The sequence below is a fragment of the Suncus etruscus genome, chromosome 10, assembly GCF_024139225.1.
Source record: "Suncus etruscus isolate mSunEtr1 chromosome 10, mSunEtr1.pri.cur, whole genome shotgun sequence".
Taxonomy (NCBI): domain Eukaryota; kingdom Metazoa; phylum Chordata; class Mammalia; order Eulipotyphla; family Soricidae; genus Suncus; species Suncus etruscus.
This window is the reverse complement of record NC_064857.1, coordinates 30,464,788-30,536,876: the sequence shown is the minus strand read 5'-3', so window position 1 is coordinate 30,536,876 and position 72,089 is coordinate 30,464,788. Positions and strand designations below refer to the sequence as shown.

At 37.2% G+C, this 72,089-nt stretch overlaps 1 protein-coding gene across 1 annotated transcript; it reads right to left on the bottom strand.

Annotated features, from left to right (window-relative positions):
• Window positions 1–40,673: 40,673 nt before the first annotated feature.
• On the bottom strand, window positions 40,674–41,340 carry LOC126020389 (nicotinamide riboside kinase 1-like). The gene is given in 2 exon segments (XM_049781852.1): window positions 40,674–41,133; window positions 41,136–41,340. Coding segments are annotated over 2 exon segments (453 nt in total). The 5' UTR covers window positions 41,302–41,340; the 3' UTR covers window positions 40,674–40,846.
• Window positions 41,341–72,089: the final 30,749 nt, after the last annotated feature.

Sequence of the window (72,089 nt, the reverse complement as noted above, 5' to 3'; positions counted from 1 at the left end):
ATACCAGCGATGACACCTGGTGGCTGGATGGGATGTAACACTCAGCTCCTCTGTGTGCCCTGAACGATGAAATCAAGACAAGCAGAGGCGTGATGATGTCTGGCAACTGAATAAAATGTTACGGTAAGAAGTGGGTGGATCTCTCGGCCTTGAAGCTGGAGTAAGTTTCAGCATGCCGTATAGTGGCGTATAAAATGACTTCCGACTTTTAAAAATGTTTTTTATGGGTTAAAAAGTTACCTTATACTTCAGAAAATACAATAATTGTATTGTTTCATTGCCAGTAATGTTAATCTTAATACCTGATTAAAACATTGTCAGGAAAGAATAAGATGCCGTAAGGTCCAAGAGGCCTGAGAACAGGTCTTATAAGCATGAGGCTGTGAGTTCCATCTCTTTTGAACCATCCAATATGCTAAGCACATTCTCAGTGGCATGGCAATTTGTAATAGCTAAAGTCACAAGTATATCTGGTACACCACAATCAGGTTTGAGCAAGGATACAATTCATGAAAGCGTGTAACACTTGCTGATTGCAACAACAAGAGAAAGGAAGAGGAATAAACAAAAAATATTGACTCCTTACTCACTTTATTGAGACCATGTATATTTCACTCATAATCAAACATTTTATCACGGGGCTGGAGAGATAGCATGGAGGTAAGGTGTTTTTCTTGCATGCGGAAGGATGGTGGTTCGAATCCCGGCCTCCCATATGGTCCTCTGTGCCTGCCAGGGGTGATTTCTGAGTGTAGAGCCAGGAGTAACCTCTGAGCGCTGCTGGGTGTAATCCAAAAACCAAAAACCAAAGAATAAAAAAAATAAACATTTTATCACAGGTTTTAGTATCATTGGTGTTTCTTTTTTTTTGTTTTGTTTTGTCTTGTTTTTGCTTTTTTTGGGGGGGGTCACACCCTGTGACGCTCAGGGGTTACTCCTGGCTATGTGCTCAGAGTCTCTCCTGGCTTGGGGGACCATATGGGACGCCAGGGGGTCAAACTGCGGTCTGTCCTAGGCTAGTGCTGGCAAGGCAGACACCTTACCTCTAGCGCCACTGAGCTGGCCCCTATCATTGGTGTTTCTTGACAGACTATCACTGTCATACTTACCAAATGGACATTTTCTTATTTCACAAATCCTCTCACATAGATCAGATGAAAAATCATTGTTAGGAAAGCTTTTTACTTTTTTTTCTTTTTTGGTTGTGGGGCCACACCTGGTAGCACTCAGGGGTTATTCCTAGTTGTATGCTCAGAAATTACCTCTGGCAGGCTCAAAGGACCATATGGAATGCTGGGGACAAAACTGGAGTTAGCAACATGCAAGGCAAACCTCAATACACTGTGCTATGGCTCCAGCCCCCAAGGAAAGTTTTTTTTAAATTTATATTAATATAAAATAAAATATGCTTTCTTATTTAACAGTTTAAAATAAATTGTTAACATAATTCATTTTGATACCCATATACACAAGATTTGGCCAGTGAGAGCTCGTTTAAGCTACCTCTGTGTCCATTTGATATATATCCATCACTCATCTCCATGTCCTCTAATATAAAATGCTCAAGGATCATTCAATTTTCCCCACCCCAACTTTTTAATCAGTTATTCTGTTCAAGGATCCCAGATGGCTTTTATTGAAAAACAATATTTATTAATATCATCAGTGTATTTCTTAACATTAATGTTTTATAAATATATTTATATAGAGAATAAATATATTAATATCTTTGTTAATACTATTAATTACAATAATATATGTTAGGTATGGTTTTTACTTTTGGAATGCTATTGCTTCAGACCTTTTTAGTAGACATTAATGCTTAATGTATTTATATATTCATGTACATACATTGATGTTCATACATCCACTAGACATCTATCAATATCTGTCTCCATTGAAAATTATGACTGTACATCAACATTTAAATATGAACTCAGAAACAAATTTCATTATAATTTTCTTTCCGGCTGCCATTATCTTATATATGTCTACATACTGGATCATCTCCTGTGTATAATAAAATTTGCCAATAACCATTCAGTGATTTTTCTCTCAATAGATAGGGATATCTCGATAAATATAATGGCTTTATATATCTCTCTATAGGATTCTTAATATCTTTGAAGTAAAAAAAAAAAAGAAAGAGAGGTTCAGAGACTAAGTAGTTCATGTAGCTAGTAAATGGCAGAGTTAAGATTATAAGGTAATATGGCTCTAAAACTCATCCTTGGAGCTAGAGAGAAAATTAATATGCATGATTTATTTTGGGAAAGCTTGAGTTCAAACCCCTTCAGTTTGTGGTCCTTGAGCACAGCTAGGAATACTTTAAGCAATGTGATACAATGTGCCCTGAATACAACTGGACATGGCCCCCAAACCAAAAACCAAGCAAATAAACAAAAAAGACCCATTTTTCTAACAACTATCATAGTTATGTTTTGTTTTGTTTTTTGTTTTTGGGTCACAGCAGCGCTCAGAGGATACTCCTGGCTATCTGTTCAGAAATAGCTCCTGGCAGGCACAGGGGACCATATGGGACGCCGGGATTCGAACCAACCACCTTAGGTCCTGGATAGGCTGCTTGCAAGGCAAACACCGCTGTGCTATCTCTCCAGCCCCCAACTATCATAGTTAAACTTGATAACTAGACACTTAAGTAAATTTAGAAACATATAGAATCCACCTTGAAGACCACAACTATTTTTAATGTTTTGCTCTTACTGCTTTCTATAAATTATGAATCATTTTTGACTTAGTAGTGTTAATATCATTTAACTTAAACTTATCCCTTAAAAAGAAAAGATAAACATATTCATCAAATGTTAATTTTTTAGACCAGCTACATTTTACTTAACTAATCCTGATCTAATTATGGGACAAAAAGCTGTAGACTATGAGCTTTAAGTGTCAAATAGCATTTTTCGGTGATTCATCAAACTGTAGTTATAAGATGCAGAATCATACAACAATCAGAACACAAACTGAAAAAAGGGTGGGATAGTTTAAATAAGGTCAGACTGGAAAAGAACCCCATATTTAGGAAGCAAAACCAAAATACTTTTGGAGTCATTTTAATTACAGATGTCCATGAGCTTTCAACATATTGCTGAAAATGTGTATGCATGCTTTTTATGTAAAATGACTTCATAAATTGAGACCACAACATGTGCCTATAAGCATATTGTGACATAACAAAATTACTCCATAGGATTCTTTCCTCACACAGCAGGCTTTAAAATTTTTGGAAATATGAACTCTGGCTTGCTAATCAACTGACTTACAACTGGTCTTTGTATTTGCATCAGTGAGATTTTGCTTATCTAAGCTTTTTCCGGCCTCTAAAATGAAAACAATTGTGTAGTTTTCTCTATTTTTTTCTCAAATATATTACTAAATTAAAGGTATGTATTAGAAAAATAAAGAGATCATCTACTCTGGGATGTTTTTGTTTTTTTGTTTTGTTTTGTTTTTTGTTTTTTTCATATGTTGGTTCGTTTTTGGCCCACACTTGACAATGCTCAGGGGTAACTTCTGGCTCTGTACTTAAAAAAAAACTTCTGGTGAAGTTCAGGGAACTATATGGATGCCAGTAATCAAGCTGGGGTAATGGAAGCCAAGTACTTTATATGCTATACTATCACTCTAGCTCAGGTCTTCTAGCTTTTTTAAAAAATATCTTTATTTAAACACCTTGATTACAAACATAATTGTGGTTGGGTTTCAGTCATGTAAAGAACACCCCCCTTCACCAGTGCAACATTCCCATCACCAATGTCCAAAATCTCCCTCCTCCCCACCCCATCCCCGCCTGTACTCTAGACAGGCTTTCTACTTCCCTCATTCATTCACATTGTTAGGATAGTTCTCTTTTTTTTTTTGGTTTTGTTTTGTTTTGTTTTTGAGTGTTTTTTGGTTTTTGGGACTTGAATCAATGACCTTCTACATGCAAGCTCTCCAGCCCCAGGATAGTTCTCAATGTAGTTATTTCTCTAACTGCACTCATCACTTTTTGTGGTGAGCTTCCTGTAGTGAGCTGGAACTTCCAGTCCTCCTCTTTTTTGTCTCTGAACATTTTTGCAAGAGTGTCTTTTATTTTTCTTAAAACCCATAGAAGAGTGAGACTAGTCTGTGTCTATCTCTCTCCCTTTGACTTATATCACTCAGCATAATAGATTCCATGCACATCCATGTATAGGAAAATTTCATGACTTCATCTCTCCTGATGGCTGCATAGTATTCCATTGTGTATATGTACCATAGCATCTTGGTTGTTTCCAGAGTCTGGCTATTGTAAATAGTGCTGCCATGATTGTAGGTGTGAGGAAGGGATTTTTGTATTGTATTTTTGTGTTCCTCGGGTATATGCCAAGGAGTGGTATAGCTAGATCGTATGGGAGCTCAATTTCCAGTCTTTGGAGGAATCTCCATATTGCTTTTCATAAAGATTGGACTAGACAGCATTCCCACCAGCAGTGGAGAAGAGTTCCTTTCTCTCCACATCCCTGCCAGTATTGCTTGTTTTCATTCTTTGTAATGTGTGCCAGTCTCTGTGGTGTGAGATGGTACTTCATAGTTGTTTTGATTTGCATCTCCCTGATGATTAATGATGTGGAGCATTTTTTCATGTGTCTTTTGACCATTTGTATTTTTTCTGTCAAAGTGTCTGTCCATTTCTTCTCCCCATTTTTTGATGGGGTTAGATGTTTTTTTCTTGTAAAGTTTTGTCAGTGCCTTGTATATTTTGGAGATTAGCCCCTTATCTGATGGGTATTGGGTGAATAGTTTCTCCCACTCAGTGGGTGGCTCTTGTATCCTGGGCACTGTTTCCTTTGAGGTGCAGAAGCTTCTCAGCTTAATATATTCCCATCTGTTTATCTCTGCTTCCACTTGTTTGGAGAGTACAGTTTCCTCCTTGAAGATGCCTTTAGTTAAGTAGTCAGTCTGCCTTCTGAAAAATCCAGGCGTGAGGTCCTTTAAAAATTATAGCCAACATGGAAGGGTTGGCCTATTTAGTTTATAATATTGTCTTGGTGCCTCAAGCCTGTTTTGTTGGCTTACATTAGGAACCATAAAAGCCTGTAGAACAGAGTTTAAAAACCACTGACCATGGACTTCACCCCCACTTTATGTGAAGGAGTGAACCTAAAGGCTAAGTGACAGAGGTGCTCTGAGCAATATTTTGCTTTAGAGCTGAGGTCCAACCACACATCTTTTGGCTCCCAAACCAAATGTTCCTCCTACTAAAGTGTTTTTATAATTTTATGAATTTTCACTCTCTTCTTTGAGGTCATAACTCTATGAAATTTAATGATGCTTTTGTACTGATGACATTGTGGTTTTTGTAACTCACTTGTCTTTATTTTTGTTGAGGTATTTATCCAATTTAGTAACTACTTGATTGCTTCATTGAAACAACATGGTGAATAATTCTGTGGCTATTGATGTCCAAACCCTAATTTTTCTTTTCAGTTAAAAACATAACTCTAATTCATCTCTATTACTAGTATATTGGAAATCTGGTAACAATCTAAGTTACCTTAAGTCATTTAATTTATTCAAGAGAATAAATTAGATTTTGTACTTTTTTCTAACACAGTAAAATAAGACTGTAAGCTACATTCTCTTCCTGTATTGCACATTAAGATTAAGAATAAATACATTCAGAAGATTCCTTCCATCTCTTTTCATCTTGTTCTCTCCTTTTTACTTTTAATTCTTCTCTTGATAAGTTCACAACAAATAGGAAGGTAAGATTCTAGTTACAGAGCCAAGTTCAGCTGAACTCAACAAGAGTGCTTCTTACTTATGTGCCTCTTCCTTCATTATTTCTTTTGTTTGTAGGTTTCTTTTAGACTTTTTCTTTAATAAATCCAGATCCAGGGTGGTCAGAGAGATAGCACAGCAGTAGGACGTTTGCCTTGCATGCAGAAGGACAGTGGTTTGAATCCCGGCATCCCATATGGTCCCCAGGGCTTACCAGGAGTGATTTCTGAGTGTAGAGCCAGAAGTAACCCCTGAGCACTGCCAGGCATGACACACACACCCAAAAAATAATAATAAATAAATAAATCCAGATCTACCTACCCCACAAATCTAAACTTCACTACACACACATTACAATGTAATGTGACCTTTTATTTGGCTACATTTCTTTTGATTCTTTTTTGGATTGTTTTGTTTGGGGGCTGCAGCCAGCAGTGCTCAGGGGTTACATCTGATTCTGCATTCAGGTATGATTCCTGGTGGTGCACAAGAAATCATATGGGATGCCATGGATCAAATCTGGGTCAGCTGGGTGCAAGACCAACACCCTAACTGCTGTACTCTCATTCTGGTCCCTCCTATAATTCTTTAAAATATTTTTGTATTGTTGGATATTAAAATAAGTAATCCTATGTAACACACATAATATATTATATATTATATCCACTATAAGGATATTGAATAGGAAATTATTACAATATTATAATCATAAACTTTATGAATTATGTGATTGTTTATACTTATTAATATTTTGCATTGGTTGCTATGAAAGCTCAAGACAAAATTTGCAATCACTGGAAAGTTTTAGACGGTCATAAAGCTCTTGATCCTTTTTTCAGTCTCACCCAGTGACCCTATCTTAATTTTTCTTCTCCTTTCCTTTTGCTTTTTCAAACTTAGTGTTTATTAGTTAATTCATTTATTTGTTTTGGGGGGGCTGTGTCTGATGGTGGTCAAAGACTACTGCTGATTCTGTGCTTAAGGGTTACTGTTGGCAGTGCTCAGGACACATATAGGGGGCTAGGGAAGAAAATAGAGTTGACTAAAACCTGGAAGTTCCTTAAATCCTGTACTCTCTCTTTAGGTTCTTCCTCAACATTTTAATGTACTAGTAAAGCATTACAATTTTAATATATGTTTTTATAATCACTTAATTTACTTTTGGGAAAAAAGTAACATAACAAGCATGATTTCCAATTAAGTTACAGATTTAAGCAGCTGGTTAAATGCAAAGCAACCCTGTGATTCATAATACTGTGTGTGATTTCAATATAAGCAGTGCTACTAAATTGTGTATTTAGGTGTGTACTTATTCATTAAGAGTCAGAAGATGTAAACTCAAAATAACATAGATATTTGAAAAGATTCTGCAGAATTTTTAGAAAATGTAGTAGAAGGCTCTTTGTTTCTAGTTGGAGTTTGTTTGAGTTAATACATATTTTCTTTCAGAATTTGTTAAATACATTTCCTAGAAAGAACTAGTTGTATGGCATAACGGTATCTGTGAAAGTCATACTAAAACTTGCTCTCTTACCTTTGTTTCAGTTGTTGTGGCATATTTGTTAGTGTGGTGTTGGAGTTTACTGGAAATTGTACTTTGATATGGTCCCAAGGATTCCAAATGGCAGAGCTACCAGGATTGCTCTCAGCAGATGAGGTAGTCCTAGGTTTGACTCTCAGTCTTACACTTACTTACCAGGCAGGTGCTATTACTACCCCTAACTTGGTCCCTACCTAAAATTTGCTTTATAGATTATTTTTTTTTACTTTTTGGACTATACCCTGAATTGTTCAGGGGCAATTCTTGACTCTCTGCTTGAAGATTGCTACTGGTGGTGCTAAGGGGCAATATAGTGTCATTGTTAGAACTTGGGCCTACTGTATACAAAGCATCTCAGTTTGTTAATTTATATCTTCAGTCCAATCATCCATTTGCTTTTTAAATTTTTTTACTAAAACATCATAATTTACAAAATTATTCGTAGTTGAGTTTTATGCATAGTTTCAGCACCAATACCACAACCATTTTTTCTCCACCAGGGTTCCCAGATTCCTTCCCACCCATCTCAAACTCTTTCCAGTCTGTCACTTTCATAGGTTCACTTTTAGGTTTGATAATTGAAGTTTTCAGTGTGGTCTGGATATTTATTTCTACTTCTTCTTTATACCACCATACTATTTCTACATGTCCAAGAACAATGGGGAAAAGTGACTTTACTTAGTAAATGATGGGCATCAAAAAGTGTAACCTTATTAATGAATACTGGTCTGAGCCTGAAAAGATTAATTAGTATTTTATGAGCTCTGCTGTCAGGCTGCATAGATCACATGCTGGAAATATACTACTCAGTGAGCACAACCTTACGTTGATTTCCAAAACCCTGGCCTGGAATAAGGGATAAAGAACATGTTTCATCTAAAATATGAGAGAGAAATCATGATTATGGTGGTGGTGATGATGATGACAGTAACTCTAAAGTGGTCATAATTTATTTAGTCGCTCTTTATGCCAAACCTATGTTAAGCATTTTACATTTGTTATCCCATGTCATCCTAACACAAACCCTATGAGGTAGATGCTATTATTTTTCTATTTTTTTCAGGTGAGGGAATAAAACATTAGGGAGTTTTTTAGACAGGGTAGACTAACTACTCTTAATAACCTCAACATCTGTGATGTCTAACACAATCAAGGTTTGTTTCTCTCTCAATGAAATGACAGCTCTGGAAAGGACTACATTGCTCCTGAACAGCCATTTGAGACACCAATTCTTTTTATCTGGTGTCTCTGCCTTACTTAAGGTTTCAGGGTACACCTGGAAATTCTGTATCAATCTGGGAGCCAAGTGAGTATGAGAAGGTGTTCAATTGATCCGTGACAATACACAATAAATAGTGTTTGTTCTTAGGTGCTGTGTCCAGATGACAACATATTTTGCTTATATTCTTTGGATGAGGTCTCAGAAAGATTATCACACCAAATTTCAAGGGAACTGGTACATATGTAGCTCCAGGAAGAAGAGTAAACAGGCCTGATAAACCAATGTTTATCATAGAAATTTGACCCAGATCACATAGATTTTAAGGGTAGAGCTGAGAGGCAAACACAAAGTCCTTTCCTAAAGGAAGACATATATAAGGGTCACACACCAAATCAATAAAAAGATTCTTCATTATGGAGTGTTATATTTATAGGTTGAACTGAAAAAGAAACCTAAAGCAATAGTTTAACTATTATGGATAAGATGAGAATATTATTTTTATAAAACGGGCTTATATTCTGCTATAGAAATTTGAGGCAGATTTTTATACAAAGAATTTTGTTGATTTTCTTAACATCTCAAGAGACATACCTCCAATGATAGTTCCAATGACATATGGGTTTATATCTTCTTAAATGGCAAAATGGTAAAAAAAAAAATGGGTAATTTTTGTTAACAGACTTACACAAAATAGTTTTGGTGTGTGTTGAAATATTAGATTAAACGAATATTAGATTAAACTTCAAAGTCCAATATTTGAGTTTTTACCTCCAAATTTATGGTAATTATCAAGACAAAGAAAAATTAAGTGCCAAAAAGAATAAGGAGAGAGGGGATTACTTGTACACAGATAGTAGGAATGTAAATTGGTGTAGTCATTATGAAAAGCAGTATGGAAATTTCCAAAACACTAAAAATAGAAATTGCATATGATCCAGTTTTCTACTTTTAAGTATTTACCAAGAGTAAATACAAAAACACAAAACCATTCTCACATTTTTTGGGGGGAACCCTATTCACAAATTCTGGCTTTGCACTTAGGAATTAACTCCTGGCAGTGCATGGGAGACCATATAGGATGCCTGCACTCAAACCCGAATTGTTTGCATGCAAGGCAAATGTCTTACCTGCTGCACTGTTGTTCTGGCCTCATAAATACTCATTTCTTTTTGAAATGTTTTGGGAGTGGGGTTGGTGCCAAGAGTTGACCAAACTGTCCAATGACAGATGATTTGAAAAATATTTAACATGCTTATACAATGGGATACTATTCAATTATTAAAAACCCACTCAGCATTGACATTTACAACAACATGGTGGGATCTATCGGTTTTATAGTTAGTTAAGTAAAATGGAAAAAGACAAAACTGTGATTTGGGGGGTTGTTTTAGTTTGGTTTGGGGGCCACACCCAGCGGCACTCAGGGGCTACTCTTGACTCTGCGTTCAGAAATCACTCCTGGCAGGTTCGAGGGACCATATGGGAGGCTGGGGATCAAAGCCTGGTGGGTCCTGGGTCGGCCTCGTGCAAGGCAAATGCCTTCCCGCTGTGCTACCGCTCTGGCCCCATTTACTGCTATTTTAAACATACGATATAAACAAAATGAATAAACAAAACAAACCAGAGGAACCAGAGCAATGAGTAGCGTGTTTGCCTTGAATGGGGCCAACTGGCCAACCCCGGGCATTCTATATGGTGCCCGAGCAGCACCAGGGTTAATTACTGAGTGCAGAGCTGAATAAGTTACTAGGTGATGCCTCTAAACATGCAACACACACACACACACACACACACACACACACTCTTTAAGAGACTGTAAGAACAAAATAATAGTTATCTGAAGGAAAGGGGAGAAGGAAGATAAATAGTGCAAAGGGGGTAAATTGTATAATGAAGGATATAATGAAGACTTTGAGTGATGAATGTAAGTTTTATTGATTTATAGTGTTGTACATCTGAAACCCAGTGCTTGGGATATAACCCAATGCTATTTCTGTTAAAGTACAAACTTTTGAGGGTCTGAAGAAAGAGTAAAGCAATAGGGCATTTGCCTTGCACACAGCTGACTCAGGTTCAATCGTTGACATACATTTTAGTCCCCTGAGCCCTCCAAGAGTAGCTCTTGAGTGCAAAGTTAGGGGTAACCGCTCAAGTATTGAGAGTTTGGCCCAAAAATAAAAAAAATTGAAGACATTTCTGGGCAGTAATTAAACTACGTAACTAGCACACCTAAACATATGCTTGAGCCAGGTTTCAACCTAATCATACACACAGTCCCCCATTCATCAGCAGGTGCAGCTCTGGAGGTCATACAATGTCAGAGTGGCCTTGGATTATCCTCAGCACCATGGGCCCAAGCCACACAGAAATCTTGGGCCCTTGTATTGAATCTCCAACCCGATAGATAGTTCAGTCTAACACTTTTAGAAAATGAGTGTCTTAATTAAACAGTAGTTAACTAGTTAATTAACTCTAAATTAACTACTAACAAAGATAGTATTTTACTATGCCTTGTGTTCTCAGTGCTTATCCAGCAGTCTTGTTCTATGTGGAGGAAATCCTAAATTGAATTTTGGATTCAACTGGACTCAGGAGGGAGACTGCCCAACCAGGCTGCTCGGAGCACTCTTCTCATAGGGCTGGAACAGGTTTTATAAAGGTGCCTTTCACTATTCCCCATTCTGTGGTGAAGGATTTCTATAACTGTCCCCCCCCCAAATCTCTACATTATTGACATTAACAAATCAGTTGGTTTAGTAGTTTTAAAAGCAATTATTAAGTGAGAAAATTTCAAAGCAGAAAGCCCAGGATATCACTCTTAGATAAAGGCAACTTCAATTTTCCACCAGGGGGTAAATGGAGGAGTTTGAAAGACACAGAACCAGTACATATCAGAAAATTTTTGTTTCTGTCTTTTTGGGTCTATACCTGTGGTGCTGAGGGCTTACTCCTGGTTCTGTGCTCAAGGATCACCCAAGAGGGGATTAGAAAATTTATTGGATGGTTAAACCCCAGTTGGCTGCATGCAAGGCAAGCACCTTTTCCCACTCCCAGTCCCTAGAACAGGCAAGTTTTAATAAAGAACCTTGACATGGCAGAAGCCTAGGCCATTGAAAATATTAAGCAGGGGTTTGTTTGAGATTACTGTGTGCCTGCTGTGATTGATGAATCAGGGTCACAAGATAGAAAAGATGGAGAAAATGAAAGTAATGTTTGAGAGTAAATTCTACTTTGTCACAGTTGTTCATTGGGTTGGTTTTTACAAGAACTGCATAACACTCAAATTTGCCCTCTGTCTTTCTTTTATCTGCTGATTCTGAAAGCCATCACCAGAATAGATGATGAAGCTGTTGAGGAGTGAGGAGGAATCAAAAAATGACTCAGTGGTACCAAGAATGAGGAAATCATGGAATATCCCAGATATAGCTGGGCACCCAAAGGCTCGACCTTGGGAGTGAGTGTGAATCAGACACAAATCAAGATTTTTATGGATTCTAACTAAACTTCACATTAACTGGGACCCCCTCAAACTTCAAATTTGCTGATTAAAATGAATCCTAGATTGCCAGTGCCCTTAAACTTCTGGCAAAACAATGAAAATGGTCTTTTTAGATTAAAGATCATCCTCAGTTATCACATTGATCATCCTCCCATTATTACAATAGCCTTTTCTTCAAATATGAAGTCAATTTCACCATGAAAAATAACTAGGCACTCAAAGAAACAGGAAAACATGAACAAGAGGCAACATAAACAACAGACCAGAGAAACAGTTCCAAGGGACATCTGGATAGCAGAATTACCAGGGCCAACTGACACAAACCCTGTTTTTATGCTTATGGAGACAAAACTCAGTCTCAAACATTTCATTAAGAAATGGGAAACTATAAAATGCGATGTTTCAAATATTCAGGAAAATAAACTAGAAACTCTAGAACTGAAAGATATAATAATCAAAGTAGAAGTGTCATTTTTATTAGCATTTCTAGTAACACAATATTATTTTTGAATAATAACATGAGTGAATGTTTATAGTTTATTTCCACTTTTCCTGCCATGCTTTGATCTAACCCTAGACTTTTTCCTTCTGTTTTGTACAATTTCATGTGAAATGTATAGTCATTGTTAAATGTTTTTATTTACAGTGGTTTTGGGTGACAATTTAATGATAGTTATCTTGTTCAGCACATATTGTATTTCAGTTTTGTAAGAACAGATCTAAAGTTGTTCTTTTTTACTTTATATAAAATTTTATTTCAACCTTTCTTGAATCACTACATTTCCTGTAACATTACCAAATACAAGTTTACTTCATCACTCCAACATATATTGCACTTGGAACAAGGTTTTGTAAACTTTCTCTTTTAATTTATCATTTGATAACTGGCTAATATAGTTAAGATAATTTAAATAGTATTGAAATTTTCGAGTTTTGGGAATTTTAGGAGCTGTGACTAGAATGTCTTGCTTCTGTGAATTTTAAAGGAGTTTGTAAATTTAGGGGCATCAAGAGTTACTGACTGGTTTAATTTTGTTAGTAGTCTCACAGCTGACTGGAACGTAGCAAGAACAATTCTCTTGTCCTTTGTAGGCATTTATTTGACTGTGATATTGTTGATTACATTTTCAGAGAGTTTTATAACTCTTAGATTGCATATTTGAAAGAGACTGTGCTGGAAGAAGACACACCAGATGGCATAAAGGGGGGAAAAGCCAATCTAGTCTAAAATGTGGTAATAAATGAATTTTTATTTAATTAGTATGCTAATGATTAATAGGAAAGTCAATACAACTGACACCAAAGATATATTAGATGTATATTATAATAAACACTGTGATTTGTGCTTCTATAGTCTGTCAGATTGACGTATCCTTGTTTGTGTATAATGTGGCTCAGGAGTAGAAGGAAGAGTACCTATTATTGATCATAGTAACATGGAACGGTATTTTAGTCAAGTGCTATTTTATTTGTTGGGGTGCAACCCTATAGTAGTTAAATTTTCAGAAGGAACTGATAAAACAAAGAAAATCTCACTCAAGTCAATATTTGAACCACGTAAGGATACCAGCCTGGCTATAGAAGATCTTGTTTGCAGCTCAAATCCACACTCTGTGGCTAAGGCTTAAAAAGCACAGTTTATGTTCCCAAGGTGGGGGGGGACTATAAATACAAGAAATTAATATTTTAGTACAGAGAAATGGATTGGGAATAACAAGGGGGTGGATATACCTACTCTAGGTGGAAAGTAGGAACAGGAAACCAGAAGACAAAACAAGAAGACAGTCACCAGGGGCCCTAGCGATAGCACAGCAGCAGGGTGTTTGCCTTGCATGTGGCTGATCCAGGATGACCTGAGTTCGATCCCCAGCATCCCATATGGTCTCCCAAGCCAGGAGCGATTTCTGAGCTCATAGCCAGTAACAACACTGAGCATCACCAGGTGTGGCCCAAAAACAAACAAACAACAAAAGAATGCAGTCACCAGATTAAAAACAAAATTGGAATTTCTAATAAATAAGGAGCTGCTTCCAGAGACCTGCCAGCTGGAAATGGTCATCCTGGGGAGAGTAACATCATAAAGCCCTGGAGCAAAGAAGAGAAGTGTTAGCACTTCTATTTAAATTTTGTAATATCATTATTTAAAAATTATATATGTGATACATAATAATATACATATTAAGTACTATAATATATTCTAGACATATCTATATATGAGTAGAAGTCACATATAAATAAATGTATGTTTTTAGGGATGCATGCCCAATAATCTTTACTTATGAGTTTCTACATGCAACTCATACCTCAGGAAAAGGGAGTAAATAGGCTGACAAATCTAGATTTGTATAGTTACAAAGAGGTATAAACAGGGTTGGCTTAAACTCCCATTGAGATGAACCTGCAGGTGACATGACTCTTAGTTCTGAGAGGTGAGCAGACTAAGGATGACAAGAACTGGAAAAATCTAAGATTGTCTTCAAAGTCTAAGTATTTCCATTTACTTTCTCCCTCCTGTTTTTCTTTTCTAATTTCCTTCCTTCTTCCCTTCCTTTTCCAGGTTAGTCTTAATAGTATCTAGTTGTTTTATTCTGTCTTTGTTCTAGGATAAGTTTTAACAACTAGTAAAACATCATTTGCAAACTTGGTAATAAAATATTTTGGTTTCGACTTTAGCAACTTATCAAAAATCTCACAGAAAAAAATTCTTTCAAAAACTACATTTTGGGGGGCCGAAGAGAGAGCACAGCGGTGTTTGCCTTGTAAGCAGCCGATCCAGGACCTAAGGTGGTTAGTTCAAATCCCGGCATCCCATATGGTCTATGGTCCCCCGTGCCTGCCAGGAGCTATTTCTGAGCAGATAGCCAGGAGTAAACCCTGAGCACCACTGCTTGTGACAAAAAAAACAACAACAAAAAAAAAAAAACTACATTTTTAGGGGATGGAGCGGTGGCACAAGGAATAAGGTGTCTGCCTTGTGCGTGCTAGTCTAGGACGAACTGCATTTTGATCCTCCTGTGTCCCATATGGTCCCCCAAGCCAGAAGTGATTTCTGAGCGCATGGTCAGGAGTAATCCCTGGTGTCACCAGGTGTAGCTAAAAAAAAATACTATATTTTAAATCTTTGGGAGATTAATTTTTGGCACAAACAAAACTATGGCTGTTCTAATAACATTTCACAATAACCATTTTTAACTTTTTAGAGCCTTACCATTGTCTCTGTTAAATGTGTAACTTGGACTTTTATTAATCTGAACTTGAGTCAGCTTTCACTTTTTCTTTATCTATCCTTATGTCTAGGCAACAGCATTGTTTTATTAATTAGATAACTTGAACCGCAGGATAGAAGTTGGGCATGGCTCAGAGAAAGAAAATTAACATTTTTATAGCACATGATAAAAGATTGACCAGAAAGATTTAAACTGAATGCATTAGCACTTGTCGTGCTACATAACATAGAAAAATTACATAAATTGTTAAATATTCACTGAAAATACTTTAAATGCTAGGTTCTATGCATGCTGCTGTAGAAGTAGAGGGGGAAATGTAGAGAATTATAAAATGTATTTTTATATATTAAGAAACATAATACAATTTCACAACCATATTATCAACCCACATATATTATAAGTCAATTATAAATAGTTCCATACATAAGTTGAACAAATGTGTATTAAAGATAATATTTTAAAAGCTCAGAGGGAAATATTTGTCCCCTTTACAGTTTTTGCATTTTTTTAAAAATGTGCAGATTTGTTTAACTTTTTGATTAGGATGAAGATTATGTTTATTTAAAAAGATAAATTTAGTAGTAAACAAATTTAACTCCTGGATTTGCCTTCTTCCACCCAAACATCCTTCATCCATTATTGATCCAACATTTGCAAGTTCTTATTATAAACGAGAAAATCTGATAAAATAATAGTATCCTCAAGGCCAGATTGGTGGTGCAAGCTGTAGGGCATTTCCTTGCACATGCTGACCTAGAATGGACTGTGGTTTGATCCCCTGGCGTCCCATATGGTCCCCCAAGCCAGGAGCAATTTCTGAGCACAAAGCCAGGAGTAACCCTTGAGCCTCACTGGTGTGGCCCAAAAACCAAAAAAAAAAAAAAAGTATCCTCAATTGACATTTACAGATAAAAAATTTACTTTGAAAGCCATCCAGATGAGTGACTCAATAAGTGAAATATCCAACTTAGCATGTTAGTAATTTATTTGGATAATATAGAATTAAAATAAGAAAAATATAGCTTAATCTGTACAGTAAACAGTATAACTAAAGAAAGCAAATACTAAATCATTACTAAATTATAATTACGAAAATGCTATAAAAGACTAAATTTGTGTGGACATACAAGGGGTGGGGGCTAACTTATTTATGGATAAGATGGAATCATTAGCAATCACCAATGAAGACAAGATAATTAAGATAACTTACAGTGGTCAATTATAAAGTAATAGAGTATTCTAGGGAAAAGTAGTGAAAGCACATATGTTTGTACTGAAGAGGGCACACTATCAAAGTATTTGAGGGGGCCACACCTGGTGGTGTTCAAGGGTTACACCTGGTTCTGTGCTCAGAAATCGCTCCTGGCAGGCTCTGGGGACCATATAGTGTGCTGGAGATAGAACCTGAGTCTATCCAAAGTCCTCAGCTTGCAAGGCAAACGCCCTATCGGTGTGCTATGACTCCAGCTCCTCAAAGTTTTTTTGTAGTAAATAAATAGATTTATTGTTACACTAGGACATGCTAATTGTGTAATATTTATTTACATCAGTATCTCCAATTATTATAATTTGATCACTTTTTAAATTTTATTTTATTGAAAAATTGGGATCAACAGAATCCTTAATAGTTGAATTTGAGAAATACAATGATTCAGAGCCCTTCTCACCACCAGTGTCAACCTCCCTCCACTAATAGCCCCCGAAGTACACCCTATCTATACCACCACCCTTTGCCTCCTTGCCTGCCAGTATAACAGGCCCCTTTAAATTTAGATTGCTTAAGTTTAGGTCCCTTGATTCTATTGTCATTGACTTGGGCTTGGATATTTAATTATGTCCTTATTTATTTCCCCACCAATGTATCCAAGACCACTTGGCCCCAGGCCCCCAGCCTTTCTTTGATCCTTTAGTCTTAGTTTTATAGAATACAGAAATGTGTGATAAAATTAAGTAATCCATGTCCCAAGCATCTATGAGAATGGTGGGAGCCCCAATTTAAAAAATAAGAGATTTTAAAAAATCTAATTTAAAAAAAGTGTGTATTGGCAGGGTTTTTTGTTTGTTTGTTTTGTTTTGCATTAGCAGAGAAAAATATGGGGGAAATAGAAAAGAAAAACCTTTGGCCTAAATCCCTAAACCTTTGGGTAAGGGAGACCATACCCATGAAGCATTCTGGCATAAGACCAACCACAGGATCCAGGCATACTAAGTTGTCTAACCCCAAAGTCTTTCTCTGTGTTCTCATTAAAGTTCTTCGTAATTACAGTTAACACAGTCAGGTTTTTTTAGAGATCCTGGTTTTTCTACAGATCCTATGTTGAAGTCAGGTTGACATTGAGTTTCTTCTGGTTTCATCTCACCATTAGGTGGCAATACAAAGAGCAAGTTGTTGCTGTTACCAAGTCATTAGGGTGTCACATGAACCACTCTGGGGCAAGTTGATGCCAGGGCAGCATTGTATCCCTGGTACAAAACCAATTCCTGGTACTGGTGTAGAAAACCATTCTGGTTCCATAGATGAGATCCAAGTTTCACAGGGGTGAATGGCCAATATCCGATCTTCTGGAGTCTAAAGCCTAGTCACTATGACAAGTGTTCAGGGTGTAAGCCCCACTACATTATAAAATGTATGTGTTCCAATTTCTATTAGATAAGAACTTGTTTCCACATGTAATATTTCCCCCATTTTAATGTGCCTATGCAAAAAGGAAAAATGCCACATGGTACAACTGTTTTATATGGGGGTAAAAATAATACACCAAACAATCCCAATATCCTGGTTCTACCATGAACTTGGAGCATAAAAGGAACTTATCTACTAAAATTTCCTACTAAATAGATCCAAAAAAAAGGAATGGGAAAACTGCTGCTACATAAGAAGATAGACAAGAATTATACCTACTAAGGAAATAGGTCTAAGGAAATATTTAAAGGAGATATACATGTCCCTTTAAGACTTTTGAAATAGTCACTTTGATCACTTCTATGTTCTCAAATGTAGTGACAAGAACAAATGTGATTTATTTTGTTTAAAATTTCTTTATTTAAGCATCAGAGTTACAAAAATATTTTTAGTTGGGTTTCAGTCATCACCCTTCACAAGCATAACATTCCCATGATCAGTGTTCCCTATTTCCCCTCCTCCTTGACCCCCTGCCTGTCATCAGAACAGGCATTTTCTATTTCTCTCACTCACTATCATTGTCATGGTAGTTTTCAGAGCAGTGATTTCTAACTGAGCTCACCAATCTTTGTAGTAATATTCATATCATGGCTGGTCCTTTTAAACCTCATCTCTATTGTCTCTGGGTTTATGACCATACTGTCTTTTATTTTTTCTTGCATGCCACAGATGTGTGAGACTATTCTGTGTCTATCTCTTTCCCTCTGAATCATTTCACTCAGCATAATAATCTCCATGTTCATCCATATATAGGCAAATTTCATGACTTCATTTTTTTCTAACAGTTACATAGTATTTCATTGTACAGATGTACCACATCTGTTGTCAGGCACCTGGGTTGTTTCCAGATTTCGACTATTGTAAATAGTGCTGCAATAAACATAGAAATGCAGAGGGCTTTTGTATTGTGTTTTTGAGTTCCTAGGAGTGGCATTGCTGGATATATGGGAGCTAAACTTCCTGTTTTTTGAGGAATCTCCATATTGTTTTTCAGAAAGGCTGAACTCAATGGCATTCCCACCAGCATTGAATAAGAGTTCCTTTTCCTGAATCCATACCAGCACTGGTTGTTCTTGTTCTTTGTGATGTATGCCAGTTTCTGTGACATTAAATGATAGCTCATTGTTGTTTTGATTTGCATCTTCTTGATGATTAGTAATGTGGAGCAATTTTTCATGTGCCTGTTGGACATCTGTATTTCTTCTTTGAGGAAATATCTCCTCATTTCTTCTACCATTTTTGATGAAGTTAGATTTTTTTTGTTATGTTCTTTCAGTAACTTGTATGTCTTAGATATTAGCCCCTTTTTTGATGGGTATTGGGTGAACAGTTTCTCCCATTCTGTAGGTGCCCTTTGTATCCTAGTTACTGTTACCTTTAAAGTGCAGAAGCTTCTCAGTTTAATGTAGTCCCATTTGTTTATCTCTGCTTCCACTTGTTTGGACAGAGATGTTTCCTCCTTAAAGATACCATTAGTCTCAATGTCATGGGGTGTTTTGCCTACATTTTTTATATACCTTTTAGTTTCAGAACTGATATCAAGGTCTCATCCATTTTGATTTCACCTTTTATGTATGGCGTTAGACAGAGATCTGAGTTTGCTTTTTTGCAGGTGGCTAACAAGCTGTCCCAACACCACTTGTGGAAGAGGCTTTGTTTGCTCCATTTTGCATTTCTGAAACCTTTATCAAAGATTAATAGATTGTATGTCTGGTATTCATTCTCTGAATATTCAAGTTATCCCATTAATCTAAGAGTCTGTCTATATTATACAACACCATGTTGTTTTAATGACTATTGCTATGTAGTACAATATAAAGTTGAGAAAAGTGATTCCTCTCATCTTTTTCCTCAGAGTTGCTTTAGCTATTTGTGGGTATTTATTGTTCCAAATGAATCCCAGGAGTATTTGATCCACTTCTTTGAAGAATGTCATGGGTATCCATAGAGGGTTTGTCTTACATCTGTACAATGTTTTGGGAAGTATTGCCACTTTAATGAAGTTAACCCTCTCAATCAATGAACAGGGTACGTGTCTCAATTTCCTTGTATCCTCTTTTATTTCTTGAAGCAGTGTTTGTTGTTCTTTTAATAGCTCCTTTACCTATTTAATTAAGTTGACTCCAAGGTATTTGAGTTTCTGTGGCACTAATATGAATGAGATTGGGGCAGTCTCACCCCATGGCGCTCAAGGATTATTCTTGGCTCTTTTGCAGAATTACTCCTTTTGCAGGCTAGGGAGACTATATGGGATGCTGGGATTTGAATTAACAACCATCCTGGATCGGCTGAGTGCAAGGCAAGTGCCCTACCACTGTGCTATCTCTCCAGCCCCTAAACGGGATCATTTTTAATGTTTATTTCTTCTCAATCATTATTTGTGTCTAAGAAGGCCATTGATTGTATCAATTTTGTAGCCCGCAACTTTGCTATGTGAATGTATTGTTTCTATCTTTTTGATAGTCTTTAGAGTTTTGTAAATATAGTATCTTGTCATGTGTAAACATTCATTGTCATGTACAAAATCTTCCTTTCCTGTCTGAATTCTCTTGATATTTTTTTCTTGCCTAATTGCTATGGCAAGTACTTCTAGTATTATGTTAATAGGATTGTCAAGAGGGGGCAGCCTTGTTTTGTGCCACATTTTAGATGAATCGCTTTCTGTTTTTTCCATTGTTTGCCATAGACTTGCAAAAAGTAGCCTTGAAAATATTAAAAAGATGTTTCTTCCTTTTCCACCTTGTTAAGAATTTTTATAATAAATAAATAAATGATCAAATGAAGAAAGGGACTTTTATTCACTGCTGGTGGGAATGTTGACTGGTCCAGTCTTTTTGAAAAACAATATGGATATTTATAAAAAAAAAAAAAAACTAGAAATACAGCTTTCATATGGTCCAGCAAAACCAATTCTAAGAATATGCCCTAGAAATCAAAAATATCATGTATAAAAGCCCTCTGCACTGCTACATTCATTGCAGTAGCAGATTCATTGCAAATAACCAGAATCTGGAAGTGCCTGAGAACAGATGAGAAGACAAAGAAAAAGTGGTACATCTATACAATGAAATGCTTCACAGCTGTTAGGAAAAATGAATTCATAAAATTTGCTCATACATGGATGAAAATAGAAATTATTGTGCTGAGTGAAATGAATCAGAGGGAGAGGGATAGAGATAGAATTATTTCACTCTTTTGTGACATATCAAAAAAAGATAGTATGGTAATACTATCCATAGACAATAGAAATGAGGGTTCGAAGAATAAGTCTATGGTAAGAATCTTTCCACAAATAGCAGTGAAGTGCAGTTAGGGTAAACAATCACTATAACAATGATAAATAGAAATGATCACTCTGGACTAGAACTGGGTAGTGAAAGAAGATAAAGTGAGAGGCATGATTCCCCTTCAGTAATAATAGTTCAAACCACAGTGTTTGATAGCATGGAGGTAGGGCATTTGCCTTGTATGCAGAAGGACGGTGGTTCAAATCCCAGCATTCCATATGGTTCCCCAAGCTTGCGAGGAGTGATTTCTGAGCGTAGAGCCAGGAGTAACCCCTGAGCGCTGGCTGCAGGGTGTGACCAAAGATTAAAAAATATTTTTTTAAAAACTATTATTATGGCCTGGAGAGATAGCACAGTGGCATTTGCCCTGCAAGCAGCTGATCAAGACCAAAGGTGGTTAGTTCAAATCCCAGTGTCCCATATGGTCCCCCGTGCCTGCCAGGAGCTATTTCTGAGCAGACAGCCAGGAGTAACCCCTGAGCACCACTAGGTGTGACCCAAAAACCAAAAAAAAAAAAATTAAATTTTAAAAAAGGAGAGAGAGAAGAAAATGTGTGCTGGTGGAGGGTGTTGTATATTGTATGACTAAAACTAAGTCATGATCAATTTTGTAACTGAAAAAAAAAACAACAACTATATTATGAATAACTGTGTAACCACACATTTTTTTATAAATCTTTATTTAAGTACCATGATTACAAGTATGTTTGTAGTTGGGTTTCAGTCATAAACAGAATACCACACTTCACCAGTGCAACATTCCCACCACCAATACCCCTCTTCCTCTCCCACCTCTGCCTGTATACGCAACAGGCATTCTACTTCTCTCATTCTTTAATGTTGTCATGCTCGTTGTTAGTGTAGTTACAACACACATTTAAATAAAGTATTTTTTTTTAATTTTTGAGATTTAAAGGGTTAAAAGAACAGCTTTAGAAAAGTCAAGGTTGGGGCCAGAGAGATAGCACAGCAGTGGGGCATTTGCCTTGCATGCAGACTGACAGTGGTTCAAATCCCAGCATCCCACATGGTCCCCTGAGCCTGCCAGGGGTGATTTCTGAGCACAGAGTCAGGAGTAACCCCTGAGCGCTGCTGGGTGTGATGAAGGAAGGAAGGAAGGAAGGAAGGAAGGAAGGAAGGAAGGAAGGAAGGAAGGAAGGAAGGAAGGAAGGAAGGAAGGAAGGAAGGAAGGAAGGGAGGGAGGAAGGAAGGAAGGAAGGAAGGAAGGAAGGAAGGAAGGAAGGAAGGAAGGGAGGAAGGGAGGAAGGGAGGAAGGGAGGAAGGGAGGAAGGGAGGGAGGGAGGGGAGGGAGGAAGGGAGGAAGGGAGGGAGGGAGGGAGGGAGGGAGGGAGGGAGGGAGAGAGAGAAAGAGAAAGAAAGGGAAAGAAAGAAAGAAAGAAAGAAAGAAGAAAGAAAAAGAAAAGAAGAAAGAAAGAAAGAAAAGAAAGAAAGAAAAAGAGAAAGAAAGAAGGAAGGAAGGAAGGAAGGAAGGAAGGAAGGAAGGAAGGAAGGAAGGAAGGAAGGAAGGAAGGAAGGAAGGAAGGAAGGAAGGAAGGAAGGGAAGGAAGGAAGGAAGGAAGGAAGGAAGGAAGGAAGGAAGGAAGGAAGGAAGGAAGGAAGGAAGGAAGGAAGGAAGGAAGGAAGGAAGGAAAGAAAAAGTTCAGGATTGTAATGCAGAGGCAGACATCGGCTTTGCAAGCATGAGGCTGCATGTTCAATCATCAACAGCACCCACATTTCCAAGCAATTCAAGCACTGCTGTTGTAATCCCCATTGTGATCTCCTGGGCATCAGACCCATGTGTGGATGAGCACTGTAACAAAGTATGTAACTCTGGTTACCATTTAGTATAACAACAAGAAAGAGAATGGACAATAAATAAAACAAACTTTTATTTCGGTATTTGGGCCACATCTGGTGGCACTCAGGGGTTACTCCTGATTCTGAATTCAGAAATCGCTCCTAGGAGGATCATGGGACCATATGGGATGCCAAGGATCAAGCCTCGGTCTGTCCCTAGTCGGCTGTGTACAAGACAAATATCTTATCTCTGTGCTATTGCTCTGGCCCTAAAGCAACAAATTTAAAAAGAAAAGTTGCCAGGGGCCCAAGCAGTAAGGCATTTGCTTTTATGCAGCCAATTCAGGACAAATGATGGTTCGAATCCTGGCATTCCATATGGTCCCCCGAGCCAACAGGAATGATTACTGAGCGCAGAGCTAGGAGTAACCCCTGAACACTACCGGGTGTGACCAAAAAACCAAACAATAAAAAAATAAAGAGGAAAGTTGCCAGAGAAATAATACAGGAAATAAGGAATTTGCCTTGGATATGACAAACTCCTATTCAAATCCCCAGCACCATTTATGGTTTCCCAAGCATAGCCAAAAAAAATCACTGTTGAGCACAGAGCAAAGAATAGCCCCTCATCACCACCAGGTATGACCTAATAAAACCAAAATTAAATAAAACTAAAATAAAGTGAAAGATCAGAAAGGACTTCCTTTTGTTATAATTGCCATTAAGTAAGGCGTATCTCTGCAGCCTGCAACGCCTTCACTTGCATTATGAGAATGCTATTTAACGGATAGGTGCAACTTCTGGGGATTAAATATGCTAATGTATGCAAAGCGCACAAGGGACCACACAAACTCTAATGAATACAAACTCAACGAATTACAAGTATCAATATTAAGAAATAATCACTTTAATATTCAGCTGGTGAATATTAGTCAGTTTGGGCAAAAACATCTTCCCTCTTCCTGACTGCTCCACTTTCATATGATAATGTTTTCCAAAGAATATTGACAATATTTTCATTCCTATCATTCTGATTTAGTTACCAAAGGAAAGTATATTTCATAGATAGTGCATTTTTATCAAATCCAATTTTTAAAGCAATTATTAAGAATTCTGAAAATAAACGTATACTGTCTTTAATCAAATAGCTGCTGTAATAAGTTCTGCAATGATTGGGCAGTTTATTTTTTTAGAGCTTTCAATTTTTTGCAGCTGAAATGGTTTAGTTCTGTCCAGCAAGCAATTAATATGTTCTTCTAAACAAATCGGAGCTGGAGAGCCAAATTAACACCTTTCAAGAGTGATATATCAGCACCGCTTCTACAGAATGCTTTATGACCCTTCCACCTAATTTAATGGATAAATTCTAAGCATTAGAATGTCTCAGTATGGCTTAAATTCTTTTAGAAGTGAGAAATATACATTTCTACCGCATGTAATTTCTCAGTAAAAATATTTTAACTTCTCTACTGTATATAAAATTCTACTTTTCAAAACCGCTACCTTAACCCCTCACCTAGATTCAATTTTCATTCATTAACCCAAACTTAGTCTGAAAGAGAATTTTGTGTAAATAGGTAGGTGAGACAAACACCAGATAAAGCCTTTTCAGTTTTACATGATTGGCAGGCTGAATTCGGTCTAACCTTGAAAAACTTTATGTTATCTCTTTGTGGGGCTTTTGGGGGAAAAAAATGAATTTTAAACTTCTATCTGCACTAACAGACAGGACTTTGGGCCTGAAAACGGGTATCTACCTAGTGGCATATTTGGGAGACGATTGTGATTATCCTTGAGTATATGTGCTGCCCTACACATATTTAGACAGACCAGGGGAATAGTGAGTTCTTGGTTTCAGTGAAAAAAAAAAATGTTCTTTACATCCTAGGGCTTGAGCTCTGTTCTGTCCCCTTTCAGAGGGGTCCTCTAATAAACACTGACTGATTCCTGTGATAATTACTGCTCCAGATGAGCCCCATAATCCCTGTGAAGACAGAGGAGCTTCCAACTCCAGACAGAAAGAGACTATTGTTAGGTGGCTACCAGAGATATGGGACAACTATTTCTTTTTTTTTTTTTTAATTTTTATTTTGACCAAAGTGGATTACAAATCTTTCACAGTAATTTTTTAGGTACATAGCGACATTGAATCAGGGGCATTCCCATCACCAATGTTGTCCTCCCTCCAACCATGTTCCCAGCATGCATCCCATATACTCCTTCTTTGCCCCCAGGTTGCTAGTATAAGTGGTCCCCTCTGTGTCTAGCATGTTGTAGATTGGGACGACTATTTCTAAGAGAGTCAGGATCACTGAAATGAGCTTGGAGGATACAGGTGATGCCACTGTTCCACCCCTGAAAGAAGAGCAGAGCAGCAGAGATTCCACTGCAAAAGAGAGCATCAAACTGCCAAGACCTCTGCCATAAGAGAAAGGGGCCTGAAACTTCACCTATAAATCAGATGTATAGGTAAGAAAAACAGAAGATTCAATCTGAGAGAATCAGAATCTACTCATTTTGTGTATTACATTGTATAGGGCTTCAGGAAGTCATTTCAATATACACAATAATATTTCAGACATTTCGATATCCATAATAAACAGTATTCTTTAGTGATATTCTAATAATATTAACTAATATTAACTAGGATGATAGCATATAATATTAAACTTGTCAGAGAAAATAAGGCACAATGATAGTTGTCCCATTAAACTATGTCAAGAAAAAATTGAAAGATGTTTTCTCCTACGAAGTCCTAAGATTAGTTGAACTCTTACATGGTGCTTTATAGTAAAATGTATATATTATTTTATTAAATCATCAGCAACCCAGTATGAAATACATCATCCATCCTTGCAAGGGAGAAGACTGAGGCTTAGAAAAGTTAGGTAGCCTGTTTGTGATGACTCAGAGTAAGAGCCAGAGCTGGATTCTAACTACTTATGATCAAAATCATTTCCTCTATTTCTCTTCTGTGAAAGCCCCAGCAGGCAGCAAGCTAGGTGAAAAATATAAGCCTGGTGTCCTAATAAACTACATGATACAATCTTGACTGTCCACTAGAGAAGACAAACTGAAAATAAAATGCAAACACAAGAATGGTTTAATCTATAATTAACTTAGTGTTCTTCTTTTTTAATTTTGTTTTTGTTTTTGCTTTTGGGTCACACCCGGCAGTGCTCAGGGGTTACTCCTGGCTCTATGCTCAGACCGCCCCCGGTAGGCTCAAGGGACCATATGGAATGCCGGGATTTGAACCACCGTCCTTCTGCATGCAAGGCTAACGCTTTTACCACTGTGCTATCTCTCCAGCCCCCTTTTTAATTTTTTAAATATTTTTATTGTGGCCAATGTGAATAACAAGTCCTTCACAGTTATATTTAAGGTTCATAATGACAGTGAATTAGGACCATTACTACCACCCAAGTTGTCCTCCCTCCACCCCTATTCCCAGCATGCAACCCACACCTCCCCCTTTGTACCCTGGACTGCTAGTGTAAATGGTCCCTTTTGTATATAACTTGTAGATTGGGTATCTCGTCTGTTATTGATAACTGTGGGTTTGGTGTTTAGGTCTGATCATTTTTTATTTCCACTCAGTGTTGCTCCTTGTGACATTAACTTCTTAAAAATAAATTAACATGGGGCTGGAGAGATAGCATGGAGGTAAGGCATTTGCCTTTCATGCAGGAGGTCATCAGTTCGAATCCCGGTGTCCCATATGGTCCCCCATGCCTGCCAGGAGCAATTTCTGAGCCTGGAGCCAGGAATAACCCCTGAGCACTGCTGGGTGTGACCCAAAAACCACACAAAAAAATTAATTAATTAATTAATTAACATATGAGGGTTATAGAAAGCCTAGCTAGAGTACAGGCAGGGGTTGGGTAGGGAGGAGGGAGATTTGGGACATTGGTGATGGGAATGTTGCACTGGTGATGGGTGGTGTTCTTTACATGACTAAAACCCAAACAATCATGTATGTAATCAAGGTGTTTAAGTAAAATATATAAAAAAATAAAATAAATTAAAATAAATTAAGCTATACTAGGTACTTATTGTAAGTGAAACTGGTAATGTAGGATCCAAGCAAGTAGAAAGCTCATAGATTCAAAAAAAAAAATCCACAGACAATGAAGGGAATAATTCCAACAAACCCTTTATTTGAGGTGAAGACAGGATATTCATATAGTGTCTCAACCAATCAAGTTATGAGGAAAACAGAAAAAGTAAAAAAAAAAAAAAACCAGGATCAGGATCAGTACTTTGCTGAAGGGAACTGTACTCTGTTTAGGTGAAATACAAGACATAAGCTCTGTTTAAGGGAAAAACAGGATGTATGCCGTCTTGGGAGTAAAACAGGATATTAGGGAGAGAAACAGGATGTGTGCCCTGTTAGGTTCTGCGTACTTAGCTACACCTGCAAATAGGGAAATAAATGCCTTTATTCATTTTTCAAACTAAACTAATAATACAAATTAATCAGAGTAATATATTAAAATTGCTTCACTTATGCAAAAATTGCTTAAGCCGTGTTAATACTAAAATTGAAATTGATAATGTGGGTAAAAATAGAAAAGCTAAGATGCTTTTTAGATCATGTTAAATTAGCTCTTTGTATATAAATCAACATTTTTCAATTTTCTGTAGTATTTATTTTCCCTTATTCCATAAATATATTAGTAAGACTGGGGAACTGACCTAAGTAGTAGAGCTCATACTAGTATCCAGTGCAAGTACTCTTCTTGAATCACCATCATGCATTATGTAATGGTTGGGTTCTGAGAATACAGTATCCATATAATAGGTCAGAATCTGTTTAGTAGGGAAATAGACAAACCAAAAATTTCATATTCATTTGCTGAAGCTCTAATTGAACCATGAAAAAGATGTAGTGGTTCTGGGGGTATATCCATTCTTAAACACTAAGGACAGCATCATTGGAATGTATTAACATATAGAACATACAAACATTTGCTGCCATAAAGCCAGATTACAAGAGGTCATGTGATCTAACAAAAGTTATCTTACTTCACCCTTGGGATTCACCAGGACTTTCCCTCCAATATTTTATTTATCAAATACGCATCAGCACCACGCTGCAGCCCTCTATCAACAGTGTCTTCTAAACTTTGGTACCTTTTTCTACCTTCAGTTTCTAATCCAAAATGGACTTGGCCATCCACCTTCCAACTTGGGGTGAAGGTCATCACCTAGTCATTTATATTACTGTGTTCCCAATAAAACTGAGACATATGGCTAATGTATCCTTAATTGTGTTATTTTGTTGTGCTCTGCTGCTATCGCATCTCCTGAATTTTCTTCAGCCAATTACTGTCAAGTGCATTTAATTTCTTCTATTTCATGTTAGCCCACTGCCAATATTTTTATCCCCACAAAGCCTATCTTGAGCTGGAAAAATACTGGGTTTTTGGTTTACACTGATACAGAATCATTCTGAAATCGTTTTTTGAACGGGAAGCTATTCTTGGCATACACTGACCTGAGTTCAATTCTTGGCACCTTATATTGTCCCCTGAGCCCTCCAGAAGTGAGCACAGAATCTCGAGTGAAGTCCTGAGTACCAGTAGTGACGCTCAAAATCAAAAACAAGCAAAATAAAGGCCTAGTCATCCACAGTTAGAGCTAGAGTCTCAGTGTATGGCTGATCCTTTATTCAACATGTCACTGTTCTTGTGTTTTACTTAATTATATGATAATGTGAAAAGTGCCACCGGGGTCTGAGTAAATAAGCTAAATTACTCTGGATGTCAACAACAAATGGCAGAGCACAGAGAAAACACCATTTATTTACTCTCCTATCCATTAAAAGCACAACTGAAGTGAGAGAAGTAGAATGCCTTCTCAAAAACAAGCAGGGAGTGGGGGAAGAAGGGGGCATTGGTGGTAAGAAAGTTATACTGGTGAAAGGGGGTGTTCTTTGTTATAACTGAAACCCAACTAGAAATATGTTTGTAATCATGGTGCTGAAATAAAAGTTTTTAAAAAAGCACAAATGAGACCTTAGTAGAAAGCTGAAGGTAAAAGTGAAATATCTATAATCTCCATACATTGATTCATCATGAATCACACATGAAATATATCTGATTTTATAATGCAGTTTCTTGAATCAGTGAAAAAAAATAAAATTTCTATACTCCTGTAAAATAAACTGTTTTTTCCTAGTAATCTGTATGTAGATTCCTGTCCCTCATCAGAAAATAGTGTAAGAATTACATATAACATTCTATTTTTCATGATTGAAATACTTTATACGAAATTGGAAAAGACTATGATTTTGCTTTAGTTACAGCATACTTTTCTGACTATTCATATTATATTTTAGTTTTTATCATAGAAATTTAGCAGGCTATTTCCTCTATCCAGGATACAATTTAAATTTCTTTTTATTCAAATGCACTTGGAATTTTTGTATGTATTATTTCTATAAGTTAAGAGAGTTGGTTTCAAGATAGAATTATAATTTGCATTTTTAGGTTAGATTACATCTATATTTTTACTGCATAATATCCTAAATGTACTAAGAAGCGAAGCAGGTTTTAAAACTCATACAACAACTTAGTCAAGCTCATGTTATTCATAATTTTAGCTATTTAGGCGAAGCATTAACATTCTTTTTAAAGAGCACATTGCATCATGAAATTTGCAGGACACAGATACCAAATTTCCACACATAGATTTTTCAAAGATTTGTAGGCACCAAATTTCTCCACAAAGATTTTAAAGAGGTCATTAGAAGTGGACTTGGGATGCTGGATGGCAGCTGGTCTGACATGACAGGCATGAATAAATGTGCCAACAAAGCCCTTATGGTTTATTGGGTAATTATAGGAAGTTGCATTGGTGCCAACCAATCAGATTCCTGGGCAGCTACTTCTAAACCCACTTACTCTTAAAGTAGATCATTAAAAATGCACTTTGGTGGAGAAGCTTTGCTCCTACTCCACATAAATAGTCTATTTGCAAAGTTAGTCATTTGGTCAAAATGCAGCACATCAGTGATGGTACAGTGAGCAACCACCTCTGTATTATACAAGCATCTTCCATTAAAGGCATTTCGAGTGAAGCCTTCAAACATGAGAGGAACGAATGGTTCTGCAATGAGCGTGTGCCCATTCATTCCCATCCATAAAACCACATATTGATACACAAAAGCAAATGCATTCCATTTGTTTGCAGGTTTCTGAAATGTAACTCTGGAACTTATGCATGCAAAGCAAATTGAGTAGCATTTCCAAATTTTGAGTAGAGGAGTTGGGAGGGGGTTACTTGAAAAGAGAAATGTTAGTTCCTGGGTACTAGTTAAGTCCTTCTCCTGACAAACTACTATCCAATAATAATAATAATAATAATAATAATAATAAACAAAAAATCTTTTCAAAAATTATTCAGGATGATTAGAACTTTGTCATAATGACATGATAATAATTGTACTGAAATATTCAATTTCCCCTTATCTAAATAAACAAGAGGTTTTAACATTTCTCAGGTGGAGGCTAAGGTCTTCATGGTTTTGTTGCTTTTGCAATCACTTATTTTATTTATTTATTTATTTATTTTTGTTTTGGGGGAACAGTGCTATTCAGGGCTCTGTACTCAAGAATTACTCCTGAAAGTGCTTGGGGGTCTATATGAGATGCTGGAGATCAAACCCAGGTCAACCACTTGCAAGGCAAATGCCCTGCTCATTGTACTATTGCTCTGGCCCCTAAAACTTCTTTTAAATAGCAAAGATGCATTTCTTTTCTAGTATGACATACATTTTCACTTCCAGAACAATATTGATATCTAATTCTGGAACTGAAGTTTCTCAACCAATAAACAGTTCATTCCATTGTTGTAGAATATATGCTCAGGTCTAAAAAGTTCTACCAATAAATTCTACTTGCCTTTTAAGCAAGGATAATGTTAAAAATATATATTTTAAAATAGTTGGCACACAACCAATCAATCAGAATAGATTCCTTTAAGTCAGTATGTTGAATCTGAGAGATCCTTGTTGGGGGTTCTCAAAGCATACCTCAAGGCGTGGGTTAAGGAAACCAAAACAGCAAGAAAGATATAGAGTCCCAAGAAAGCAACCATTTAATAACCAGTTAATTCAGATATTTCAATATTTACCAACTAGTGTAACTGAGGCAGAGTGGCAGCAGGGTCCTGTTTTTGATACAGAAGCACTAATATTTACACCCCAGTCAGTGTCCCAAGAAGAGTATGACTGCTCTGCCTGGCTCAGCAGCATTTCTTCCAATCACTTAGCCACACCACAACATACAATCACACCTCCAAATTGAACATTTAATACCTGAAACAACTGTATTATGAGCAACTTGCTAAACCACAGTGTTATAATAAGAATGAATAAGAAATGAATATAGATAACTAATGGGTTCAAAGAACTATAACATGGGTTACAGTGCTTACCTGGCATACAGTTTATATCAGTTCAAACCCCAGAGCCACCTGAACATAACTAAAAGTGATTCCTATGTACAACACCAGGAGAAGCCCCTTAGCACCACCAAGTGTGGCCTAACTACTCTCTTAACTAAATAAGTTGCTATGAAATTTTATCTTCTGATCAAATGCATCTGAGATCTTTTTGTGAGAACTTATAAGACAGCCATTCCCACTATTCAGAGTCTATTGTCATGCCTGCCCATTGTCTGTGCCCTACACTCATCTAACTCTCAAAGGAGAGCAAAGCCAAGCCTATAAAACTCATGAATAGATCTATCTGGCAAATAAACACACTGGGACCCCTAAGGAGGAGAAAGGAGCAAGTGCCATGACTTACTGAATCATCTGTAGCTATACACACAGATGCACCAAACAAATGCCATCAAGCCAATGGTCCAATTTCACTGCTTTTTCACTAATCTCTGAAGAGTTACCTAGCCATCAAAAATCTAGGTATGTTGGTTTTGTGGCTAATATCTTTGGAACTCTTTGGAGCCAGAATGGGCTACATTCCTACTTCCCAATGCCTCTTTACTTCCAGAAGTCCTGAAAGTCACACCCATGAATCACCATTGTTAATGTATCTTTAACGGGATCACTGTTAATGCATCTTTAAGGGGGTGATGGTGCCCCCTATAATGGCCAATGGGCTGGAACACATCTTCATGTAATGTTCAACTGACCAGGTATAAAAGGAAAAGCATGGCAGTTGGAGAGGGAGGGGCCAGGTCAGGGAGATACCAGAGGAGAGCCTCCCAGCTAGGGGCTGGTCAGGCCTGGCCTAATACTCAGCACAAACATCATCAGTCAGATATCAGTCAGATGCACCTTGCTCTGCTTTCTCTCTCTCTCTCTCTCTCTCTCTCTCTCTCTCTCTCTCTCTCTCTCTCTCTCTCTCTCTCTCTCTCTCTCTCTCTCTCTGTCTCTCTCTCTCTCTCTCTCTCTCTCTCTCTCTCTCACACACACACACACACACACACACACACACTCTCACTTTCATCTCTTTCCCCGGGCAAACTTCAAGCAATGCATTAAAAGGCAATGTCATGGTACATATACATAATAGAATACTACATAGCAGTAAGAAATGCAATCATGCAATTTGTAGCAAAATGGATGAATCTAGAATATATTATGTTAAATGAAGAAATCCAGGTGAAGGATAAATACAGAATAATATCCCTTATGTGCAGTATTTAGAAGATTTACATGAAGAAATACAATGATCTAATAGGTAGATATCTCAAACACCGTGAGTGCCAGAGAATAGTGAGAAGGAAACAAACTCAGTGGAAGAAGAGAAACATATACATTTTATTGTCTATTTCCATTTGTAGAGGTAGCTTCCCCATCCCGTTTTTGGATCTGCTTAGTATGAAATTCTAGTAGAAAAGTCTTGCTTGGGATATGAACTCAAGTTAAAATCATGTTATAGAGATTGTTTAGCTTGTTTTTTTTTTACCCCCATATGGACCAGGAGTATCATGTGACCTTGTTCCTTTTTGCAGAGGCACACTACAATGGGAAATCATACATATAGAAAGAAGTTCATATCTAATAAGGATAGGAACTCATAATTTTTTTTGTTTTTTTTAGGAACTCATAATTTTTATAGTGCAGGGGCACCTTTCACCCTAAACATTTGTCATGAGAACCTGAGTTAGGCTTTAATTGATCGAACATTGACTGTCTAACCCCAAACTTCGGATCCCAACAGTGGAACCGGCACAGTTTTTAGCACCAGCACCAGGAATCAAACACCCCCTAGCGGAGGCCAGAATTCCACCCTGGTACTAACCTGTTCCAAGGTAGGTTCATATGTTACCCTGACCACAAGGAAACATCAATAATTTGATCTAAGGGCAGTTCAGTTGCCTTACCTCACCACCTAACAGTGAGATGAAATAAGAAGATGCTCCATCCTAGGATCTGTGCAAAAACTGAGATATCTACAGAAGACTGACTCCGACAACTGCAACTGAGCAGTTTTTCTGAGACCATAAAGAAAGCCAGACTCTTGAAACAACCAAGATGCCCTTCAACAGATGAATGGCTAAAGAAACTGTGGTACATATACACAATGGAATATTATGCAGCTGTCAGGAGAGATGAAGTCATGACATTTTCCTATACATGAATGTTCATGGAATCTATTATACTGAGTGAAATAAGTCAGAGGTAGAGAGATAGACACAGAATAGTCTCACTCATCTATGGGTTTTAAGAAAAATAAAAGACATTACTGTAATAAGGCCCAGAGACAATGGAGTTAAGGGCAGGAACGGCTGGAAGGACTGGCTCACAGTTTGAAGCTCACCACAAAGAGCAGCGAATGCTATTATGGAAATAACTACATTAACAACTAGCATGACACTGTTAAAGAATGAGAGAAGTAAAATGCCTGTCTCAAATACAGACAGGAGTGGAGGGGAGGGGCATTGATGGTGGGAATGTTGCACTGGTGAAGGGGGGCGTATTCTGTTCATGACTGAAACCCAATCATGCTTGTAATCATGGTGCTTAAATAAAGATTTTATATATTTAAAAGAAAAAAAGAAAGAAAGACCCATAGACCCATGGCTTATAAAAGTATGCTTCATAAGTAGAAACACCCTGTATTTCTTGGGCCAAGGGAATTTCCTTTCTAATTTCCCAAACATTCACTGCACCTATGCAAAAAAAAAAAAATTGCCATATCTGCCCCCATTTTTTTTCTTCTTTTAATTTTATTTTTCTAGCTAGTAGCTCCAGCCTTTTTCAATAAAACTTTAGAACTTAAATTATTTTGTTCTGCCTTGTATTTTTATGTCTTCCAACAAATTGAGAAAAGAAAAAAAAATGTGGATGGAACCCATAGCCAAGTGATCTCAGGAGCATTGAGTGGGGGAAAGAAAATGTCATATCTAAATACCCAAGCCAAAGTCAATGACAATAGATCAAAAGACCCCAACTATAGCAAGCTAAACACAAAATGGACCTGTTACAATGGTAGACCAGGGGACTAAGGGTGGAGGTATGAGAGCATGCTCATGCTGGGAACTCTGGTGGAGAGAGGTCAGCACTGGTGCTGAGAATGGCCCTAATTCACGGTCACTATATGCCTGAAATCCAATTCGTCTCTCTCTTTTTCTCTCTCATCACTCTCTCCTCTCTCTTTCTCTTCTCTCCTCCTTTCTCTTTCTCTTCCTCTTCTCTTCTCTTCTCTCTTCTCTCTCTCTCTCCTTACATTACATTTTGGTTCACTACATTTGATATCCCTGTTCAGGCACCAATGCCACCTGCCAGAGGCTGAGTAGGCACAACTCTGACAAGAGAAGTTTAATGGGGGAACAAGTGGGTTAGGGAAGCCAGGAGCCTTACAGCCAACCCATAGGTGGCGAGAGGGAGAATGAAAGAGAGAGCTGGATTTGGGACCAGAGCAAGAACTCAATCAGAACAGGGAAGAGGGATCTGCAGAAGCAACAGCGCAGTCCAGCCGACTGTTTTTCCAGTGAAGCCATTCAGGAAATGCAGCCAGTGTCTGGGAGGAACAGCCAGGAGAAACAACCAAGCAGCCAGCCAACAACAGCAGCAGCAGCAGCAGCCCGGCACTGGAGCTGGGGGTTTAGCTGCCTTTAAATGACAGTTACCAGGAGGCCATTTTAAAGGGACAAACTCCTTTTATGGCAATTATGGCAATGTAACCCAAGAACCACTGCTCCCATATGAGCTCACTGAATCAGCTACGCAGATCCCAAAAGTACTGGACTGTGTGGCTGCATTTCTAGCCATGCAAGACCTCAATAAGCTTAATACTGACTTCTCAATATATACCAACTTAGATGTGACATTTCATAGAAATCAAATAAGTTCAACAAACAAAAACAATAGAATGATCAACTAGTAATAACAACTTAGTAAGTCTTCAGACAATGGCATGATGACCTAATTGTGAGATATGACAATTTTCACAAGTTTTCTTTTAATCAAGTTTTTTCTGAGAATTCCATTACCATTTAGGTGCAAAACACTATTAAATAAAGCATTCAAACCTGCCAAGAGGTAGGCTCCTAGACGGTTAGGAAAACTGAGAGCAATGGTGGAGGGGATATTACACTGGTGGTAGAATTTATTTTTGGACACGGAATGACAGAAATAACTATATTTGAGCAACTCTTTAAACTATGATATTTAAAATAAATGAATTAATTTTTAAAAAACTTATGAGGCAGTTGTAAAAGGAAAGGGGAAAGAAAGGATGAGTTCAAGGATAATCACTACCAGTTATAGCAACTAAAGCATTTGTACTACAGAGATTAAGGAAAGGACTCATTGCTCACTAGAAAGGAAACCTTAAGCCAAAATGGGAATTAAGAAGGTGAAAAGTAGACTTTTATATGGTTGACATGAATAACAAGTATGCAGGGCACCAGAAGCAACGAGGTAGGCCCTGGTTTCCATCAGCATCCTAAATGCAATTGAAAGCATCATTCCATCTTCAAAGTCATAGTTGAAAAAGTTAACACTGAAGACAAAGCACCTGAAGTTGAATCACATCATCAACCTCAGGCTGATGAGACACTGAATAGATTTTCTATTACATTTCTACAGACTGAACATCTGTCTTAGAGTGAGCTTATTCAGCCTCAGCCAAAAACTTTCATATCCAGGCATACTCATCATAATCTGAGGGCACTGAAGTGAAAGATTCTCTGAGGAGACAAGACAGACCACTCAGAAATTGTTTTAACTCAGGAACGTTTATGATGAACAAGAAAATAAACCACAGATTAGGCAGCAGGAGAAAAGAAACGAAAGCATAGCAAGCAGACATGGCTTTTGCTTATTTTTGTATAATTTTATTTTTGTTGCAGAAGAAATTTATTCACGTAGAAAGAGTTTATAATATAACTTCCTACTATGGTAGGTTAAACATACAGAAAAATTAGTAAGAATATAAAATTTTTTCTCAGGGATAGGGCTCAGTTATAATGGCCATTCCCTAATGCAGAAAACCTTGGGTTTAATTTCCTTATGACAACAAAAAGACACACACATACATACACAAAACATCCTGATCATAGATTGGAATCTGTAATATCACACACCCCTGAAAATTTCATCAAATAGAAGTCTAATTTTATTATCAGCTTTCGAATTATATACTCAATGATTATAAAATTCATACTACCAGATACATGAACAGTTGAATATTTTACTATATAAAAATTTTAGTATGTGGGGCTTTAGGTGCAAAGTGCTCGGGAACAATTTCAGTGTATTCGGGAATGACCTCTGGCAGTGCTCAAGGACTATGTGTTCAGGATTCAAACCAGGTTTGTCACACAATTCTTTTAGCCATGTGAGTTTTTGCTTTCTTTTTTTTTTTTTACAAATTTTTAATATTTATTCTTTATTTAAAAATCTTGATTACAAATATGATTGTGATTAGGTTTCAGTCATGTAAAGAACACCCCCCTTCATCAGTGAAACATTCCCACCACCAATGTCCCAAATCTCCCTCCATCCCACCCCACCCCTACCTGTACTCTAGACAGGCTTTCCAGTTTGCTCATTCATTCACATGATTATGGTAGTTCTCAGTGTAGTTATTTCTATAACTGCACTCACCACTCTTTGTGGTGAGCTTCATGAAGTGAGCTGGAAGTTCCAGCCCTCCGCTCATTGTCTAAGGATTGTTGCAAAGATGACTTTTATTTTTCTTAAAACCCATAGATGAGTGAGACTATTCTGTGTCTCTCTCTCCCCCTGACTTATTTCACTCAGCATGATAGATTCCATGTATATCCATGTATAGAAAAAATTCATGACTTCATCTCTCCTGACGGCTGCATAATATTCCATTGTGTATATGTACCACAGTTTCTTTAGTCATTCGTCTGTTGAAGGGCATCTTGGTTGTTCCAGAGCCTGGCTATTGTGAATAGTGCTGCAATAAATATAGGTGTGAGGAAAGGGTTTTTGTATTTTATTCTTGTGTTCTAAGGGTATATCCCTAGGAGTAGAATAGCGGGATCGAATGGCATTCCCTTATGGTCCCCCACCCCAGCACCACCAGGAATGATCCCTGATCACAGAGTCAGGAGTATGACTTGGAGCATGACTGGGTAATGAAAAAAGGCACTCATATCAAGATGGAAGTAAAAATTCTTTTTATCATACAATCAACATCAATAAACTTTGGTAAAAGCAACAAATAAATAAATAGATGAATATATTGTGTTATTCAAAAGACAAAATATTATATAAGTAGCTGTTTTTACTCCATACCATAATTCCTGATCTCAGGTTCATTTGAAGAGAGAGGGACCATTGGGACTGTCCCATCAAACACAGCCAGTACTACCTCCAAAGTCTTCCACCAACCTGCTTCCTAGTCCCACCATCAGTTCTGATGTCCCTGCTGTCTCTCACCCTATTTTATGTTTGTCTGCAGAGAGAGAGACCATCCGGTCTCTCCAATCAACCCTCCTCTTCCCAAACCGAGTGACAAGCTAGCACATTCAAGCAAAGACATTTCCATTGATGTCAGATATTTCCAGGCAGATTGGACCTACCACATCTTTTTCTAGAAAATATACAATTCAAAACTCAAATAACAAACAATGACTATTTTGACAATATTTTTATCATACTTAGATAACCTTCCATGATTAGGAAAATAACATTTAAAGCAGCTATATCTTTATCTACTATTTATACAATTCAGTAGGTAACTTTCTTAAACAACCTGAGACCCCAGCATTCCAAACCACTAAATGAAAGAACAATCGGGAAACTACGGAATACAACTGCAATTGGAGACATGGATAGAACCCCTGGCAAATTTTCAAGTCCACCAAAACACCTGAACCTTATAGATGATGGCCTAAAATAAATACTTAATGTTTTAGAAACAGGAATCAACCTAACAAGAGAGATGAGAGATGTATATAATAAAAACTTCAAAACATTTCTGAAAGAAATTGAAGAATATCTATGGAAATGGAAGAATGTTCTAAGTTTATAAATTGGAAGATTCAATATCACCAAAATAATCATTTTACCTAAACTACTATATAGATTCAATGCAGGCAAATTCAGGCAATATTAATGACTAGAACAATCAATTATAATATTTGTGTGAAATCATAAAAGACCTAGGATAGCCAAATCCATATTTAAAAAAAAAAAAAAGAAACAGGGAGGCATCTCATTACTTAATTTGAAGCTCTATGCCTTAGTGATCAAAACAGCATGATATTGGAACAAAGACACACTTTCACTCCAATGGGTCAAAATAGGATATTCAGTGACAAATCCCCAAGTATATGGTCAATTAATCTTTGACAAGGGAATCAAGAGCTTGAAATGGAATAAAGTCAGTCTCTTCAACAAAGTGTTGGAACAATTGAATAACCACATGTAAGAAATTAAAGACTGATCATACCTCACACCTTACACAAAAGTCAATTCAAAGAGAATTAAAGACCTTGAGATTAGACCTGAATCCATAAAGTATATTGAGGAAAACAAGCAGTATACTCCAAGACCTCAAAGAAGTCTTTGATGATAGGATGCTAATGGCAAAACCTGTAGCATTATATCTGAATAAATAAGACTACATCAAACGAAAAAGTTTTTGTATGCCAAAAGAAAAGCAGGCTAAAATTAAAATTAATTAAATCAGAGAAAAAGTTTGCACTCTGTTAACAGATCAAATAAAGGTTTGATACCTAGAATATACAAAGTACTCACAAAGGTAAACTCCACAAAACCTAAAAAAAATCAAAAATTAAGGATAGGGGCCAGAGCAGTGACACAGGTGTTAAGGCATTTGCCTTACATATGCTAACCTAGGATGGACTGCAGTTCAATCCCCCAGCATCCCATATGTTCCCCCAAGCCAGGGGCAATTTCTGAGCGCATAGTCAGGAGTAACCCCAGAGCATCACTGGGTGTGGCCAAAAAACTAATAATAATGATAATGATGATGATGATGATGATAGGAAATGAACAGAAACTTCTCTAAGGAAGACCAACATAACAACAGACACATAAAAAATGTTCATCATCACTTATCATTACGGAAATCCAAATCAAGACAACAATGAGATATCACCTTATATATGTAAGATATCATCTTACACCAGAGAGGATGGCACATGTAAAAAATACTGGGAACAGTCTGTGTTGCAAGGGAGTGTGGTAAAAAAAAGAAACACTAAGACACTGCTGGTGGAAATACTGCCTGGTCCAACCCCTATGGAAAATGCTTTGGAGGGCTCTCAATAAACTCAAAATTGAGCTGTCATATGACCCAGCACTTCCTCTTCTTGGGTATCCATCCCCATTACAGAAAAACATTCATCCAAAGGAATGTATACATATATCTATTTATTGCAGCTCTCAGTACCAAACGTAAGAGTTGGAATCAACCTAGATGTCCAACAACAGATGAGTAGATCATGAAAATTTGGTACATATATTCAATACAATACTACATAGTTGTAAGAAATTATTCAATTATGCAAGCCACATGTATGGAACTGGAATATAATATATTAAATGAAATAAGCCAGAAGAAAATGGATAAATAAAGTATGATATCAATTATATGTGGTATTTAGAATAACTGCATGAAGACACAGTAGTCTAAATGCTCGTTGGCTCCAGAATAAAGTAAGGAAAGGTAAAGAAACTGAGATTAAATATTAGCCATGGCCAAGCTTCTTCCAAGGAACCTTTAAGGAGACCTCAGAGGGTCCTGGATTCAGCAAACTGCATTTTGAAATTCGTGGCAACATACATCAATATATATTGGTCTCTTCCATGTCAATGTGCTGGCCTTTCTTTAAGCTTTTCTATAAGGTAGAAATAACTGCATAACTTTACCAACTCCAACATAGTTTTTACTCAAGTAACCACAGTAAATCTTGATCTTCGTTCTTCATCACAAAGATCTAAAAAAGAAAATCAATGCATTACTGTAAATAGTGCCTTCGAGTTAGTAAAAAAAATTAAAGCTGTGACTTTCTTCTCAGCAGAGAAAAAAATGATGCATCCGTTCAGAAATCTTTTTTTTTTTACTTGTTCCCAAAATTAATTTGTTTTAATAAAATAGTAGGTATCTACTAAAAATTTTAAAGAAAATAACATGAATATATTTAAGAGATGTAACAAATGGTCGATATTTTCACCCTTAACCATAAAACAAAATAATTAATGTCTGGAGCCATCAGAACCTCTAATTTGAAATTATTTTTAAAGCAACTAATAAATGGAAACAATTCATCCTACATTAGCCCTCTTATATGCCATTCTTGGCTATGTAACAAACTAGTTTTATGGCTACTCTTTTACCGTCACTTTGATAGGAGCACTGAACAATTTTGCTTTGAGAGTTCTTGTGTCAGATCTTCATAAACTTGTGAAAAGAGGTCCTCTTCAGATTTTGTTCCATCTAGATAAACAATTTCCAAGGGAAGGTGCTCCATCTCCTGTTTGTGCTTCAGATACATAGGCCACACATGGCCATCAAAGTATCCTGGGATGTCTGGAGGCTCATAAATTCTTGTACTCCTCCTCCTCTTACATTCTTCATATGGAATGGTCAGAAAATAGCTTCTATTCCATATTCTGTTAAGGGGCCATCATACTGCAGAAATCCATTTTTATCTTTTTCTATCTCAGACTCTGGCTTAAAAAAATCATCTTGAGATATGACACTGCAATTTGGGAGGTGTTTCTGCAACTTCTTAGCCAGAGTTGTCTTCCCACCATTTGTGACACCTCCAATTCCAATGACAAAGGTTTTCATGATTAGTTTTGAAAATCACCTCTTCCAGGGACTAGCTCGAATCCATCCCAGCAAAGCAGCGAGTGCGTGCCCAAGAGGCAGCCCTGAGAGCTCGTTCACCGCTCGGCCTCACCTCGCCGCTGGCCTGTCCCCACGGGCCTCGGCTCTGAGCTCGGCCGGACTCCCGGACCCAGCCGTGGCCGGGGCGGGGCTCGGGCCCGTTCAGAAATCTTAAATGCTGCAATGCTTAGGCAAATATTGCAGATGTGTAGAAAAATCTATTGGTCTTTCTCACTTGTCCTAAAAGCTAGGCTTCTAGCTACTTAACCACAATTGGTCTCCTTGAGATGCTGATAAATAGCCCTCAAAGCAATACGATGGTTCATTTCAGACTATCCTTGGAAAACAAGCTCCTTGGAATAGAACCACATTGGCCTGAAACCCTAATTTCCTACAATGCAGCATCCATCCAAAAACTAGTCTGTCCAGGACCAATATTGCCAAGAATAATACAGACAAACATGCTGGCATTCACAAACTTTGAAGGTATCCCAGAAACTGAGATACTCAGTCTACCACAGCAGAAAGAGACATACCCCACCACCACATTTAGTCTGTCATCTGCACATACCTGACACTTCTCCTACAATTACCAATGGAAGATTATCTCAAAGAATACTAGATTCTGACCTCTGAGTACCACTGGGTGTGGCAATAATAATAATAATAATAATAATAATAATAATAATAATAATAATAATAATAAAACTGCCAAAGCATTTGTAAAAAGTGCCTTTGTTCCCAAAAGAAGACAAATACAGATATATTGACAGTGATGTTTCCTTTAAAACCTTTCCACAATGTTCTGTGAATTATTGCCAGTGTTCAGATAAATTAACATTGGTGAGGCTAGAGAGATAGTACAGCTCGTAGGGTGCTTGCCTTGCACTTGCAGCTAACTACGGTTCTATCCACAGCATCCCCAAGCACTACCAGGAGTGATTTCTGAATGCAGAGCCAGGAGTGCTCCTTGAGCATCTCCAGGTGGGAGGCCACAAAACAAAATAAAACAAAAATTAAATTTCTTGCTTATCTCATTTGTGGTATATAAATAAGAAAAACAGGATAATATGGTATAATTCCCAAGACAATAGAGATGAGGGCTAAGAGAACCTGTCCATGGTACAAAACTTGCCACAAATATCGGGGGGAGCAGGGAATGGCCTACTATGATAGTTGGAAATGATCGCTCTGAATAAGAAATGGATGCTCAAAGGAGGTAAGTAATATGCATGATATCCCTCCAGTAATAACATTGCAAACCAAAGTATCTAAACAGGAAAAAAGAGAGAAAGTAAGATGAAAAAAATGCCTGCTGCCAGAGCAATAGTACAGTGGACAGGGTGTTTGCCTTGCACACTGCTGACCCAAATTCTATCCCCTGAATCCCATATGGTCTCAGGAGCCTGCCAGAAATAACTTCTGTGTTCAGAGCCAGGAGTAACCCCTGAGTGCCACCAGGTGTGGCCTCAAAACAAAACAAAACAAAAATACAGAAGAATGTCTGCTGTAGAAGCAGGGAAGGGAGAAGGCAGAGAGGAGTATGGGAGGAGAAACTGGGGACAATGGTGTCAGGAAATGTGTTCCGGTGAAGGAAATGGGTGTTGGACAATCTCGTTATGACTGAAACTCAATCACAAACAACTTTGTAAATGTGTTTCCTGGAGATTCAATTAACTTTTTATTTAAACACCACGGTTACAAGGTTGTACATAATAAAGTTGTCTTCTTTTGTTTTGCTGTTGTTGTTGTTGTTGTTGTTGCTGTTCATGATTGCATTTCAGTCATACAATGTACAAGCCATTGACCAGTGCACATTTCCTGCCACCAATGTCCCCAGTTTCTCTCTCTTGCCCTACCAGTACCTTCTACCCTTCCTGTCTATGGGGTATACATTTTTAAGAATTTATTTTGTTAAAAATATTTTTAAAGGGCCGGGAAGGTGGCGCTGGAGATAAGGTGTCTGCCTTGTAAGCGCTACCAAGGAACGGACCGCGGTTCGATCCCCCGGTGTCCCATATGGTCCCCCCAAGCCAGGGGCGATTTCTGAGCACATAGCCAGGAGTAACCCCTGAGCGTCAAACGGGTGTGGCCCAAAAACCAAAAAAAAAAAAAAAAAAATATTTTTAAAGGGCCTGGATAGATAGCACAGCAGCGTTTGCCTTGCAAGCAGCCAATACAGGACCAAAGGTGGTTGGTTCGAATCCCGGTGTCCCATATGGTCCCCCGTGCCTGCCAGGAGCTATTTCTGAGCAGACAGCCAGGAGGAACCCCTGAGCACCGCCGGGTGTGGCCCAAAAACCAAAATATATATATATATATTTTTTTAAAAAAGTAGACAAAATTGGTGCATATGTCCCAAACCTACAGACTGTTATTCCTGTTTCCTAAAATCTTAGGACTTTATTAACTGTTTGCCCACTGTTCTTATGAAGTGGTTCTGATTTTACATATATGTTAACTTGTGTCGTTAGGTGGGTTTTATGTTTTTTAACTTCTTTGTGAAATAAATTATCTGGGGAGTGGGCCACACCCAGTGGCACTTAGAAATCGTTCCTGGCTGGCTCAGGGAACCATATGGAATTCTGGGAATCTAATCCCAGTATGGCTTAGGTCAGTCACGGGCTAGGCAAATGCCCTACTGCTGTGCTATTGCTCTGGCTTCAGTAAATTATTTTTAAAATTAAAAAAGAGGGGGAACACATGGGGTGGATGGCGGGCCGATGCAGTACTGGTGTATGTCGGGGGATTATGTTGTGACATTCACTAGTATTTTTTTTTTCTCAATAGGTCTCCATTTCAAAAATGGCACGGGGGCACTATATATATTTAAAATAAAAATGGGAGGATGGACTGTCAGGCTGGGAAGAGACCAGTTCTGGTGGGGGTACCATATTTGAATGTTGTAGATATATTCCCTCAACTGCTATAACTGTTATTGAATATCCCCTTAAACGGTGACAATTGTGTCCACTGTCTTAAGTTAGATTATTTATTTTCCCCACTTTTTATCTTTTTTTTCTCTTTGTGAACTGTTCAATAAGGAATTTTGGTGAAAGAGTCCCTCAGTGAAATAACTATGTTTTGAACTATGATAATAATGAGAATGTACGAGGGAAATAGAAAGCCTGTCTAGAGTACAGGCGGGTGTTGGGTAGAAAGGAGGGAGATTTGGGACATTGGTGATGGGAATGTTGCACTGGTGATGGGTGGTGTTCTTTACATGACTGAAACCCAAATACAATCATGTATGTAATAAAGTTGGTTAAATAAAAAAAAAAAAGAATCCCTCAGTTTAATGCTTATATTTGAACCAGGTCACGGGGATTGTTGGACTTGTTCTTGTGGCCCCCTTATGCATTGATAATGCCAGGTAGCATTATTCCTTGTTTGCATGGGCACATTAAAATGGAAAATACTATACATACAAATAAGTTCTTATCTAATAGAGATAGGAACACACAAATCCTGTGGTGCAATGGGACCTTACACCCTGAACATTGACATGATGACCTGGCACAGGACTCAGAGGTTTGGGCATTCTCCATTCACCCCTGAACCAGGGAAGCCATCTATGAAACATCCAAAGTTGTCTATGACATCACCTGGAAGCAATCCTCTACCAGGGAAGACCCTACTGCTGCTCTGACATTGATTTGCTCAAAAGTCTTCCCTTAACACTGAGAAGATTTAAACAACAACGACCTGCATACTGGACAGGGCTTTCTGCATTGCCCTTTAATTGTGAGTTGAAATTAGATGATGCTACGCATCATCCTGACTTCAATGTAGGATATACAGATTCCAGGATCTTCAATACAGAAACATGATACCAACAACAGAGACTGTGTAAAAATAAAACTGTATTGGCACTACAGACAATGACCTGGATTGGACAAACTAGTTTGCTGGGAGCCTAGAATTGGACTTATGTCAGGAAACTTCAGGGGTAAGGTCTCCTTGTATTTAGGCCAATGTTTTTCCTTTCCATGTCCCGCATACTTTGGTGGGCCTATGCAAATGATAATTGCCACTCTAACACTGTTTTTACAATGTCCTTTGACTCTACACCTTTAAGAAACCACTTGTAAAACCATCTGGAACTGCACTTTTGTTTTTGTTTAGTTTCAATTTCTATTCTTGAATATGTTTGTTGGTGTTTTTTGCTATTTGTTCCATTAAGTCTTGAATGGCTATGAGATTCTAAAACTATGTTTATTTCCTCTGGATGATTCAATTTAGTTATATAAAATTGTGCACACTAATCTAAAAAAATATTGCTCAAGGAAAAACAGCAAACAGCCTGTCTCCTACTTCCCCAGTTGTTTTCCATTCCTGTTTTTCAGATGGGTCTTCTGCAGTCCAGAGGGGAAGATAGTACTGTATTTCTGTTCTGTGGTGATGAGGCTGAAGTCTAGGAAGTGGTTTTCTCATAAAAGTTAGTCCAGACATTCTGGATGGGGGGAGAGGAAGGAAGAAGAGGGAGAAGAGGAGAGGAGAGAGTAGGGGAGTGAAGGAGAGGAAAGAAAAGAAAAAATGTATGTCTCAGAGATATGCAGGGAGAAGGCATAAAGGAGGATGGGAGGGAAATTGGAGACATCAGTGGTGGGAAATGTGCACTGGTAAAGGGTATTGTATATTGTATGACTTTTACTGTGGGAAAAAACAACAAATGTATTATGAACAATCTTATAGCCATGGTGTTTAAATAAAGTAATGAATAAAAAAATTAAAAACTAAATACTGGATTTGTTGTAAAAGTATGTCATATTCAAGAGTTGGAAACTGAGGCAAAATCTGTTTCTGAGGGTCCTTCCTAGTCATGTTCAATCATATCCCAGCAATGTCTATTTTATTTCATGATTGAAGTTAGACACTTTAAATAAAAGTTTTCTAAAACTTAACTAGGACTAATTAAATGACCTAAGCCTCCACCTAGTAGAATATATATATTTAGAAAATCAAACTTTAAGCTTTTTATTTCAAAACTTTTTTTTTTTGGTTTTTGGGCCACACCTGGCAGTGCGCAGGGGTTACTCCTGGCTGTCTGCTCAGAAATAGCTCCTGGCAGGCACAGGGGACCATATGGGACACCGGGATTCGAACCAACTACCTTTAGTCCGGAATTGGCTGCTTACAAGGCAAACACCACTGTGCTATCTCTCTGGGCTCTATTTCAAAACTTTTAAGTTCTATTGGCCTAGAGCAAAGTTGGACTAGAACTGTGAAGAGAAAAATTATCATGGTTCCTTCCTTTTACCTCTGTCCCTCAAAATTTTAACTGAGAAATAATTAGTATGCAGAGCTATAGGACCTTAAATATAGACTGGCTTTGTTATAAATATAAACTACTTCAATTTAATGGCAGGAAATCCTTAACACAAACTCATTAGTGCTTATCACCTCTGAGCTAAAATTACTACTTACCCCAAAAAGTGGGACTACTTTTTTAAAGGATAATTTTGGACCTTTACATATTTTAATTTATAGATGTTCCCTAAATAAAAAGTATTTGGCCTACTGGCATAATAATAATTTAATTTATGAAGCAAATAGTGACAGCATTATTATAATTTTATAAGTGCTAACTTAAATTTTAAAACAGTTTGCTACTCTAGATTAACTATTTTTCCTTGCACTATCTGAGGTTTAGGAGCCAAATTGAAGATATTTTATAGCACCATTTGGTATGAAGGGAAAGATTGGCAAACACCCTGGAAAAAATTAATGTTAGGCATTGGAATCATAAGACCATTGTAAGAGATAGAAAAATATTAAGAAAAATTGGCAAGGAGAAAATAGCTAAATACCTTTTAAATGAGATTTGAAAAGGAGATAGAGGAGCAATGAGGTGTAAAGATAAGACAAAGGCACACTCAGATTTCCAGATAAACAAGCAGACATCATTCACACCCAGTGAGCTACAGGACACAGAGACCATCAAACCTCTGTAGGAGCAACGCTCCCAATTCATACGTTAATTATAGGAAGAAATCTAGTCCTTGTCTGCCATACAGATAGTTAGATTTCTAGTTTCCATCTCACTGCTCTTGGGAATCATTTATGTTGGCTCAAGCCACCAGAGACTATGAATATTCCTCACTCCATAAACCAGCAACCACATTCACGTGTTTCTGTAGAGAGTCTGGAAAGGGCATGCTCTCTGTGAGGTTTTCTAAAATAGAACCAAAACAAATGTGATTCATCAGCAATACTTATAGAATTATGCTATCACATGTAAGTCAAATGAGTTTCTATAGTTCTTACCTTAGTTAGCTTAGAACTTAGACAAATATTTATTGTGTCTGGTTGTAAGTGAATACAAAATTACACCAAGTATGAGTTTGCAACTTCAGCCTGAACAAGGATGTCTTTGTGTAACAACCAACAAGATAAAATTTGTTTGACCTCCCTATCTGTTAGGGTGCCCAGAAAAAAGTCTGGCAGCTGAGGACCCAGTCCTGGTTTGAAAGTTAAATATTATGTGGACGTTTCTTCTTATCAGGATACCAACATTGTATTCTTCATCAGTATTCCATGAAGGAAACTATTTTTAATACCCTGACTATCTCATAAAGATTTAAAGTAATATCAAAGGTGGGGCCAGAGAAATAGCATGTAGATAAGGCGTTCACCTTGCATGCAGGTGGTTCAGATCCCAGCATTCCATATGGTCCCCCAAGCCTGCCAGGGGTGATTTCTGAGCATAGAGCCAGGAGTAACCCCTGAGCACTGCCAGGTGTGACCCAAAAACAAACAAAAAAAAAGTAATATCAAAGGAATAAACAAAATAAAAAACTTTCCTATGTTTTCAAAAAAATGTTGAAATTATGAATAACCTTTCGTTTGATTGGCTAAAAGTTTAATTATTGACTTAATGAGCTTCATGTCAGCATGCAGGAACTCCTTAAACCATCTTCTACTCAATTAAATGATTTAGTCAGAATTTTAAAAATGATGGAAAAATAAATCATAAGTTTTGAATTAAACCCAAACCCATAAAATTTACACCAGATATAATATATTGTTCTATATTCTAGCTTCATTCTAATAAAGTTCAGACTTTACAGTCTGAACTGTAGGCAGCTGCCTAGGTTGTCTAGGTTGTCTTCTGATATTATGAGAATAGCCCATAGTTGGCTGTCATTCTGGATCTGATTTATGTCCACACTGTTGGGTTTTGATGACAATGGCCATTTTCTCTATATATACTCCCCTCTCTACTTTTGTTATTTTAAGTTCCATTCAACAATTTTAAGGATAAAGTTGCTGCTCTGTAGCTCAGAAATTAGAGATCAACCCAACCAAATTCATTTGACAATAAATCCAAAAGCCAAACACATATATGTTTAAAAAAAAGTTTAACACTACTTATTATTCATGAAATGCAAATCAAAAACTACAATGAGAGTGCACCTCAGATCAATCAGATGGCCTATTTAAAAATGGTTATAAACAAAAATTTAGCAAGGATGTGGAGAAAAAAAATACACTTTGGCCATAGTCATAGAAACCTGAATTATATTTATCATAATGCACAGTACAATGGCCAAGATATAGAAACAAACCAAATGTCTGGAAGCAGATAACTAAATACAGAAATTGTGGAATATACACATATTTGAATATTATATAACCATTACAATAAAAAAGTTTTGCAATTCACAGCAAATTGTATGGAACTGAAGGATATCATGCTAAGCAAAACAAGTCAAAGGGTATGGGGCAAATACTGGATGATCTCACTCTTCTGTGGTCTAGAAATAAATAAAACAAGAGAGTATATAATATCCAATGATAATAAGTTCTTGGCCCTGAATTACAGCACATGTAACAGCACTATCAAATATGCTGAATTTAAATAAACAAATAAGTACAAGCTGAATTACAGCACAAGCAATCAGGACATTGGTATAGTGTCTTGGGCACATTGGTGGAAGTGAGGCTTAATAACTGTGTACATTAAAATCATAATCCTTAACACTTTTATAAACATACACAAGCACTATTATAAACATAATAACAATTAAGGTGGCTAATACTTTTAAATTAAATGTTGTAGAAGCAAATTATTTTTGCCATACATTAACCTTTACATTAATAGCAACCTTCATATTCTTGGGGAACCAAAATAGTCCTTAATGTTCTTTTTAAGAAACATAATTACTAAAAAAGAATTTTGACATTGGAAATTACTTCAAAACCTTAATAAAAATAAATTTATGTCCCTCCGGTCCCTGGTGGAATAATTTCAAGGATATAAAGCCTTTGCCTGGTCTGTGAGTGGGCTGGATAGGCCTGTGTATATAGAGCCTCCAGTTAAGACAACATTTGTTATTATATGTTGAAAAGAAAAAAAAATCACATCATATAAAAGACTATAACATTTATTTAAGATATAGTAACATTTTGTATCAGTAGTCACAGAAAGATGACTAGATAACCCGATATGATATTAAATTCACTCCAGTTTGAATTTTCTAAAAAATGTTATTTTGAGAAATAAATATATATATATAATGCTTTCAGTTGGTCTTTCTTCTGTGATGACACATCGGAATCTTCTCTAAATGAGTAAGTAGATAGTTCATGTATGTGTGTTTTAAAATAGGTAACCACATCCACAACCATAGCCATCATGTTCTCACCAGATCAGCTCCAAAGACTCACTCTTTTCTCAAGAGATGTAAAACAAACTGAAAAATCATGGGTACACCAGCCATACAGCTAAAAACTAGCAATCTCTAGGGAGGAGAAGGCAAGACAAGCTCCCACCCTGCTGAAGCTTTGCCTGCTGTATCCATCACCCATAATCACCACTTTGCTTATGGCCCTGCTTCACCATTCCTCTTTGAGTCTTTGCAGACACAACAATCTGACCGAACTCCATATATGCCAGTATTTGGGCTGATATTAAGAAGGCTTTTTTGGAGTGAGTATGGGCAACACACACACACACACACACACACACACACACACACTTTCTCTTCTATTTCCAGAAGACCAGGCAGCTGAGTATCTATAATGGTGTTTTGAATCCTAGTCAACTTTGTTTGATACTTTTTTGTTTGTTTTTGTTTTGGGGCCATACCTGGTGATGTTCAGGGGTTACTCCTGGCTATGCGCTCAGATATCGCTCCAGGCTTGAGGGACCATATGAGACACCAGTGATCAAACCAAGGTCTGTCCTGGATCAACCACATGCAAGGCAAAAACCCTACTGCTGCGCTATCGCTCTGGCCCTTCTTTGATGCTTTCTATCCCCATAGTAACACTCCAATTTAGATGTCAATGTGTAGCTGAGGTCACTTAATGTTCAGGAATAAAAATAAAATAAATAACAGAATGGCCAGCTAGCAACAAGAGTTTACTAAACCTTCTGCCAATGTCTTAATGAACTCATTGGAGATACAATTATTTTCAAAAATTAGTTTGTCACTCTTATTTCCCTTTTTCTTTATTTTCTTAAAAAATAAATATTAATTTTAATATTAATTGAATATTAATTTTAATATTTTAAATATTAAATATTTTTATCTTTTATTTCCCTTCTTTCCTTTTTTCTTTCAATTCTTTTTTAATAACTTTGCTCTCACTTATCTAGAAACAAATGTGTTACAATTATGTCAACTATCTAATGCATGTTCTTTTGTTTTGTTTTGTTTTGTTTTGTTTTGTTTTTGGGCCACACCCGGCAGTGCTCAGGGGTTACTCCTGGCTGTCTGCTCAGAAATAGCTCCTGGCAGGCACGGGGGACCATATGGGACACCGGGATTTGAACCAACCACCTTTGGTCCTGGATTGGCTGCTTGCAAGGCAAACTCCGCTGTGCTATCTCTCCGGGCCCATAATGCATGTTCTTTATAAAGTAAATAGATTTTTTTTATCTACCATATTTTATTGTGGATTTTAGGTCTTACATCAGGCTTTTAATACATTTTGAGTTGAAATTTGTGTATAAAGTAAGACAAATATACAGTTTCATTCTTTGTGCATGACTATATTAAAATTTTTTAAGACATAATTCTTTCCCTGTGTGTATTCTTGATACAGCATCAAAAATAAATTAATATTACATACAGTGGTTTATCTTTGGGCTCTCTTTTCTGTTCCCATTGATGTGTCTTCTCTCCTCATACCCTATGTTTTGATTACTATAGCTCTGTGAAATATAATTTGAGAGTAGCCAATTTGACATCTCCAATTTGTTTTTTCTCTTTCAGTTATTTTATGATTCCATGAATTAATTTTAGGATATCATTCTATGAAAGTAAATAGATTTTTAAAAAATAATAAAAATTTGGGGTCAGAGCTGTGGTGCAAGTGGTAAGGCGTCTGCTTTGCAGCGCGCTAGCCTAGGACAGACAGCGGTTTGATCTCCCAGTGTCCCATATAGTCCCCCAAGTCAGCAGCAATTTCTGAGCGCATAGCGAGGAGTAACCCCTGAGCATCATCAGGTGTGCCCCCCCCCAAAAAAAGAGAAAGAAAAGAAGGAAATTGAGGGTATCCATTAGTCATGTAGTGAGTTATGACATATCTAAAAATGGGGTGGAAATAAAATGAGGGTAGACTTCAAGTAATCAACTCACGTTTTTTAGAATAACTCCCAAAGTGCCTCCATGAGATAGCCTCAAGTTCCCTTCCCCTATGCTATGTCTAAACCTGACTCCACATAACTTATACAGAAGTCCCTGAAAACTCTTCCCCAGGAAGTCCCATTGGCTCATTTCACACTGCTACAAGCTCGTCCTACAGAGAAGATAGGACTATTCAAATGTCTGGTTACAAATACTTGGCTTCAGTTGCCTTTCTCTGAGCAAGGTTGCACTTAACCTATCTAACATTCCTATCCCTTCCCCTTTCTTTGCCTCATCTTTATTCACATTATTTAAAATTATTTTCAGCAGCAATCTCAACTAAGCCGTTAACACCTTTATCCTGGGACATAAATTCTTCTAGATGGTTGCAGGTGCCAACTAATCTGCTAACTGTAACTAACTTAATAATTGAGGTTAATATAAAGTTGATGTGCTAAGATACTGCAAATAAGAAGCAGAATTCTGCCAATCATTAAAAGCTCAAGCATTATTTTTAAACTGACAGGACATTTTATCTAAATAATCAACAGAGCAATTGTAAAGAGGACTTGCAAGTACTTTATGCTAAGTCTGTTCTCATGGATGCTAGTTAGCCTATTTCTTTTAAGCTGTCTTTCATATACAAACACTGCTCTGTCCATCAGTTACACTCACTTTCTGGCTCAGTCACAACTACTCCCTGTCATCTTTGGATAGGATTTTGACAGCTTCCAGAGCATCAGTTTTGTCACTAGCACTTTTTTCTTTTCGACCTACATAAGATTACATTAATCTAACCAGATAGAAACATTCTATTCCTGTAAAGATCAACATTGAAAACAGACCTAGCCTCACTCTAGAGTTTTGTGATTTTTTGAAGAATCTACTTCGAAGACCCTCTCTCCACTCCTTGGTTGCTTGAGCCAGTGGCTCAGTATGTATTGCCACATTCAGGAATACACAAAAATGTTTCCCTCAGTTGACATTTCATTAACTTGGGAGGTGAATAACTTTAGAGGTATAGTTCTGCTAAATTATAACTGGCACATTCAGTTCACTCATCTCCCTCTCTATTCTGGCAGATTTCCCTCTGGGGCAGTGAGAACTGCCACCTCTCTAGAAACATCTACTTCTCAGTGAATACCTCAGTTAGGTAACCACCTCATCTAACCAAAAGGGGGGACATTCCCAACTATCACTTGGAAAAAAAAATCTCTTTTTACTGCTCTTGCAGGCATTTCTCATTTCCCATAAACTTATACAATTCTAAAGAAACATCATGGCTCCTTTTTTTGTTTTGTTTTGTTTTGTTTTGTTTTGGGGCCACACCCAGCAGTGCTCAGGGGTTACTCCTGGCTGTCTGCTCAGAAATAGCTCCTGGCAGGCACGGGGGACCATATGGGACACCAGGATTTGAACCAACCACCTTTGGTCCTGGATCGGCTGCTTGCAAGGCAAACTCCGCTGTGCTATCTCTCCGGGCCCAACATCATGGCTCTTATCCCACACATAGGATCCTATAGAACTTTCTATTGATTTGTATAAAAATGTGTGTGTTTGCTAACATAACTACAAAAGGGAAAAAAATGACAAACTGAGTACATGTATTTATTCTACTTTATAGAAATCATATTAAGTGATACCTGAATGACCCAGAGTCATTTCTAGATATGGGTTTCTTTTTTTTTTTTTTTTTTTTTTTTGTTTTTGGGCCATACCCGGTAACACTCAGGGGTTACTCCTGGCTATGTGCTCAGAAGTTGCTCCTGGCTTGGGGGACCATATGGGACACCGGGGGATCGAACCTTGGTCCGTCCAAGGCTAGCGAAGGCAAGGCAGGCACCTTACCTTTAGCGCCACCGCCCGGCCCCGATATGGGTTTCTTTTATGTGCTTTCCCCCACTGCTTACGCTTTTCTATCCTGGATTCAACCCATTCAAACTCTGATTTTCTCATTAGGCTATTGTGTTAGTTACAGATAGACCACTTACTATAGAAAAGATATCCTTCATTCCCAAATTTTATATTGAGCATTCCATCCTAGGTACTGAAATAATACAACACCAGACAGGTGTATGTACCACTAAGCACACAAATCTACTATGATACATTGATAAAAAGCAATGGAGGGAAGTTAAAGTTTAACTTTTTGTTTTGTTTTGTTTTTAGTTTTTGGGCCACACCCGGCGTTGCTCAGGGGTTTTCCTGGCTGTCTGCTCAGAAATAGCTCCTGGCAGACACAGGGGACCATATGGGACACCGGGATTCGAACCAACCACCTTTGGTCCTGGATCGACTGCTTGCAAGGCAAACGCCGCTGTGCTATCTCTCCGGGCCCCTAAAGTTTAACATTTTGAGAGAACAATTTAACTTAAAGAACCCAGGGGAAAAATCACAGAAGGTATTTAAGCCCAAAGTGATAAATAGGGTAGCAAGTTGACAGAAAATTAGAATAATAAGGGATGATAACACAAAGAAGGGTGGATTTGGCAAGAAGGATGACATTTGACATCTAAATCTGTGAAAGAGAAAAATCAGTGCCCCTATGTTTCAGTGACAGTTAGGTGGTTGGTGCCTTGCTTTACTCCCCATCTGTTCCAGCTATGAAAGTCTAAGAAGGTAACAAAATGTCTACTTCACAGCCAACATTGAACTTGCATTGTTAACTTGTTCCCTAGGGGCTAGGGGGAAAGTTACAGACTGGGGCCAGAGAGATAGCACAGGGGTAGAGCATTTGCCTTGCATGCGGCCAACCTGGGAGGGACCAGGTTCAATTCCAGGCATCCCATATATCCCCCAGCCTACCAGGGGCGATTTCTGAGTGCAGAAACCAGAAGTGACCCCTGAGGGTCTCAGAGTGTGGCCTAAAAAACAACCAATAATAAATAAGGAAGTTTTTTTAAAAAGTTACAGACTATATTAATTCTAATTGTTCAATTATCTTGACCTAAACGCTCCAGTTGTTTTTTAAAATAAATTTCTTTATTTTAAGCACTGTGGTTTACAAGGTTGCTCATAATACAGTTATTTCTGGCATTCAGTGTCCCAACACCAATATTCCTTTCACCATTCTTTCCAGATTCCCAAGCCTCCCCCAAGCCTTCCCCTTGGTCAATACTAATAATTTACTTAGTATTGTTTGCTACAACTAAATGGTAATGGGATTATCGGGGGGAAACTTAATTAAAAGAAAATTTGTAAAATTTGTGATATTTCACAATTGGATCAATATGCCATTGTCTGAAGATTTACTATGCTGTTTATTGCTAGTCAAGCATTCTATTGTTGGTTTTGTTTGTTGAGCTTATGAGGCTTCTAGGATAATTTCACATCTAATTTGGTTTATTCCTCCTGGGAAGTCAGTATTAAAATTACACGGTCACACAGTCCAGGATTTTGAGGATCTGTGGAACTGGACCAATGAGCTCATATGGCGGCAGTAGTGATTCCTGGGTGTGACTGCCAGGACTTCTGGAAGTACAGAGGTGTGGAGAGAGGCAGCATGCCATGGTTCAAAAGAGTCCCTGGAGATGTCAGCCACAAAACTAGCTTATCTGGAGTTTTTGGCAGTTAGGAGTCTCTACAGGGATTAGTAGAACAGCACTGAAACTGGACCTTTGGTGTGGTGGTGGCGGCAGCTAGTGAGTGTGTCTTTGTATGCAACAGCCAGGGCTTCAGCAGGGCAGGGGACTTACCCCACCGGCCTCCAGAGAGGACCCAGTGTGATTTGTATATCCATGAGTTTTTGAGGTTTGGTTTGCCTCTCTTTAAAGAGTTAGAAGAGACTATGGCATTGGACAATGGTCAAACATGGTGGTCAACTCTAGATTGTGAAAATACAGAAATGCAGGGAAACTCCAGATATTTTGAGTTCATATATTACTTTGACTATTCTTTGCTGTCTTACTAATGCTATGTAGACATTTCATCTTCCACAAATTTTCCTCTCCTTCTAACTTCTGAAGTCGCATAGAAAAGTATAACTAGTCTACAAATATATAACAAATACAAGCAAAAGGAGTTTAATTTCTCATTAAGGAGGATGTGTGAAAATGTTTTATAATTCATGGGAATATGGTTTTTAAATGTGCATTTAATTAGTGTCTAAATATAGTATCCAGTGAGAAATTATTTCTTCACTGTATTGAATAATTCTCAAAATAATACAACAGAAAATTTTAAAATAAGTTAATATGCTGACTCAGACATTAATCATGCAACTACTTTTCTTCTAGTAACATCAATGTGATATGGTCAGCTAACTTTTGACAAAGAAGCTGAGAGAATAAAATAGAGTAAAGATACCCTTTCAACAAATAGTGCTGGGAAATATGGATAGTTATGCGTAATTAAAACTGGGTCTATATATTAAAATTAGAACTGGATCTGGATCTGTATATCACACTCTATATAAGTCAACTAAAATTGATCGAAGACCTTACAATCAGACAAATATCTATAAAGTACATTGAGAAAAATATAGACGTAACACTCCAAGATTTGGACCTCAAAGTTTTCATCAATAATATAATGCCACTGACAAATGCAACAAAATCAAAAATAAACAAAAGGACATTAAACAGTTTCTGGGGCCAGAGTGATAGCACAGTGGGTAGGTGTTTTCCTTACACATATCACATTCGATTTCTCAGGAGTGATCCCTAAGTGCACAGAGTCAAGAGTAAGTCCTAAGCACTTCTAGGTGTGGCTAGAAAAAAAGACTTTCTGCATGCAAAAGAAACATGAGCTAAACTAAAAAATAGATAACTGAATGGGGTAAATATTTGCATTCAACACAAAAGATAAAGTGTTGATATCTAGGATATATAAAGTACTCACAAAGATCAACAAAAAATGAGGATTGGAAATGAATAGGGATTTCTCTGAGAAAAATTGATGTATGGTAAACAGGCACATAAAAATGATAAGCATCACTTATTATTAGGCAAATTCAAATCACAGTGAGACTCAAAATACTGAGAACAAAAGAGATTGAGCTTCAATTTGACCCAATTATTTGACCCAATAATTTCTCATCATGGCATCTTGCTCAATAATTTCACATCAAGGCCAAAAACACAATAGAGAAAAGAAAAACACTTATACCTTTATGTTCCTTGCAACACTATCCACAATAATCAAAATCTAGGAACAACCCAAGTTTCCAAGAACAAATTACTGTATAAGAAAAAAAATGGTACATATATAAAATGGATTATTTCTAGGTCATAAGAAAAGATAAAGTCTTGCAATTTGCTGCTATGTAGGTGTATCTGTACAATATCATGCTGAGTGAAGTTTGTCAAAGGGAGTGAAGACAACACAGGATATAATGAAATACAACCGTGGAATAACAAATGTCCAAAGAAAACAGAAACAAAGAACATGAGAACTGTTCTTTGGTAGGAAGCATGCCATTGGATGTTTGTGGAAAGGAAAGAGAGCACAACAGTGGAGGAGGGAAGTATTCAACCTCAAGGAAGTGAGGGGTTGAAAAGTTATGCAAGAAAGTTTTACAAATGAAACCCTATTGGCAACAGTACTGTAAATCAGTGTCAAATACTAATTTATATAATGTTTTGGGACCAGAGAGATAGTACAGAGGGTAGGGCACTTGCCTTGCACATCAATGACCATAGTTTAACCCCCAGCATCTTATTGGTATCCCAAGGACATCTGGAGTTGATTCCTGGATGCAGAGTCAGAAGTAAACCCTGAGCATTACTGGGTATGGCCCCAAAACAATTTTTTTGTTTGTTCTGGGGCCTCTGCTGTTACTCCCAGCTCTGTACTCAGAATTAATTCCTGGTCAACTCTAAGAAACACATGGCATGCCAGGCATCAAAACTCAAGTCAGTTGTTTTTAAGGCAAAAGCCCTACCCACTGTGTTGTTGCTCTAACCCCAAGAAAAAACAATTTTTTTTAAATTAAATCAATTTTAAAAGTGTTTCTCACAGAAATGGTCAGTGGGTGGGAGGAGGAAAGATATGGAAGACTTGGTGGAAATAAATGGACACTGGTGAAGGAATTTTTGTTGAAACATTGTATTTCTGAACCTTGATAATCAATAACTTTGTAAGTAACAGTGAATTAATAAAAAATAATCAAAACACTGTATTGGTGGGTGGTTAAAAAGGAATGTTCATCTGCTGCCAGTGAAAATGTTTCCTTATGGAAAACAGTATAAGATAGTTCAGTAAACTAAGAATTAAACTTCCATATGCTCTAGCTATTCTGCTTCTAAGTATCTACCCCAGGACACAAAAATATTAATTCAAAAAGACATATGCACACAATTATTCATTACAGCACTTAGTACAGTAGCTAAGATTTGGAATCAACTTAGGTATTCAACAATAAATAGATACGTAAATCATAAAGACATGATTTTGTGCACAATAGAATACCATGCAGCTGTAAGGAACAATGAAAGCAGTTTGACAATGAAATCAGGCAATTCCCTGCAACATGGATGGAACTGGAAGATACCATGTTAAATGAAGTAAGCCAGAAGTGGAAGGACAATGAATGACTTTGCTAATCATGTGATTTAATAAAAACAATAATTAAAGGAACATCAATAATTTAAGGAACAAGTATTAGCCACTGAAAATGCAAAGCCCTTTACATCATCACATGTTTTTAAAATAAATTCATTAACAATGTCTAAAAGAAAAAAAGAAATAGTGGGAGAAGTAAAAAGGTAAGGGAGAGAGAGAAAGAAAGAAAAAAAAAGAGAATAAAATATTTACTATAGAAGGAGGATGGCAGAGGGAAGGGCAGGAGAGAAATTAGAGACATTGGTAGGGGTAATGTGTACTGGTGAAGGGATGGATGTTGGCCATTCTATGACTGAAGTTCAATCATGAACAACTTCGTAACTATAGATCATGATGATTCAATTAAAAATTATTTAAAAACGATAGATACATTCTTCCTCAAAAGTAAATCCCTGAGTTACTTTTTTGGGTTCTCCTTGAAAATGTGATGGTTTCAAGTCAAAAAGATTCATTTGAAGCTAATATCACATGAGCACAATTATTCTCAAAATGTCCTATTTAGAATCATTATATTTTGCACAACAATGCCAGTCACTCACAGTTACTGAAACTCCTTCACCTCTGACAATGGCTGGGTATCAAGTATAATAGGACTAGACGCAGTAAACAAATTAAAATGTGTGCCATTGTCGAATGGTTCTGTTTCATGGAATGTAAGTGACATGGCAATTAATGGCTGTGAACAGCTGGTTTTAAAGATTAAAGAAAGTGATTATTTTGCCTTGCCAATGGATAGACCTGCCCAAATGTGCTGAGAGGTTGGCATTTTAAGATCCATTTTTAGTGAAATACCTATGAATAAGAGTATATGGTTTGGGAAAAATTAACCCAATATATAACAAAAGGCTACTTTAAAGTTTCCAAGGGCAAACTGAACTAGCAACATATAAAACAGAAATTGTATTTTACTGTTAATATGGCCCTAGTTTAAGCAACAATTCATTCTAAAGGATAATTTAGGTTCTTTCTGATATACTGCTTCTTTTAGTCCCATATTATTTTTAACACATGTTCTGGCATGTTTAACTAGGCATCCTTTCACTTAAAATAGTCACAATCCAGTTTACTCACATTTTGTGAAACAGTAAAAACAAAAAATTTAAGGAGGGGCCGGAGAGATAGCATGTTCATGACTGAATCATGAACAACTTTATCTGTGGAAAAAAAGAATTATGAACAAACTTTCAACAAAAGTGCTTAAATAAAAATCACTGGTGAAAGGGGATGTTCTTTCTATAACTGAAAACAAACCCTAACTACAAACATGTTTGTAATCATGTGCTTAAATAATGATATTATTATAAAATAATAAATAAAAACAAACTAAAATATAAAATACTTATTAGGCACAAACTGCATAGCAGTTAGTCTACAGCCCTGAAAATATAATGAAGGATACATGAAAAAAACAATTTAACAAATGCCAAAGTACTTAAAGATATTGATTCTATCCAACATATTTCACTTAAAAAAAAAAAAATAAGGGCTGAAAAGGCAAGAATCTGGTGCCAAGAAAAGCATTCAAGGGACTGGATACATCCCTGCATGCACAAACCTAAGTTTGATCCTGGCATCACATTGCCCTCTTTTCCTGTCACCCCTACTCAGGAACTAGTGACCTCACCATATCATCAGGCCAAGCATAGGATTATGCAATCCTTTTGGTCCAATATACCTGGAAGTGTGTTCCAGATCCCCTCAGTAATGCTAAAGAAACACCTCAAAAACTCAGAAAAAAAAATTCTTCAATGATTGTTAGGAAGAGGAAAGTAATAACATTGGAGGAGTAAAATGATAAGTACTAATATAGCTTTATATGCATTATGTTCATATGTTATCATGTATCATATGTACATGTACATATAATTAGGAATTTCTAATTAGACTGTATAGAGTAACAGAGATGATGGTGGAATTGTAGCTAGCCATTCTGCTTCTTAGCTTAAAAAAATTCAAGTTTGTGATGTCCTTTTCTGGGATATTAAATTAGATGTAGGACAAGTACACGTATAGGGAAAAACACGAGTACTAAGGAAAAATTTTTTATTACAGAGGTGGATAGAGTTGTAGCACAACTTACTATCATAAGATTGGATATCAATATCTGGCTGGAGCTTGAGATAATAGCTTTTCTGGCATCCAAATGCAAGTATTGAGGGTTATAGTGAGTATGAAAGCTTTCAGAGTAAAGCTGAGTAGATTCTTTGATATGCAAAGTCAGAAAAAAAATAAATTACAAAATATTTACCCTTCATCAAGTAGCTTATTAGCACTGTCACACCACGTATCGCTGACAGTGAAGAGTCTAGGCAAGGATGTTCCTTATCATCTTAGTGCCACAGGCAAGACTCAAAGGCAAACAAAAATGCGTAGGGGAAATTTTTAATGGCTTTCTTGTAACATAAAAGACTGAATGGCAAAGTCAGCTCCTGTCCCATAAGCTTGAATAATAAAATATATTTATTTAGAAAATGAGTCACTGTCCTAATTGCACTAATTGGTATTAACGGTCGCCATATTTACCTTGATCTTCATTTTGAGACATCCAATTGTAAACTAATAATAATAATACCCAGCAGTAACTAATTCATAGCATAGGGTTTCTTTCTGATATGGAATATCAGAACTAGGAAGAGTAGACTTTCTTTCTTAGCCCTCAAATCAATATGTATATTCGTTCTGTCTCCAAGTATTCAGTATATATTTAAGCTATCACTTTTAGGTTGGCCTAGTTCTACAAAGCTCTTTTTTGTTTTGTTTTGTTTTGTTTTTGTTTTTGAGTCATGCCCGCAGCGCTCAGGGATTACTCCTGGCTCTACACTCAGAAATCATTCCTGGCAGGGTCGGGGGACCATATGGGATGCCAGGATTCGAAACACCATCCTTCTGTATGCAAGGCAAATGCCCTACCTCCATGCTATCTCTCCAGCCCCATACAAAGCTCTTTTTGTTTATTTTTCGATTTATGGGGGTGGCACACCCGAAAACCCTTAGGGAGCAATCATGACATGCTAAGGTGACCAAATGTACCAGGGACCATACAAGAACCAGCTATATGCAAGGCAACCATTTACCCATTTACAATCTCTCCACCTCTACAGAGGTTTTTGGCAATTGCTCCCTCAACCCTGAGTGAAAATTGACAGAATAGAGGGTTCTAGAGTAGGTTCCTTTAATTCAATAGCTGAATATATCATATCACTCCTTTCTTACTCATACAGTTGTATTTGAGAAATTTGATGTGAGACTTCTGGTGGTGCCTTTATATGTGAATTGCTTTACGGTACACATGTGAATTTGATTTTGTTACCAAATAATTTTTTAATTTTTAATAATAGATTTTACAATAGAATTATAATAGAGCTAAAATTTATGGCATTGTTGTTCAAAGTAACTGCTCTCCACCACCATCCATTTGCCTATGACTTTCCACCACTGTCCTTATGTCACTGATGACCTGATTTTCAGTTCCCTCTTCCCCTACTTCTTGGTAATCAGTTTTTTTGAAATTTGAAACTGTCTATTCCCTTGTTTTGTCTCTCAATATTTCACAGATAACTGAGACTATCCAGTATTTCTCTTTATCTGGCTTACACTGCTTAAAATGGTACCCTCCAGTTCCATCCAGCATGCAGTGAAAAACATGATTTCATCTTTTCTTATGACTGAATAATAGTTAACTATATATATATATATATAAAACAAAATATCTGTATCTGTCTGTCTGTAGATGGACACTGGAGTTGGTTTCATTTCCTGGCTAATTAACCAGCACTGCAATAAACATGTGTATGATATCTTTTTTAATTGCTGGTTTTGTTATTGTTATCTTTGATGATGGTATCAAAGAATCAAAAATATTTCTGAGGTTTATGTCATAGAGAGACTTATCTACATTTTTCTCAATATAACCTGGATTCTAGTCTAATCTTGTGGTCTATAATACACTTTGAGTTATCTTTTGTCAGTGATGTGAAATGTAGGTCCAATTATATTTTTTGTATATTGTTATCCAGTTTTCCCAGCACCATCAGTTGAAGAGGCTATACTTACTCTGCTTCAAATACCCTGCTCCATTTTCATATATTAATTGTCCATAAATCTGAGTTTGTCTTTGAACTTTCTACTTTTACTCCACTATTACACTGTTTTGAGAACTATAGCTTTATTATATAATTTATTGTCAGGACATTTGACAATAAATAGCTTCTCTCTGGGGCCGGCAAGGTGGCACTAGAGATAAGGTGTCTGCCTTGCAAGCGCTAGCCAAGAAAGGACCGCGGTTCGATCCCCCAGTGTCCCATATGGTCCCCCCAAGCCAGGGGCAATTTCTGAGCGCTTAGCCAGGAGTAACCCCTGAGCATCAAATGGGTGTGGCCTGAAAAACCAAAAAAAAAAAATAGCTTCTATCTTTTTTTGTTATTATTTTTTCTCAGAATGACTTGACTATTCAGGAAGTTTTAATAGAGATTTTTCACAGTCCTCGAAGAATGTCATAAAAATTTTGATATTATTCAAATGTCATTTTAAAAGAAGTATAAACAAAATCTCCAGGTTATTGACCTCAGAAAAGTTTTCAGAGTTTACTCTTGAAAAAGATAATAACATCAGAATTGCATTGACTCTATACAATGTTTTGAGTAGGATGATCATTTTGACTATATTAAATCTTCCAATCCATAAACGTGGAATTCTTTTATATTTCCTAGTGTCTTCATTTATTTCCATTTTTTTCACTTTTTTATATTTTTTAATTTTACGAAGCTGCATCACATAGTTGACAAAACTGATCATAACATTTATTTCCAGATAAGGGAAAGCAAAGTTTTTGAAAAATAGAAATAAAAGATAAAATACAATGAAAGAGAAGAAAAGGAGAATAGCAAGCACATTTGTGAAAATTATTGTATCTCCAATGAAGCCATTAATACAATGGCAGAAGGTTTAGTAAGCTCTTGTTATTAGCTGTCCATTCTGTTAAATTGGGGTGTTAATTTTGGGATAAAAGCATCAAACAAATAAGTTTGTCCAGAAATTCAAAGCACTATTACTGATACTCCAAATTTAATGGGTGTGTACTCAGCTGCCTGGCCTGCTGGAAGAAAGAATATAAAGGGGATTATGCCTGCACTCAATTTAAAAAGTCCTGGTGATATCAGCCCAAAACCAGTGTGCCTGAAAGTGTGCTCAGATTAGTGTCTCCTTAAGGAATTGTAGAGAGTTAATGAAGAGGTAGGGCCATTCGTTAAATAGTGATTCTGGGTGAGGGATTTGTGCCACTTTTTTTCTATAGTGACTTACAGTTTTTTTAATATATATTTTATTTAAACACCTTGATTACATACATGGTTGTGTTTGGGTTTCAGTCATGTAAAGAACACCACCCATCACCAGTGCAACATTCCCATCACCAATGTCCCAAATCTCCCTCCTCCCCACCCAACCCCTGCCTGTACTCTAAACAGGCTTTCTATTTCCCTCATACATTCTCATTATTAGGATAGTTCAAAATGTAGTTATTTCTCTAATTAAACTCATCCCTGTTTGTGGTGAGCTTCATGAGTTGAGCTGTAACTTCCAGCCCTTCTCTCTTTTGTGTCTGAAAATTATTATTGCAAGAATGTCTTTCATTTTTCTTAAAACCCATAGATGAGTGAGACCATTCTGTGTTTTTCTCTCTCTTTGACTTATTTCACTCAGCATAATAAATTCCATGTACATCTATGTATAGGAAAATTTCATGACTTCATCTCTCCTGACTGCTGCATAATATTCCATTGTGTATATGTACCACAGTTTCTTTAGCCATTTGTCTGTTGAAGGGAATCTTGGTTGTTTTCAGAGTCTTGCTATAGTAAATAGTGCTGCAATGAATATAGGTTTAAGGAAGGGGTTTTTGTTTTTTGTTTTTTGTTTTTTTAATTTTATTGTGACCAAAGTGCATTACGAATCTTTCACTGCATTATTTATGGTACACAGTGACAATGAATGAGGGGCATTCCCACCACCAGTGCTGTCCTCCCTCAGCCCCTGTTCCCAGTATGCATTCCATATCTCCCTCCTCTACCCCCCAGAATGCTAGTGCAACTGGTCTCCACTTTACAGCTTGTTGTAGATTGAGCATCTATTCCACCGTCATTGGAGATAAAAAGGGTAAGAAAAAAATGGAGAAAAAATTTGGTGACAACTACCAAAAAAAGAAAGAAGAGAGAGAAAAAAAAATAAAAATGGAAGAAAAAAGGAAAAAATGGACCCGGCAAATAAAAATAAAAATAAATCTCTAAATAATAACCACAAGAGTGAAAAAGAAAGAGAAAAGTAGAAGAAGAAAAAAGAGAAGAAAAATAAAGTCAAAAACTAACAAATCAATGGCCCAGAGAGATAGCACAGCAGCGTTTGCCTTGCAAGCAGCCGATCCAGGACCTAAGGTGGTTGGTTCGAATCCCGGAGTCCCATATGGTCCCCCGTGCCTGCCAGGAGCTATTTCTGAGCAGACAGCCAGGAGTAACCCCTGAGCACCGCCGGGTGTGGTCCAAAAACCAAAAAAAAAAAAAAAAAAAAAAAAAACCAAAACCAAAACCAAAAAACTAACAAATCAAAACAAAACACGAAAAAAGTAGGGGTACTGGAGTGTCAGGGTTTGGTTTTCCCACCACTTTTTTTTTTTTTTTTTTTTTTGCATAGGCACAGTAAGCATTGGAGAAGAAAGGGGATTCCTGTGGCCTAAGAGATTCAGGGTTTCTCCATCCTTGAAGCATACCATCATGGGATCAACCCCTGGCTCCATATATACTCATTATTCCATCTCAAAGGCTTTTTTATGGTGCCAGAAAACTTTCCTCTCATTTGTGTGTGAGAAAATCAATCCACTGTAGCTAGCAATCTTGGTATTTGTGCGGTTATAGGTCAGGATCTAGGTTAGAGGGTTTTTTTTTTTTTGGTTTTTGGGTCACACCCGGCGGTGCTCAGGGGTTACTCCTGGCTGTCTGCTCTGAAATAGCTCCTGGCAGGCACCGGGGACCATATGGGACACCGGGATTCGAACCAACCACCTTTGGTCCTGGATCGGCTGCTTGCAAGGCAAACGCCGCTGTGCTATCTCTCCGGGCCCTAGGTTAGAGTTTTTATGGTTCTATAGGTTCCTATCCATCATCGTTGTTGTGTTCAGTCTTCTGGTGTAACACTTGCTCCCTGTTTTCGTTCAGTCCCTAAGCCGAAGTCTAGGATATAATGGATCCAAAGGTTCTGCTCAGTCTCTGTTGTCCAGGTTGGGCCTCTGCAATGACATCTTGTTGTTGTTGTTATTATTGTTGTTGTTGGAGTCCTGGACTACAGCCTAGGGTAGGGTTTTCCTTATTGGTCCCAAGGTAGGTTCTGTTGAAAGAAAGGGAGAAGAGAAAAGAAAAGAAAAGAGAAGAAAAGAAAAGAAAAGAAAAAGAAAAAAAGTAGTGAGAAGAGAGGAGATAATAGCAAGGGAATGCTAGTTTGCTTGAACGTGTTCGATGAGTAGGGCCTGTAGTATAAGTCTGTACATCACAGTTGCTGCTTCAGTGGTCTGACTTATCACATGCTTCAAATCCTAAAAGAAGGTATAACCTAGAGATAAAGTGTATGTTAAAGAGTTTTCTCGGGACATTCTCGTAGTGCAACCTGGGTATGGTATCTCATTGAGTGAGCGCCGAGATGCCATCTTAGTTTGTCCACCCTTTGTATCCAAGAACGCCTGTGGACAGAAAAGCTGAGAGGTTATTTTAAATATAGTAAGATTAAGGCATTAAAACATAGTGTTATGGGATGTTTCCTTTGGAGTCAGTGATTTCCCATGGTATACTTTACCTGTGATCCTGTATGTGTATAAGATCCCTAAGGGATTATTATGGGCCTTTGTAGTAGAAGGCTGATTACTTACCTGTTCTCTCTATGCTGCTCTTTCTACTGTTGCTGGTTTCTTTGTGGTATAATATGTATTCAAGAGTTTGTGTTGTTCCTTTTTCATGTATTTTGCGCACTGCTCTCAAGTATACGTAGAGTATTACCGTGTTTGGAGTTTCTATCCTGCTATACCCTGTATTTGATTGTTGAGTATTAGTTGTATATAAGGTGTATGTTCTAGGTGTTTCAGAATAGTGCTATCATTCTGTGTTTATCTTTTGTCTTCTGGCTTACTTAGTTTAATATAATGTGTTCTAGGTCCATCCATGTTGCTGCAAAGTCTGTGATTGTATAATTTCTGACTGCCATGTAGTATTCCATTGTGTATAAATACCACATCTCAATGATCCATTCATCTGTGGTTGGACATCTAGGTTGGTTCCAAGACTTGGATATTATACTGAGTGCTGCGATAAATAGTGGGGTGCACACGTATTTTGGAATAAATATCCTTCCAACTTGAGGGTATATACGTAGAAGAGCAATTGCTGAGTCAAATGGCAGCTCAATTCTGAGTTCTTTGAGCACTCTCCAGACTGTTCTCCATAGGTATTGGACTAGGGGGCATTCCCACCAGCAGTGGATGAGTGTGCCTTTCATACCGCATCCTCGCCAATAGAGGTTGTTCCCATTATTTTTGATGTGAGCCATTCTCACTGGTGTAAGGTGGTATCTCATTGTTGTCTTGATTTGGATCTCCCTGATGATGAGTGAAGGTGAGCATGTTTTCATGTGTTTGTTGGCCATCCTTCTGTCTTCCTTCGAGAAGTGTCTATTCGTTTCTTCTCGCCATTTTTTATGGCTTTGTTTGGTTTTGGGGGGCTCAGCTTTCTGAGTGCTTTGTATGTTCTAGATATCAGTCCTTTATCTGATATGTTGAGTGAAAAGATTTTTTCCCATTCTGTTAACTGTCTTCTTGTGTTAAGTAGGGTTTCTTTTGCCATGCAGAAGCTTTTTAGTTCGATGTAATCCCATTTGTTTATGTTTGACGCTAAAGCTCTTGCCATTGGTGCTCCATCTTCGAAGACCTTTTTGATATATAGGTCTTCGAGTGTTCTGCCTCTTTTATTCTCAATAAACTTTATATATTTGGGTCTGATTTCGAGGTCTTTGATCCATTTTGAGTTGACTTTTGTATAAGGGGTGAGGTATGGGTCAATTTTCACTTTTGTACATGTGGTTTTCCAGTTGTACTAACACCATTTGTTGAATAGACTTTCTTTGTTCCATTTCAAGTTTTTGCCTCTTTTATCAAATATTAGTTGGCTGTATATCTGGGGGATTATGTCTGGGAATTCTGTTCTGACCCACTGGTCTGAGGTGCTGACTCTGTTCCAGTACCATGCTGTTTTGATCACTATGGCTTTATAGTATAGTTTCAAGTTAGGTAGGAAGATGTCACCCAGCTTCTTGTTTTTCAGTATGTGTTTGGCTATCCTGGGTCTTTTGTGGTTCCAAATGAATTTTGTGATTGATTGTTCTAATTCTTTAAAGAATGATGTCTGAATTTGGATAGGGATTGCATTAAATCTATATAGTAGTTTGGGTAGGATAGTCATTTTGACTATGATAATTCTACCTATCCATGAGCATGGGATGTTCTTCCATTTCTTTAGATCCTCTTCAATTTCTTTCTGAAGTGTTTTAAAGTTTCTCTAGTATAGGTATTTCACTTCCCTTGTAAGGCTGATTCCTAGGTACCTGATATTTTTTATACTATTTTAAATGGAATTGTATTTTTAATCTCTCTCTCCTCGACTTCGTTGTTTGTGTATAGAAACGCTACTGTCTTTTGTGTATTGACTTTGTATCCAGCCACTTTGCTGTATTGGTTAATTGTTTCTAGGAGTTTTACTGTGGACTCTTTAGGGTTTTCGATGTATATCATCATATTGTCTTCAAATAGAGATAGTTTGAGTTCCTCTTTCCCAATTTGGATTCCTTTGATTCCCTTCTCTTGTCGGATTGCTATTGCTAGGACTTCTAAGGTTATCTTGAATAAGAGTGGAGAGAGTGGACAGCCTTGCCTAGTTCCTGACCTTAGTGGGAATGCTTCTAGCTTCTCACCATTAAGTATAATGTTGGCTGTAGGCTTTTCATAGATAGCTGTAACTATCTTGAGGAAGGTTCATTCTAATCCTATTTTGCAGAGTGTCTTTAACATGAAAGGGTGTTGGATTTTGTCAAACGCTTTCTCTGCTTCAATTGATATGATCATGTGTTTTTTGTCTTTCTTGTTGTTGATGTGATGTATAATGTTGATTGATTTGCGTATGTTGAACCAACCTTGCATTCCTGGTATAAAACCCACTTGGTCATGATGCATGATCTTTTTGAATAAGTGCTGGATTCGGTTTGCTAAGATTTTGTTGAGTATCTTTGCATCTATGTTCATTAGTGAGATTGGTCTGTAGTTTTCTTTCTTGGTGGTGTCTTTGCCATCTTTGGGAATGAGTGTGATATTAGCCTCATAAAAGGAATTGGGGGGGATTCCTGTTTTTTCTATGGTTTGGAGGAGCCTATAAAAAAGTGGTAGTGGGTCTTCTCGGAATGTTTGGTAGAATTCACCTGTAAATTCATCTGGGCCTGGACTTTTGTTCTTAGGGAGTTTCTTAATTACATCTTCAATTTCCTCTGAGGTGATTGGTCTGTTTAGGCTTTCTAGTTCTTCCTTTTCCAGTCTCAGAAGATGGTATTTTCCCAAGAATCTGTCAATTTCTACTGGGTTCTCTATCCTAGCTGAGTATAGTTGTTCATAGTATGATCTCATGATATGTTGTATTTCTTGGGGTTCTGTTGTAATCTCTCCCCTTTCATTTGTGATCCTGATTTGGGTGTTTTCCCTCTTTTTTTTGGTGAGTTTTGCCAATGGTTTGTCTATCTTGTTTATTTTTTCGAAAAACCAATTCCTGGTTTCATTGATTTTTGTATTATTTTCTTAGTTTCTATGTTGTTTATTTCTGCTCTGATTTTTTATTATTTCTTGCCTTCTGGTTGTGGTTGGATTTCTCTGCTGCTGTTGTTCCAATTCCTTGAGGTGATTGTTTAAACTGTTAATTTTGTCATTTTCCTGTTTCTTGACATAGGCCTGTATTACTATGAGTTTCCCCCTAATTACTGCTTTTGCTGTGTCCCACAAATTTTGACAAGTTGTCTCTTCATTATCATTTGTCTCAAGGAATTTTTTTATTTCTTCCTTGAGTTGTTCTTTGATCCAGCTGTTGTTGAGCAGTATGTTGTTTAATCTCCAGGTATTAGTTTTTCTCCATTGCTTTTTCTTGAAGTCAATTATGACCTCTGTTGCATAGTGATCTGATAGAGTACTTCTAATGATCCTTACATTTGTGGTCTTATATAGGTTGGCTTTGTATCCTAAGACATGGTCTATTCTGGAAAGGGTTCCATGTGGGCTTGAGAAGAATGTGTATTCTGCTTTCTGGGGATGGAGGGCTCTATATAAGTCTATTAGCCCTAGATCTTCTAATTTTTCATTTAGAGCTCTTATTTCTTTGCTATTTTTCTGTTTGGTAGATCTGTCCAGTGGTGATAGTGGAGTATTGAGGTCCCCTACTATTATTACATTTCCCTTCTTGTGTTTCTCCAGGTTTGTGAGCAGTTGCCTCACGTATTTTGCTGACTCTACATTAGGTGCTTAGATATTGACCAGGGTTAGTATTTCTTGATCTAATGTTCCCCTGATCAGTAAGTAGTGACCCTCTTTGTCTCTGATCACTTTCTTGAGGTTGAATGCAATTTGGTCTGATATAAATGGCTGTCCCTGCTCTTTTTTGTTTTCCATTGGCCTGAATAATTACTTTCCATCCTTTTATTCTAAGCTTGTGCTTATCCTGTAGTTGTAGGTGTGTTTCTTGCAGACAGCAGAAGTCCGGTTTATTTTTTCTAATCCAGTTCTCTACTATGTGTCTTTTAATTGGAGAGTTTAGTCCATTAACATTTAGGGAGATTATTGAGAGAGAGAGTACTGTTGTGCAGTTGTGTTGTGTGGAGTGGTTGTTGTTACAATCGGGGGTTTGGATTGTGTAATTCGACTCTGAATAGGTCGTTTAGGATTGGCTTTGTTTGAGAATATTATTTTACTTTATTTTGTCTTGTCTTTTTCTTTTTGCACTTGAGCATAATTTGATTTCAGAACCGAGACTATTGTGTGGTGCCTGTCTTTATTAGTGTAGTGCTCACCGGTTATTTAATTCTATATTTTTTTTCTGTATTGTTGTGGTATCTCAATTACCTTTTTCACGTCCTCTCTCAAACTGAGGTTGGAAGCCTCTAGAGGGACTCTGCCCATTTTCAACGTATTTGTCTTTTGAATTCTTTTTTTTCCTCTTATTTTGTACCCCAATCTATTGCTTTTCTTTCCTTCAAACAAAACCACATACCTCTATTCTTCTAGCTCTGCCTCTTAAATAGAGGGGAAACAAGGGAGGGTTCCAGGACCAAACAGATATGTGATCACTAATAGTAAGCCAGACAAAGAGGGGTCCACCTACTCTAGCAGCCTGGGGGGTGATGGTGGGGTATATGGGTTGTAGAAAGGGAACTGGAATGGGAGAAGGACATAGTTGGTGATGGGTATTCCCCCGATTCAATGTTAATATGTACCTAAAATACTATTGTGAAAGATATGTAAGCCATTATGGAAAAAAAATTGTGTTTTTAATCAGAATCTTTCTTTGACTTACATGTATTATTATTATATCAATTATATTATATGTTATGTTATGTCACTGTATTATGTTATGTTAGTTTACCTCATTATGTTAATCAATTTTGTCTCTTGAATAAATTCTTACAATAAAAAAAAGAATTAATAAAGCAGGGAAGGAAGGCAAAAAAAAAAAAGAAAACAAAATCCAGACTTCTGCTGCTTCAGAGATGCATGGAACTTGCACGATAAACACAAACTCAGAGGGAAATGCTGGAAAATAATTATATGGGCTATCATGCCTAAAATGAGCAGGGATGAAAATCCTTATTTTAGATGAAATAAGGACAATAAAAGATAGGGGTGTTCATTGTCTATTGGTTAAGAATTAATACACCAACTCTTCTCAACATATATGCACCAAATGAAGGGGAAGAAAAATACTTAAGCCAAGTACTAATAGATCAGAGGAAATAGATTAAAAGCAAGACAGTGTAGGGAAGGCTTTAACAACCCATTCTCATCATTGCACAGATGAACTAGACAGAAAATCAATAAGGAAAGAAAAGTTCTAAATGAGGAGTTAGAGGAACTAGAATTAAGAGACATATATAGGGCTTACATATAAAGGGCTTACACTTACATGAAAGATTCTCCATGATAGGTTCATTCTGATCATAAATTCACTATAACATAACAATAGAAATGACATAAAGTGTCTTTCCAAATCAAAATCATATGAAGATAGAAACTAACCATGAAAGAATCCCAGGGAAGCCTCCTATATTTGAAGATTAATCAACATACTATTGAACAACTATTGGAACAAAGAAGAAATCAAAGAAAAAATAGAGCTTGTCAAAATAAACAATAATAGATATACAAGCTATCAGAAGTAATGGGACACAAAAAGCATTACTAAAGGAATATCCATAATAATATATAGACATATATCAAAAATAATAACCTGGGCCGAGCAATAACACAGTGGTAAGGAGTTTGCCTTGCTAACCTGG